The 55,940-nt window shown below is 34.6% G+C and overlaps 5 protein-coding genes across 8 annotated transcripts; 2 read left to right on the top strand and 3 right to left on the bottom strand.

Moving 5' to 3' along the window:
- Window positions 1–1,737: 1,737 nt before the first annotated feature.
- LOC123908423 (protein MID1-COMPLEMENTING ACTIVITY 1-like) lies at window positions 1,738–6,192 on the bottom strand. 4 transcript variants are annotated; one of them, XM_045959046.1, is made up of 9 exons: window positions 5,820–6,192; window positions 5,415–5,546; window positions 4,807–5,245; window positions 3,923–4,338; window positions 3,652–3,752; window positions 3,223–3,294; window positions 2,710–2,816; window positions 2,184–2,277; window positions 1,738–2,057 (listed from the first exon to the last, which is right to left on the bottom strand). In XM_045959046.1, the coding sequence occupies exons 3-9, from the start codon at window positions 5,215–5,217 to the stop codon at window positions 2,005–2,007; spliced, it is 1,254 nt and encodes a 417-aa protein (XP_045815002.1). In that variant the 5' UTR covers window positions 5,218–5,245; window positions 5,415–5,546; window positions 5,820–6,192; the 3' UTR covers window positions 1,738–2,004. The 4 variants fall into 4 exon arrangements, with proteins under 4 accessions (XP_045815002.1, XP_045815003.1, XP_045815004.1 ...); XM_045959047.1 differs by having other exon boundaries at window positions 5,900–6,192; XM_045959048.1 differs by having other exon boundaries at window positions 4,807–5,234; window positions 5,820–6,123.
- An 8,229-nt stretch (window positions 6,193–14,421) lies between these two features.
- LOC123904000 (WAT1-related protein At2g37460-like) lies at window positions 14,422–18,110 on the top strand. The gene is made up of 7 exons (XM_045953698.1): window positions 14,422–14,972; window positions 15,074–15,136; window positions 15,978–16,094; window positions 16,424–16,658; window positions 17,102–17,263; window positions 17,360–17,511; window positions 17,664–18,110. Exons 1-7 carry the CDS (start codon window positions 14,761–14,763, stop codon window positions 17,827–17,829), a joined length of 1,107 nt encoding a protein of 368 aa, XP_045809654.1. The 5' UTR covers window positions 14,422–14,760; the 3' UTR covers window positions 17,830–18,110.
- On the bottom strand, window positions 18,043–21,585 carry LOC123904223 (GDSL esterase/lipase EXL3-like). Its single transcript, XM_045953910.1, has 5 exons — window positions 21,297–21,585; window positions 20,704–20,834; window positions 20,363–20,596; window positions 19,719–19,974; window positions 18,043–18,607 (listed from the first exon to the last, which is right to left on the bottom strand). Exons 1-5 carry the CDS (start codon window positions 21,583–21,585, stop codon window positions 18,414–18,416), a joined length of 1,104 nt encoding a protein of 367 aa, XP_045809866.1. The 3' UTR covers window positions 18,043–18,413.
- Window positions 21,586–23,168: 1,583 nt separating this feature from the next.
- Window positions 23,169–24,941, top strand: LOC123908253 (heavy metal-associated isoprenylated plant protein 27-like). The gene is made up of 2 exons (XM_045958832.1): window positions 23,169–23,258; window positions 24,494–24,941. The coding sequence occupies exons 1-2, from the start codon at window positions 23,169–23,171 to the stop codon at window positions 24,878–24,880; spliced, it is 477 nt and encodes a 158-aa protein (XP_045814788.1). The 3' UTR covers window positions 24,881–24,941.
- Window positions 24,881–26,979, bottom strand: LOC123908252 (GDSL esterase/lipase EXL3-like). The gene is made up of 5 exons (XM_045958831.1): window positions 26,557–26,979; window positions 26,218–26,348; window positions 25,872–26,105; window positions 25,394–25,649; window positions 24,881–25,298 (listed from the first exon to the last, which is right to left on the bottom strand). The coding sequence occupies exons 1-5, from the start codon at window positions 26,822–26,824 to the stop codon at window positions 25,105–25,107; spliced, it is 1,083 nt and encodes a 360-aa protein (XP_045814787.1). The 5' UTR covers window positions 26,825–26,979; the 3' UTR covers window positions 24,881–25,104.
- Between the last annotated feature and the right edge of the window lie 28,961 nt (window positions 26,980–55,940).

Below are 55,940 nucleotides of genomic sequence, written 5' to 3'. Positions count from 1 at the left end.
TTAGCCACGATTCAACTGTGGCTATTTCTTTTAAGAAATTTTTTTATAATCGTTTCGGTTTTCAATTATTGTCGGAAAACTTGACTAAAATTGTTCCTGTTCGCAACTATTTTACCCGAAAACTTGACTAAAGCATTCCGAAATTCTCCAATTTAGCCACGGTTAAACTGTGGCTAAACTTTGAAAATCATGTTTTAAGTTTTTCGGTTTGTAACTTTGATTAAATGTAGGGATGGACTAAAGTAATAAAAGAGGTAAGATATGAATATTGAGTTGTTCGTAGAGGTGAAGGGTTAAATGTAGGAGGTGATGGGGAAATCTTTCTTATAATGAACACGTGATTCAACTATGTTTGGTGTGTATATTTGGTTTCACTTCTGGAGAAAGCAAAATTCGTTTTATTTATGTAGAACTAATTTTGACATGTTGGATTATCTCGAATAGAATTGGTTTTACTTATATTGAATTGATTCTATTTGAAAATAGAATTTGTAGATTTCAGCGTCTGCGATCGATTTCAACCTTCGGTTTACTGTATAGTCCACTCTTACATGAAAATACCAACAAAAAAAAATATTTTATATTCAAATCACTTTAAATCAACCTGGTAACCCCATCAAAGTTGAGTTTAGAGGCTAAGGCATCCTTTTGGATCTTGGATTTAAGACTTTTCTAGCTACATAGCAAACACCATAGCAAACACCTTTGACATCCATATTTTAAAGGAGTAAACTCCAAAATTTCACAAAGTCTTATACATTGATTCAAGATATCAAGGACCTCTTCAATGCAACCATTGCCCACACCTCAATTTAGAAAGAAAGAAAATATCCTTATATATGAAATCAGGGAGTGCAATTTTTAAGTCAACGCAAAGGTTAGAAACACTCAAATCAGTAAAAGCATGTGAAACTATGGTATAAAGTTGAAAATTTAACCAATTATTAGTTGGTTCAGTGGTGATTGATGCTAAATTTGGTGTAGCAAGAATTTAACCAACTATTTTGCATAAGCTAGACAATCCAAACTGACCCTTTATTTGATTTAAGGGTTCACCCCTTAACTAAGCGTCCCCCACTAACACCCAATAATTGCCATTTGCATTTGAACACACGTACACGGTGAGATCTAATACAGCAAATTATGCTTACGTTGTCTTCAACTAATTGTTTTAGCCAAATGACAAATTATCTTATCAATTAGGTGTCTTTTTCATGATCAACCAATATGCCGGAGGGTCCCGTGTCACATTTTTTTTAAGTATAGGACAAATTAAAACCCAACTTAATCTCAATTTCATCCAAACAAAACATTGTACCCTAAATGAAAATTGGATTACGACATAAAGTTCAACCCACTTTATTTCCCTAAAATGTCATGATTCATGAAAACTATATGTTACCAAATGAAGAATAGAATAATAGCTACACAAATGAATATGAAAAATTGAAAAGGCTAAGTATGTGAATACATTGGACTATTATTTGAGATATGTGAATGCAAAAACAATCGCGTTTCAAGCAATACTCGAAAAGGTTCAAATATCATATCCTCAAGGTATTGTTAATTAAGTGACTTGTTCACCAAGGAGACATCAGTGAGCACTTAAGTGCCTGATTAGAATTTCGGTAACATTGACAAAATCATAGCAAGGGCATCAAACTCTTTGCCAATCCAAACATACAAACTACGTCTAATGAAGTAGACAAAGAAAATCTAACAAAATATCACGAAAAATATGCCAAGAAATTAACTCAAACTTATATTAAACCAGGAAAACAAAATATAAATAATGATACACCAGATAAATCTAGAAGCTACTTTTGTGCAGTATAATACAACACAATAAAATTACTATACATGCATAGTTTAAAAGAGGCAAGGTATAGTGAGAATCAAAATACATAGTTCTTGCCTTCAAGTTAGAATTCCAGTAGCCTCTATTTTAATGTCTTGTAGGACCCTTGAATAACTAAACAACCAAATGATAGTTTCATTTGATACTTAAGATTCCATGTACTGGGAAGGTGGAGGACTTGTTTTGGTCTTCTCAGAACCTGCAAAACGGTTCAACATCAAGTTTAGGGCTAAAAAATCTACAAAACTATTTCATAGTAAACTGATATTTACAATAAGTTACATCCAATCGAACGACGTGCAAGATGAAAAATACGAGGACATACCACTAACTCCGCGGATCTCCACTTCTCTCCATTCTTGTACAAGGGCACAACAGCAGCACATCAAATGAGAGAGAAAATCATCAACAAAGCCACCCTACCATAGAAAGTAACTGTGAGTAATACGAAATAACATCATTGTGTTGTAGGCCTTACCCCTACAAGTAGACAGTTTCCAGTATTTTAACTTGTGACCTCCAATCTAGGTCTCAAGGCAGCAACCTTAGTGTTGCGCCAAGGCTTGACAAATACATTAATTTTTATAACTTGCCTCGAAATTTAGACAAATAGATTTTATTTTGAAATGGTAAGCATAACAGACGGTAAAAAACTGAAAACTAGCTAATGACTGCCAGCCAGCTGCTATTTCATGTTTACAAAAATAGTTGTGGTTATCGAATATATAAAAATCCCTCGAAGTAAAGTGAATCCATTTTAAATGCATCTTCAACGAAGTAAACTATATAAAAATCCACAAAAACAAGGCATAAAGAGGTGACAAGAAGTCATCTTCCGAAGGAATCATTACCGTGATGTTCAACATCTTCCGAAGCTTTCTCCTTATGCAGCAAGTATAGCAGCAACAGGACAATATTAATGAATATGCCATCAACTCATTGCATGCTTCTGCAGAAGCTGATCAAACACAAAAGTGAAATCATAATCACAGAACCTCAATAATGTTTTAAGTCTTTGAAATTAACTAGATCGAAGGTAAGCATAACAACCAATGAGAAATATATACATTATCTGAATTACTGAAAATCATGTCTTCATTATTGGTGAATTTCGTCAAGATTCCAATTCAGTTTTTAAAACATAAAAAGGTGCAGATATTGCTAGGATTTCATACTGCTATCTTCTTTCACAAGTCATGATAACCAACAAATGTATTTTACTAAGGTACACTATCTAAATTGAACCCGAATAGTATAATGTTAAGATAGATACCAACTTGATTCACTAAATTCTAGCTTTGTTTGCAAGAAACAATACTCAAATGTAGATTCACCACTTTAATGCTAAAACATAGCTAACTTACACATAGGCCTGTTTTTTACAACCGAGGCAATCTTTGAAAATGTTCCACAAGGATAGAAGAAAGTCTTCATACCTGCAGATCAAATGTCACACGAATTACTAAAAATGAAAAGTATCTTTGAAAATTATTTTACTAAGGGGTTTTTATGCTTAGTGAGACCTTTCAATTGAACATATCTCAGACACCTTTAACAGTTATATATAACTTGAGTTTTTCAGCATAACTCATGACAAATTAATAATTTAAGGGGTTTTGAATTAGTAGTGCCGACATAATGGAAATGAACAAGTGAACACTTTCGGTTGATAAGGCTGAAATAGTGAACCATAATGTACAGGTAATAACTAATAAACCTCTGAGTGAAAAAATGAAAATACTATTCTATTGCAGCTGACCGATTTTTTAAATATCGAGTAGGAGAGAACATACAAAGAGACGGTTCAGAACAACATGCAAGTAAATCAGTATGCCAATCTTCCTGCTGATATGAACCTCCCGTTGACATCACATCCTTTTGGGAAACAGAAAATCTGTCCGAGGCCATACATATAAGCACCAAACACAGTCGATATAAGTTAATAACCAAAATAGTCAGGCAGGTTAATTTATAAAAAATAACAATTATGATTTTTGCTTGACTTGTTATCCTAAGTGAACCTACAAACAACACATTAAGTTGTAGAAGAGGGTAATGAATTACCTTGATTGCGAAAGAGTATCCGTTTGTGCATGATATTTTTCATCAGATGAATGACCCTTGTCATCATTGGCATTTGAGTAACCGTGTTTCTCTTTCTTATGACTTTTTTCAGGTGAACATTTGTCTGGAAGAGAATATTCTGCTACTGTGGTGACCTCTAATAAACGTTGAATGACTTCACATTGATTCATGTCTAAATTTGCTTGTGACCTTTGTAGCTCTAGGTTAAGCTTTTCCTTTTCTTTTTTAATCGCTTCGGGGAAAGTACAGTTGGGATAAGAACAAGAGAGAGTTTTCTTCAGTACTGCAGTATCTTCCTTGTCAGGATCGGGTTTAAAAATAACCGTCTGCGCCTGTTGGTCCTCGTCGTCTAATGTGTATTCACGTTGATCCTTTTCAATAACTTCAAGTCTCTCCTGCATGATTCAGATAAGCAATCGTTATCAACCACATTTTAGACCAAATTTACAAATGCGAAAGCTACCATTACAGCAACAATATACCACAGGTCAAAGTCCTTACAAATGTAGGGAAATATACAAAATCCTTAAACATTGTGCTGCAACTTGTGCAACAATCTCACATGTGCAGACATCTCTCACAAAATGAGGAAAAGGAACAAAATGATTTGATTATTGCTCAATTATTACAGCGCGGGCTACTACCTCTTTGTTTGGTACTGCTTATTGAAAAGGGTAAAAGTAAAACCAAAACCAAAAACCAACTCTATCTATCTAAAGGACCAAAGAGATGCAGCTAAAACATATGAACTATGCCGATCCTCGCTGATGAGTTAAATCCTAATTTACATTACATGCTTCATTATGCTGACAGAAAATACTAAAAATACAATTCACAACAAGAGTTAATAGATTAACAAATACCCTGACTCGAGCATTATCGACAAGAGTGATAAGAGGAACCAGACGCAGATATCGATCAATTTCATTTTGAGCTTTCCTGAACTGATAAACAATATTCCATCCCATCGCCAACAAATAAAGGTAGCTCCGATCTTGACAACTATTAACCAACATATAAGACCTTCTGAGTGCATCTTCAAGCTGCTCCAACGGCTCCCTAGTTTCAGGGTACCTCTTCAACTCCGAGATCTTGAGCTGCTCCAACAAATTCCCAATCAACTTCAAATGCATTGCAAATTGTCTGCAGTTTTTCTTATGCATCCTTGCAGTACTTGCAGCTTTCACAATCATAGCAATTAACTTCACAGCATCTACGCCGGTCAATTGCGCTATATTTGCAAAATCCCCCATATGATCCCACGACGACGCCATGCTCTTTGAAAATCAACCTAAAATCAAACTATATATATCACCTCAAAACATCAGTTTCTAAAATTGCATTCATAATCTTCAATTTCATCTTAAATCATCACCATTAGCAACAGTAACAAAAATAGTATATCCCAAAAACAAAAAACATGCATGAAAATTATTTATACTTTGTAATAAAATACTAAAATTTGTTTTACCTCTGGTAAGAAAATTAAATTGACTTCTTAAGCAGAAAAAATAACTCAAGAATTGAAGATTTCAAGGCTGGATCAAGCATTCATCTGAAAAATGTTTTCTAGATATAGCCTTATTCAACAAGATCTTGAACACTGCAAAACATAGCAAAAGCAAATAGTCAACAAAATAATTGAACATAAAAAAAAAAAGTGAATAAAAAATCTTGAGAGTGAAGAAATAAAAAGTCATTACTACAAATCAGCTTTGAAAATTGAAATCCACAACTAAACTACACAAATTTTGAACTTTTTTTTTTTTTGATAAAAAATGAAATTGAAAATAAAGAGAATAAAATTAGAGTAACTGAACACAAAACATGATTAAACAATTTTAGTGAAATAAATGAGCAATTTATGAACAAGAACCTAAAATGCAGATTAATTAAGTTAGTTGCACGAAAATGACGAAAGGAACATAGAATTAAGGTGATGACAGAGAGAGAGACATTGCTTTGCGGGAAGGAGCACTTTGTTCTTGTGAATTGCTAGTACTCTGTGTTTGTGTTTGTTTTTAGTCTCTCTCTTTCTTCTTCTTCTTCATATGTTCACAGTTTCGGTTCGGTGCTGTGTGTTGTGTACAGTGTTGTGTTTGGAAGCATGTGCTGTTTAGTTGTAAAGACGGAAATGTCCTTGGTTTTGTGGTTTTATTACTATACTGCCATTTGTTGGTTTCACGGAGTGTGGCACTGTAACGGCGTGATATGTATAGGTGAACTGGAGAACGGGTTGTCCATGACAGTACCTAAATGTGTTTAGTGGTAGTGGAGAGGGAGTACATACAGGTGATTTTTTATTACTGCGACAGCTGGTATTCCTCCATACTGTAGTTAAGGGGGATTTGTAGACTGTACCTAATCTAGGGTGGACAAGGGCCCGAAAACGGGCCCAGCGAAACTTAAAAAAAAGAAAGAAAAAAATCGGAAATCGCTCGGGTTAAAACGGTCACCCTAATAGAGGTAGAGGTGTCAAAATGGGGCGGGCTAACGGGCCTGGGCAAAGCCCACAATCTTGAATAGGCTGAGCCTAAAAAATATGAGTTGGGATTATCTTCATTTTCAATTATTTCCATTTCTTTCATTATGTAATTGAGCATTTTTGTCAATTGAGAAGTAATTTTTTTTTTAATGCAAATTGAGAAGATATGTTAGAGAACATTAATGTTGATGTGATTATAAACGATTTTGCATTTCAAAATGCTCGAAGAAACCGCTTCTTATAAATTTTCGTCTAAAAGTGAGTTTTTGATATTTGTAAAACTATTATTATGTATTAATGTGTATTATGTCATGTCAAATGAAATACTAAGTTTTTAACTAAGATATTTGGGTTCACGCAGTTAATGAGCTCCCATAAGATGGATCGTTCGAGAGAATCCAAGTTCGATTCTTGGTGGGACATAATTATTGGTCAAACTTTCCTAACCTCACGGACGAACTTTGAATTATCTGGGTTCCCTTCCATCGGAAACCAGAGGGTTAATAGCCAAAGAATAAACAAATAAATGAAATAAGTTTTTTTTCTTCTTTTATTATGTTTGGTCTAAGACCCGTGAAGTATCAAGAAGAAGGCTGAAAATGGTGAAACAGTTTCTTGTGCACATCTCCTTTTATCAAGATTAGCTTGTTCTTGTCAAAGTCTCACAACTCGAATGCCGCTTGGAGCTCCTTGTTGTCGTCACGTCACCGCCGTTGTATTATTGTCGAACTCATCCGACGATATTTGATGTACTCATCTTTTAATGTAAACCCTTGGTTTTCAGGAGAGGCAGGACCTGGTAGTCAGAGTTCGGCCATGAGGTAAGTAATGTATGACAAAAAATTATTCTCATTAGGAATCGACTCGGGTTCTCCCAAACGAATCATCTAGGAGGAACTCATTAACCACTTGAGTCTAATATCTTGGTTTACAACTATACTCGCTAATCATTATAATTTTCATAAATCTGAAGCATTTTTTCTTATTAACTATCTAGTTCTCAAAGGAAGGCACCCCGATAATTCAGAGTTTGACCACGAGATAAGTAAAGTCTAACCAATAATTATTTTTACAATAATCTGAGTTCGGGTTTTCCCGAATTATTCTCATAACTATCAAGTAAGTTATTAATACTTTTTAAGATAATTAAGTACTCATAAAAGTTACATCATCTTTTTAATTACTATACCTTTTTTGTTGTATATAGACAAAATGACGTCAAACCATTAGAAACTCACATATACAAAGTGAAGGATTTGAGTTCGATTCTCAATCATGACATCTGATCTAACAATTTTGATACTTCTATCCGTTGAGCTAATATTTGTAGATTATTACTTGACTTTTTAAAATTATGTACTGTAAAATGGTTAGATAAATCATAAATCATACCGTGGGTGAGTGAGTATAAGCAGGAGGGAGTAAAAAAATCTAGTCTAGAGATTTGGAATGATAGATAGGTTTGGTGTTAGTTGATGGAGAAATATAAATGCTGTTAGTTGGAAGTTAATTAAGGTTAAAAGTGAAAAGGAAAAGAAAAAGGAAAAAGTAGAAACTACCAACCAACAAACAAAACAAGGAGAGGAAAAAGGTAAAAAAGGCCAATAACGTCATTTAAGGAGAAACAGATTGTAATTATGGGTTTGTTCAGCAAAAGCAGAAGGCAATTAAGAAGAGTTAATGAATATGTTAAGTGAAGTAGTATATTCTGTGTTGGAACAGTAAACATCCATTCTCTGTTTCAAATACGACTTGTGATACAAGGTGCACATGTTAACATTGGCACGTGTCATTCATCTTTTTTGCTTCTATGTCTTGTTGTGTGTCTTTCTATAATTTCTAAGTTCTCTCCTTCATCACAAAACAAACACAATCTGGCTGCATATATACGTAACTCAATCCATACATCCCTACAATCTGTCTATCCATGGCTTATGGTCCATGTGGATTCATGGATGGATATACTACTGGTCCCCCCATCCTTTGCTTTTTTCCCATTATCATCATAGTCAATAATGCAATTATAAGTAAGGGTCTTGTTAACATGTGTCCTTAGGGCACATGTTAAGATATAGCAAAATAGAAATTTAACATTACAAGAAATTTAATGCTTCAAAAGTCAAAATGCACAAATTACCATTTAATAATTTCTATTTTTGCTTCCTTAACATGTGCCTTAAGGCACAAATTAACATTCTCCTATAAATAAATATCAGTAATATATAACAATAAAATATTGTATAATTTCTTTTTCAAGTAGCCGAGGTTCAAAATTTCACATTTTATACAGAGACAAATATTGTATATTTTTTTTTATTGGTACAAAATATTGTTTTTTTTAAGAAGTTAAATTAGCCCATCCAAATTGGCATCAAACCTAAGACCTTAAGGAGGAGCACACTCACAGGTTCCAAACCAATACCATTAGACCAACCTAAGTGGGTTCAAAATATTGTATATTGTAATTACTTTAAAATATTTTTCAACTCCTTATTTAGAAAAATTTAGAAAATATCTCTCAATTCGTAATAGATCTTTCAACTCATTATTTTTTATATAAGAAAATTTATAGTGCGAGAATAGTGTCTCAATTCAAAACAATAAAAATATCAGAGCTTAAAAAATATTTACAATTTTTTTAATATTTATCTCTATTTAAGAGCACATGTGACTCTAACCTAAAATCTGATAACAATGAAAAATATTAATATAATATTATTAAATCAGTTAACCATTGACATTATTTTTACAAGGAATAACGTATACATAAGATAGATGACTATATTAAGATTTTAGGTAGAAATGTAATGTTTCATTCTCATGTGATCTCAGAACATTAATACATTGTTGCTCTAAACGTTTTAGTAGAGCATTGTATTAGTTTGGTAGGAAGTAGAAGTGAACATCTATTCCGCTCAATTGACATTCTATATACTAATATAAACTTTTATAATTGCATAATTTTAAATGATATACTAATATAAAAAAAAGAAAAAGAAAAAGACATCGACATAGCAACATGATAATAATAATATACACTTCCTATAATACCAAATATTTTATATTTGACATTCAAAGGAAGTAAAATGGGCATAAAAACTAAGGTCATCTCTACCCAAAAAAGGGTTGATACACCTACACTTTATCTTGGGTTATTTTTAAATTTTATATTTAATTTTTTTCACTGAAACCCAAAAAACTTTTTTTTTTTTAATAAAAAATCTGCAACTACACATGCACTTATATTTCTATTTCTATTGTGCTATCCATGTGATCCACTATAAGTCTATATCCACCTCATATTAGCACACTAACGGGCCTTTATGTGAGTTGGTCTATTGCATTGCATGGAATATACGAATGTTTTTATATATTAATTAGTTGCGGTTTTATTAATTAATTACACAGATAATTCTTTAAGATTACTCCATGACCACATATAATCTTATTTTATACCAAACCATGACCATAATAATATTTTAAATAAACAAAAAAATCACGGCCAGAATCTTTTACTATAGAGACAAACTGCGCTATGGCTGGAAGGCAAATAAATAACATTAGTATTAGTATGTTTAATGTATAACTGAAGATTCTTATAAAAAAAAATGTATAACTGAAGATAGTTTTATATGGTTGCGGAAAATTAAGAGGGCTTAAATGTTATGATATTGTCGAATGTTTTGGATTTGAACATGAATTTGACATGCTGCAGTGTTAAAATTTTTAGAAATTTTTTACCGGTTATTTGAATATTATAAAATTTAAGAGATTAATATCTACAAGTGAGATGTTTAATTTTGAAAAGAAATGGTCACGGGAAAAAAGCAAACTTGGTGGTTGCAGCACTATTAATATTCAACATAGTTTATATTCCATCCCATGACACTTTTTTAATAAAAATTTCGACCTTATATGTCAAAGTGGATTCAAAAATCGTCTTTCTGGCTCATTTGAGACTTATGAGTTTTCAGTATTTTATGAATCATGGAAAAGAATTATGTATGGGTACAAACTATGTTACTAAAACAAGACAGTGCCCTAAAGAAGGCATATGATAACAACTTTTTCACATTAGGTTGAATTTTATGTCTTCGTCCATTTTTCAATTATGCTACAATGTTTTGTCTATATGGTATACATAGATGTGAGATTAAATTGGATTTTCATTTGTCCCATACATGGAAATGTCACATGGGACCCTACGGAATATTGGTTGATCATGAAAAAGATACCAATTGACAAGATCATTTGGCTAAATTGAAAACTACATAAGCATAATTTGATGTAGTACTAATGTGTCATTTGGCAAATTTTGGGTGTTAGTGGGGGACGCTTAGTTAAGAATAAGGATGAACCCTTGAATCAAATAAGGTCATGAAGCAAGATTCTTAAAAACTTGCGATGATTTAACTTTTTAACTTTACCATCATGGTTTCACTACTTTCACATGCATGTTTTGAGTATTTCTAAACATTGCGTTTGTGTCAAGGCACAAACTTAAAACGGTGTTTAGACTCAAATGCCTCAAAAAGTATTTTTGCCAAAATTTTAAGTGTACTAGTATGATTGTATGAATTTGGATCTCTCCATAAGAAACACTTGTTTGGACACAAATATTTGGACAAAAAAATATAGTCACAATCACAAATTAAAATGTAATATTGACACCAGATATTTCTTTGTTGAAACAAGTGTGACTACCTCAACATGTTGTTTTCGTAACCATGAATGTCGGTTTGTGGCTGCGATTACCACATGGTAACAAATGTTATTATCACGACATATATTGCTAGTTACATTCAACTTTGTTAAAGGTTGTTGTAGTGCATTAACATAAAACCACTCATGCCACATAACAAAAGCTGACCTTCTTACCCGACTTGGTGAGCACTTATTGTCATCCAAATGCCAAATGCACCAAAACAGTGTTGAAACACTCCTTACTGTACCACTATCTCCTTGTTGCAAAAATTCGAGCAACTATAGACTCAGGTTGATACTCGTCATTGTGTAGGATAGCCTCAAGGCCTGCAGCCTGCCAGCTATCTCATGTTGGTGTTCACTCAAAAACTACATGCAAATTGTCTTCTCCATCATGATCACAAATAAGACATAGTAACAAACAGTCCACATGCCGTTGTGACAAACGAGAATGCGTTGGGAGACATCCCCGACAAAGATGCCAAAATAAATGATGCACTTTGTGAGGAGCTTGAGACTTCCGGATACCATTCCAATTGCATACCATGTGAAATCGTTGTTTCATTACTAAATCATAACCGAATTTGACATAATAACAACTTTTTTTTGTGTGAATTTTATTGGCAAAATTAATTTCATAGTCCTTTAACTTGATTTCAATGAATAATTTAGTTCTTTATATATATATTTTTCACATTATTTTGTCATTTTTTGACTGGTCATTCAAATTTGCATATGATTTTTTATGTTTTAAATCTATGATATTCTTTTACGGCATAACATATATCTATGATTGAGAATACACGGAGAAAGAAAATCATAAATTTGATGCTTAAAATTCATATTCGTAGATATCCCCCCGCATATGATATTTATTTAATCTTCCTTGTAAATATTGCAACAACATACAGTACACAATAATAAAAACATCTTAACCCATGAACCGTAATTAGCGTCCACTCACTCACTCACACTCACGTCTTTGGTGGACCTTGACGATGCATGCCATCGTCCATTGACATATTGGACATCATTGTAGCTGTTGTTCATGGCCATATATAATTAACCCCATTAGGTAATATGTAGTGTAGGAGATAAAGTGAGAAAGTGAATAAACTTTTAAAACATAATTGAATTGAAAAATCATTAATTTGCTTTGCATTATTGTACCCCGTCATCACATCTTGTCTGCTAGAGAAATCAAGGGTCGAGTTGGATCATCAACTTGGCATGCATAAAATTAATTTCGTAACCAATTCAACAAGAAAAAAACACTTTGAAACAAAAATTTAATAAGGCCTTTGCATAAGATCGAAGCACTGACTATTATATTTGTGTTGTTACTTGTAGTACTAATACATGACATAACGTTAACATATTCTTGGGGGTGGTTTTCTTATGCTGCCAAGAGATATTTCCCACATTTTCTTTTCCTTTGTTACAAGTCGAGTAGGGGGTGCAAAAACAAAAACTTGTGGCCCAACTTAAAAAGCCCAACTTTTTTTAATAGAATTTCTTTGTTCACACCCTAATTTTCTCATGCCCCCCTTGAATTCCTTTGCACATTCAAGTTCTAGAACTCGAGCACAACCTCAATACATACAGTATATGACAATTTCAGGATTTTACTCGTTATAGCATTGAATATTCTTGTTGAGTTTCTACTTCTCCTTGATTAAATCATCTCTAGAGTTATATTGATTAAGAGTTTCCTTTTCTTGAAGAAGATATTCTACTTGATTAAATCATCTCTCGAGTTATATTTATTTCAACTATTTCCTCCTTTGTGATATTTCTTCTTTCCTTTTCCCTTGTGACCCTTCTTTGAGATTTGAGCTTGTAGGGCTTGCTCAGTGACATTTTTTTTTTTATTTCTCTCAAAAACTCTTTGTTAAAGAGCATTGAAATTCTTCAATCTCCATGGTAGTCATATATTTGGATTCCTCTATGACAACAACAATTAATGTAGTCAAATTTGGACGATAAGTATCGCACAAGTGATAACCTTTTTAATCCTGTTTGATTAGTTATTTGTTTTCTAGAATTCTTCATTTGATTAGTTACTTAAGTGAGACACAAGATCACTTATGCACTACACCGGAATTTTCGTGGGCCTTCCACAACGAACCCTTTCCTCCCCTCTGTCCTAAACCGTTAGATTGATCTCAACGGTTCTCCACATTCTATGCTGGTTATCACGTTAACGATTATAATCGCTCCCTCTATATAAGTGTGAAGGCTTTCGCACCAAGGTACGATTCAATCACTTTTTCGCTCTCACACACTTTGATCTCATACTGACTTGAGTGTTTGAATGTTAACATTTTTTGTAAGTACATTCGCCACCGTGAACCACCACTCTAAAAGCCTATCACCACCATAACTACCTCAAATCTTGTTGTCAAAGTCAACCAATTATGTTCCGGATAAATCATATTCCATCCGCAACAACTTAAGTTGTCTTCTTAAAGTTTGCAACCTCAAATTCTTCACATTTCTCAAGAATATCCCACGCTTATTTGAATGTAGTTGCATTTTCAATATTCTCAAAGTTGACCGTACGGACACATTGATGAATGAATAGAATAATGCATTGTAATCATTCTTCTTCAAATTTGTTTTATGTTCTTCTCTAACAAAGGTTTGGTTTTAATAATGTTAAGTCATCACTTACAAATCCTTTGTTATGCCTGTGAAATTAAGGTTTGCAATGCTATTAATCTTCTCGGTTAGTCCTTTCCCCCCTTAAATAATGTGTTGAAGTCTTTTTTTTTTTATTGTACATAAATCACCATTTAAATTTCTGTGCGCATAATTCAGTTGGTAGAAACATTATATATTATACGCATGACCGAAGTTTTACTATTAAAAAAAAATCAAATTAAGACGGAATTTTGCGACGAAAATAATTTCCGTCCCGTAATAATAAACCTGAGACGGAATTTATGACGCGTCCCGAACAATTTTGTTTTTTAAGGTGGTAGCCACTACATTATTTAACAATAAATAAATAAATCACCGCTCAATTTTTATTTTTTTGTACCTTTGCCTTCACCAAGAGGTTATAATTACTAAAAAAAATTCATGTATATTTTTATAATATTATACTATATAGTATAATGAATTAGTTTTTTACTATTGCGTTTTCTTATGTCTCATTAGTCATTGATATTTTTTATGTTTGAAAATTAGAACCAAATTAAAAAGGGCAATTGTAAATCCTATAGAGAGCTCTATTTAATTGAGCCAGTACATAATGAAAGAGAGTTATTGAAATAATTAAGAGATTTCAAGTGATTTTTTTTAAAAAAATATATGAAAAATGCTAGTTGCATGTTTCATTGTTAGTTGGTGAAGTTGAATTGCACTTGTGATTTTCTTATCACTCTAACCCCTATGTCCCTCTCCCAAACCACTAAGCCACTTTATCACACCTCTAGTGAAATTAAGATTCTATTTATGATACACTTATTTGTGTATTTTTTTTTGTCTTAGTATATAGTAGTATATATTCATAATTGCTAAAAGACCAATGTGTTTGAAAGAAAATTATAGGTAACAAATATTTTTAGTCCCCTTATTAGCTATATCTACATTATACTATTTCATTCCATTTTCTAACAAGAAGATGGAGAAACATGAAACACAACATTGGTTTGTAAGAGCAAAACCATTCATAGCAGTTGTGTTTTTGCAATTTGGATATGCAATTATGGATGTTTTATCAAAGGCTGCAATGAATAAGGGAATGAGCAATTATGTATTTATTGTGTATCGACATGTTGTAGCATTCATTTTCATAACCCCTTTTGCACTCTATTTTGACATCTATAAATATAAGTAAACTTCTCTCCCTTTGTGTATTGTTTTTGTTTTATATATTTTGTGTTCAATATTTAAATTAAGTATGTATGATGCATTGTGCTTTTTATTTTTTGCAGGAAAGTAAGGACTAAAATGACATTTTCAATCTTCATGAAGATAGTGTTGCTCAGCTTTCTAGAGTAATAATTTTTTTTTTGGATACAATAGTAATAATTTTAACATAGATGTTATTTGAGAGACACCTAAATTGGACAACTTTTTAAATGTTAATGCATGTCATAATATTAGATATATATTATATTGAGCTTCATTAACAGCAAATTTGAATGTGATTAATCACAAATTTTAGATGTTTTTTTTTGAAACAAACAAATTTTAGATGTTGAAATCTACATTTACTTTGAAGCGCATGAAAGTCGTGTTTAATAATGTTCAAATTTTAGGTTAAGAAAGAAAATTAAACCATAGTGGTTAATAATAATGAGTTATCTAATCTTGTTACTCCATCTTTTATTGAAACATTGATGTATTTAGTCTTCTATATCATAAATTAGATATATCAATCTTTCAATGAATTTATAAAATAATTTTTTTTTCTTATATTAAGAATAAGAAAGATCATATGTTACCAATTGCTAATTGAATTGTGTTAATTATTTGTCCAAGACATATCAACTCGGTGGTTAGAACTTGACTTTGTAACCTTTTTTTTTTTTGGACATAAACTTGACTTTGTAACCTTAAAGATCATAGTTCAAACCCCCTCAAAAATAGTTGTATAATAGTAATTAGTGCCACTATGATAATATATTCATGAATTTATTTATATTTTTAAGGAAAAAACCAATGTTAATTATTTAATTTTTGGTAAAAATCATTTAATTTTGGTGTCACAAAATATTGTTCAATTGACATAAGTGTAATTTTAATTACATATTATTAATTAAACGCATAGTCTCATTGATTAATTAATGAACATATTTTCACTTAAATTTAATGTTTACTTTTTATCACATGCAGACCTGTTATTGGTCAAAATTTGTATTTTTTAGGGATGAAGTACACAACAGCAACCTTTGCAGCTGCCATGACCAATATCCTTCCTGCCAGTGCCTTTATCTTGGCCTGCATTTTTAGGTAAAATAACTAAGCATTATATATTTTCACTCTTCTAGCAACAAAGTTTTCAAATTAGATCGTATACATATACAGATATACTCCATCCGTGACAAAATATAAACAAAAATTATTTTTTAAATTTATTGTATGATTAATGTATTTGGTCTCACTAGATAAATTAGTCAACCATGCAATAAATTTAAAAAGTAAATTGATCAGATACATTAATCAATTATACAATAAATCTAAAAAGTAACTTTGCTTATATTTTGTCATGGAGGGATAACATGTTATTTTTGAGTTCTTGACAATATAAGTTAGACAATTTTTTTGTTCTGTATAATTAGGCTTGAGAAGATAAAGGTAAAATGTATAAGGAGCCAAGCAAAAGTGGTGGGAACCATAGCATCTGTTTCAGGTGCAATGGTGATGACTCTAATTAAAGGCCCTGTACTTTTAGGGACATTTGGAGGCAATAGTCATAACCAGCATACTGATGAGACCAATACTCAACCTGTAGTAGCTGGCTCTATAATGATTGCATTAGGATGCTTTAGTTGTGCTTGTTTTGTGATCGTTCAAGTGAGTTATTATTAAACTTCATTAACAATTAAACTTAGGCTAAATTGTATTTTCGATTCTTTTAACTTTCACAAACTTTTGGCCCCCTAACTTTCATATTAACACTAATTAATTTTTTTTGAAGAAGCTTCATATTAACACTATTGGTTGCCATTCAAAAAAAAAAAATAGCACTTTTGGCCCCTAACTTTAGCACCTTTTGCAAAAGGTAGGTACCACTGATTTTGACTAAGTCAATGCACACGTGGATAGTGACTCACATGACATGCCGACGTGGCATGTGATTCATTGTCCACATGTGCGTTGACTTGAACAAAATCAGTGCGGCTAACCTTTTGCAAAATGAGCTAAAGTTAGGAGGCCAAAAATGCTATTTGGCCTTAAACTTATTATTATTGTTTTACTTTGCTTGTGTACTGACAAAACTTTGTATAATTCTCTAGGCTATTACCCTTAAAACCTATCCTGCACCACTCTCTCTTGCCTCATGGATATGTTTTTTGGGCACACTTGAAACTGCAGTAGTGGCTATGATTATGGAATGGTGTAATCCTTCAGTTTGGTATATAAAATGGGATATGAGATTGTTGTCTATTGTTTACACTGTAAGTTATACCGCCTAAACTATTCAAAAATACTATTTCTTCTGCTCATAAATATAAGATTCTAATGATTGCTCAATATATCATTTTGGCATACAGGGTATAGTCTGCTCAGGGGTGTTATATTTTGTGCAAGGAGTAGTGGTGAAATCTAGAGGCCCAGTATTTGTAACAGCGGTTAGTCCTTTATGCACAGTAATTGTTGCTATCTTGGGATACTTCATTTTGGCGGAAGAATTGTTCCTTGGAAGGTAATCATATAAATAATCAAGTACATAATCAAAAGTATGTAGTTTATAATATAGAACAAATACATTAATTATTCAATGAATCTGAAAAGTGAAATTCTGCTTATAATTATGGTTAGAGGGAGTAGTAATAGAATATGATATATATATTGCAGGGTTATAGGTGCTGTTATCACTTGTTTGGGCCTATACCTTGTTGCTTGGGGCAAAAGCAAAGACTACACTCCATCAGATCCAGTTATTCAAGAATTTGTATTTTCAGCTGATGAAGGCAATGTTAAGAATGAACATTTTGCTCAAGAGATCATCACTATTCAGTAATTCTAAAATTGAAATCAAACTCCAACTAAATACTTTCTCCGGTCTTAATCATAAGCAAACTATTTGCTTATAATTAAGGTCGGAGGGAGTAAGTATTAAGATGACCATGTTTAGTATTCCTAATTGATTGACCTATCAATTCTGATATCATTAAGGAAAGACAATAACCATAAAAAATATTCAGATTTTGTAGACACATTAGGCTATTACAGATAGGATGCAAGTGACAACATTAATTTATAAGTGTAGCAAATATAAATATTAGAATTTCATTTTCAAAATAGCAAATGAATATGGTAAACGAATATAGTAACTCTGTTCAACAAAATACTTTATCTGTCAAAGAGTTACTAAAATAAAATAAAATAGCAGATAGCTGATAAGCTAGTTTATAGTGGATGAACTTATATTCCATCCGTTTCAAATTATAAGTCGTTTGGAGAAATAAATTGTTCCAAATTAATTTCTCTTTGCCAATTATTTTCCAAAACAAGGACAATTTGAGACAAATTGATTATCATGGCCACTTCAAAACAGGAAGAAAAAATGTTGAAAGTAGAAGCAAGAATGAGACTGAAATTGGTCTAGAAGAAGTCATTGATTTTGTGATCAAGGACCATTGAACAAAGCAAATTATATGCCTCTTGTGTAGGATGGTAACTGTCCCAGAATATATAGCTTGAAGGGTTTGAACATATGTCTAAGCTGTAACGGTTACACAATATGCTTACTTCTATGGCTCCTGTTCCACAACATCCTGTGTCTGCTACTTCAAAACCTAAACCATGCACCAAATACAATGAGAAAAGAATCAAACATAAGAAAATTACACTACTTGAAATCCGAATTTTGTGTATTAATGTGTCACATAATTTCGATCTCAACTGTCTGATCTCAAATTAACTGTCTATATTGTTTTAAACTAATTTTGTTATTGAGTATTCTAAACCGGTTGATTTCAAATTAACTGTTGAGATCGAAAACTGCATGTAAATACATGTTTTTCCCATTGCAGGAAATCTGAATCCTTAGAGTAGAGATCTTTATAGTTCTCTACAAAATGGAGAACTTTGTTACTATATAATTTCGAGTAAACCGAATAATATCAAATATTGATAAATAAATCAATAGCTGATAATATATATGCACATGTGTGACAAATCAGAAACAGATATGCTGTAGTTACTGCGTCACACAGTAACTGTTTTCGTCCGTCCGATCATACTCAACGGTCAAAATTGATTTTTGAATGTTTGATTTAGACCGTCAGATCTTAAATCAACGGCTATTATACATTATTGCGTGTAACTGCAGCATTCCCTCCAGCAGGAAATCCAGATCCTGACAAATCATGAATGCAGTATGGTTCACTAGTGAAATATCAATCCTTAACTTAGTGACTTTGCTAACTAGTATTCACTTCCTTCAGAGGAGTCGTATTCTATAAATAAAGGCATACATTTAAGGAATTGGTAATATAATTAGGACTTTATACACTTAGGTGTTATGCAGTATGGTTGGCAAAGGACATTTTCATAATAATGTGCATGTGGAACCATTATGTTCTATATATGAAGATGCAAATGAATTTGATGAAATAAATGTTTTCCTTTTATGTGAAAAGTCTTTTGAATGTAATGCCAACCAACTTCACATGCACAAGTTAGTTTTCACAGTTGAATCAATAACTTCCACTATTAAATCAAACGAGATATAATAGGACTTATCGATCGAATGACGAAAAACACATGTGCAAAACTATTTTATTTCTACACAATAGACAAAGTGCTCATATATTGATCTACTTATGAAAGGTAAAAGTTGGCAATCCTAGTGTGTTATTTTCTGAATAAAAAAAGGACAAGGTCACAAGGCTTGTGTTTGATTACCATATTTAGCAGGGTTTTGAACCATATGCATTAATGGATTGTAAATGTCAAGATAGACAAACTTAGCCTCTGGAAATTTATATTGAAATGCATCCAATTGAGATACTAGTTTGGAGTTGAAGAGTCTTGCTGCTGTGTTTTCATAGTCTGAACATCCTCTATCCATGCCTCCTCCAATTGTTCTTTGTGAAGGCACACACCCTATATTTGGCATACCTAATACTCCAATTCTTCTAGCTCCTAAACCATAGAGTTCCTGCATTATGTATATATAAATAACACTAGACTAACAAAAAGTTACAAACAAAATTCTAATTCAAAACTTAAAAATTGGTTAATGACTAATTATTAACAGCTACAATGATTAACTTAAAAGTTTACAAACAAGTGCAGAAACAAGTGGTGTTGGCTTGGGATTTTGAAGTGTACTTCTCTCCAGGTCTCAGGTTCGATTCTCCCTGGTGCCAATTTCGGTGGGCTAGTCCATCCAGAGTAAAAAAACTGGCTTTAAACGGACCCCCCGCGAGTGGACGGTGGGATTGGTCCCCTCAGATTAGTCGGTTCTTGTGCCGGATACCGAGTTTTTAAAAAAAAAAAATGAATGTGCAGAAATGATTTGCTTATGTTTTTATAACAGAGCATACCTGCAAGAAGTTTGAGGATTGTGAAGCCAAAAAGTCTATGTATGATGGAATATCATAGTTGAATCTCCTATATGGTGTTTGAGCATAAGTATTGGCAATGTCATCACTTCCTATGCAAATAATATATACACTCTTTGATATTGTCATGTTCATTCTCTCTTCTCCAATTGCTTCATTTATCTTATTTTTGTACTTTTTGAACATGTCCAATTGTTCTGACAATGATATCACAGACTTATAACAAAAAAAAGGTAAATTATAGTTAGTTTTAACATATACTAAAAATGTAAAATATGCATGCAATTAAATATTCAAATTCAGTATTAGACATAGTTAATTACTGCTAATTGAGAAGTCAGAGGATCATATCCAGCACCACCAGAGGCAAAGCTTACACCTGTTAGAAGATCTTCAAGTTGCAACTTTGGATCAAGAGAAGCTGGCAAAAGCTTCTTGATTCCAAATTTTGAAGCTGAAAAAATTAATTTTTTTGTTAAGAAACTTAACAAGAAAATGTTCATTCTGTTTTTTTTCAAGGATAAATTGCACTTTTGACCTCTAATTTTCACAAACTTGCAAGTTTGGCCTTCTGATCATGTCAATGCAAATTTTTCAAGAAGGCCAAAATCGCAAGTTTGTGAAAGTTAGGAGGCCAAAAGTGTTATTTTAAAAGTTAAGAGGCCAAAATCGCAAGTTTGTGAAAAATATGAGTCCAAAAGTGCAACCTAGTATTTTTTCAATCTATAAATGGTTTTAAATTGCGGTTTGCAAATAACTGCAATATAAAGAAATTTGAGGTCTCCGCATTAATATTGCAACCTCAATTTTGAGTGCATTAGCCATATTTTCCTACAATATTCGTAGAGTCGGTGTGTAACTGCAACCGCAATTTAAAACCGTTGTATAACAAAATGAATAGAAGAATTTTTTGTACCAATGATGTCTGAAGGAACTAAACCATTGCTGAATCTTCCAGTTGGATGATTTCCACTACCAAAGTCTTGACCATAAGGTAGAAAATCGCACTTGACCATGGTATTGATGTAGTTGTTATTACCTGAGTCAACTACAGAGTCACCAAACACAAAGACTGCTGGGACTGTTTCATTGTTTGGTAGATTCACAGCATTACCACAATGTAGATAGATAAGGATAGTAGTAAGAGAGAAAAGATTGACAAAAAGTGATTGAAAAAGAAGGTTTTGAAAGTGCAACTTGATCATGTTGTTTTTGTGGAATATGAAGAGCTTTTTGACTTACTTGACTACAAGTTATTGGAACTTAATTTTAGCTTAGTGAGTTAGTGCTATTACTATAAGCCATTTATATACCTTAATAGAAGTATACCTAAGCCATTTTACTATGACTTGGACTAGTGATAGTTAATGAGGAATGTTGCACCAATAAGAAAAATAAAGGTTTAAATATGCAAATATGTTTCTTGCTTTCCCTGCCATACGAGATTTCATGTTAACTTACATCTTGAATTGAATGCTGAATCCTCCTTTTTTTGACAGGAATACTAAATCTTCCTGTAAACATAAATGAATACATGAAAGGTGATATACCATTCACACTCATGTTTAGGGAAAATCAAATAAATGGTAGTTGTTGAGAGTCTGGAAAAGCGTCCGAAGCAACGAGTCAATGGAGACGCCCCTTCTTCACCTAAAATCTTAAGAGTGTGTTTGGATGGAAAAATATTTTAAGAGAATTCAAATTTTTCTTTGTAATGTATACTATAGAAAAACTGCACGTCAATGCTGCAGAACTACAAGATAGGATGACGCCACATATCCACTAAAAACATTAGGACATAGGTATATGAATCATCTCTCTTATATACGTAATTGAACTCATGCATAGTTGATTTGAAACTAACCACACACTTAAATCAAACCGTCATTAATTGGTGGGATGACCGGGATTTAAACTCCGCCCCCTGCATATACAATACAATGTCCTGCCAACCGAGCTAAGCTCACGAGACATTATAGTGATTTAATTAATTAATCAACCAAAATCTTATTTAGGAATGGCTCCTCAATATTGTAAGTAGTAACACTTTTTTACAAATTACAAGTCATCTAAGGCCAAATGGGCCAATATCGTTTCTGGCAAACATACAATTAGCTAGCCATTTTAAAAGAACTTTTTTTCCTACCTAAGATTTTCTCTTTTTGTTGACATGCATGGAGTATGACCTAAAGAGTTTTATGATGTGAGTTCAATTTTTGTTATTGGCGTAAAAACCTCTTTGATTGATTTAATATCTATGTAAGCATTTGTTAAACTTTATAGCTTTTTTACGACTTTTATTTTTAATATTATAATCCTCTGATTTATAAGGAAATGAGTCTCATTAATTTAAAATTTGGCAACGAGTTAAATAAAATCCGATAAAAAAAAATTTCTTATAAAAAATCGAATTCGAATTCTTTTAAATAATTCATTTTAAAGATAACTCATTAACCAATTAATTTTCTAAATTCAACTCACCTAAACATTTATTAAAAAATAATTGTCACCATTTTCCTTCCAACATTTTTTTAAAAAATAAAATTCATTCACCAGATTGTTCTATGACTTTTTACTTTTTTTTCTTGCTTTGGCAAGTCCAATTTTGGAGGTGTCCCACCAAACAACTCACTGTCCCAGTAGAAACATCTAGCTAACGCCATGCCACATCATTCATTGTGATCTTGTATTATTGCCATCATGGATTTCTATGCAGCTAACTTTTTTTGGTTTCTCTGTACTTTCCTTCAGCAGCTACCATTGCCATTTACTATACTATTTACTATTAATGGGTGTCTTAGATATCATCTCTGAGCTCGGTAAATCATGTCATTGTCACTTGCACCACCATAGTAAGCTCGTGAAAAAGCAACTTCAGGTGAATGTTCTTTCTTGTTTCTTTCACTTTTTATTTTTCTACTCATATTTATTGCATAATATTGACGCCACTCATTAATAATGTCTGTACTATGCACCCAATTTTCCATTTATGTGGTTATGCAGTTTTTTTATAGGCCAAATTGCATTTATTTACCTTCTAACTTTCATAAACTTATGATTTTGGCCCGATAATTTCGTAATAGCATGTTTGGCTCTATAATTTTAACCCATTTTGTAAAAGGATAGTATCCTACTGATTTTGACTAAGTCAACGCATACGTGCCAAATGACTCACATGCCACATCAATATGCATTGTCACCAGGGACGGAGCCAGAAATTTAGCTTAAGGGGGGCCGAACTTAAAAATATAAGTTAGTAAAAAAAAACTAAATTTTGAAAGCACAATATATATAAGATAAGAAGTTATATGATAAATTTAAAGCTAATATCAATCACATTTTATAGACCATTTTTATTAACTCGAACTTTTTGGCTTTGAGGAGTGCTAGCAACACACTCTTTAACAAACACACTCTAACACACTCTCTTCTATTGGTTAAAATTTATATGGGTCCCATAAAAGTTATATGGGTCCACATTTTTTTATGGGACCCATGTGAATTTCAACCAATAAAAGAGAGTGTGTTTGAGTGTGTTTGTTAAAGAGTGTGTTGCTAGCATTATTCTTTTGGCCTTTATATGTTTGTAATTTTGGTCTTAATCTATGCACTTTGCCTTTAAAATTGCAACTTTACCTTACCAAAAAAAAAATTGCGACTTTTTACATAAAAAAAGACGAGTTCTAATCTAAAAAAAAATGATTTTTTTTATTGAATTCATTATTGGGGAAATAAATCACCTTTTTTTTCCGTACAAAAATACTATTTTTAGTTGGAAAAACATATGTTGGGATCAAATATACACCAAGTATAAAAATAGAGCAAAAAATTTGACTAAAAAAGTGACAATTTGTATGAGTTTAATAAAATAGGAGAATCAAAAGTAAAATTAAGTCATTAATATAATATCATAGTAGTATAAAAAAATATTCAAAAATATTTAGGGGGGACCGTGGTCTCTGTTGGTCCTCCTTCTAGCTCCGTCCCTGATTGTCACGTGACATGTCGTGTACAATAAAATAAGTCTTTTTTATAAAAACAAGTCATGTATATAGTCTAGTGAGTTATTTGTATGTAAGGCATAATTTGCAATATTAGAGAATGGTGAATTAGGTTGTGGAGATAAAAGTGAAGATGGATTGCGAAGGGTGCGAGAGAAAGGTGAAGAAATCAGTGGAAGGCATGAAAGGAGTAACACAAGTGGAAGTTGAACCAAAACAAAGTAAGCTCACTGTAACTGGGTACGTGGACCCAAACAAAGTGTTGGAGCGCATGAGACACCGTACAGGAAAGAAGGCCGAATTTTGGCCTTATATCCCATACGATGTAGTTCCACACCCTTATGCACCCGAGGCATATGACAAGAAGGCGCCACCAGGATATGTGCGAAATGTGCTGCAGGATCCAGAAGCTTCGACGCTTGCACGTGCCAACTCCTTCGAGGTTAAGTACACCACTGCATTTAGCGACGACAACCCAAATGCTTGTACAATCATGTGATAATGTGAGTGTTGTTGTGTACCGTAACCAATAGCATACCTAAAATTTTTTACACCGTTAATCGATCACATAGAATTTTTAAGATGTATTTATTTTACATGAAAAAAATCAATTCATGTATCTATTTTACATGCTTTATTAGGTATATCATATAGGTGAACAAGCAAGAAGTCAAGAAGGAAATAATGTAGAAAGTAGAAGCCAAGAATGAGAGTGAAACTGCTCTAGAAGAAGTCCTTGATTTTGTCATCAATGACCATAGAACAAAGCAAATTATAAGCCTCCTGTGTTGGATGGTAACTGTCCCAAAATATATATCTTGAAGAGTTTGAACATATGCTTGAGCTGTATTGGTTACAGAATATGCTTACTTCTAGGTCACCTGTCCCACAACATCCTCTATCTGCTACATCAAAACCTAAACCAAACCATGCAACAAATACCACGAGAAGTTAAATAGACATGAGAAAAATACACTAATTAAAAGGTAAAATTGACAATGTGTGTGATTACCGTATTTAGCCGGGTTTTGAACCAGATACATTAATGGATGGTAACTATCAAGGTAGACAAGCTTAGTATCTGAAAATTTATTTTCAGAAGAATCCATTAGAAATACTAATTTAGAGTTGAAGAGTTTAGCAGCTTGGTTTTCAAAATCTGAACATGCTCTCTCCCTGCCTCCTCCAAGTGTTCTCTGTGAGGGCACACACCCTATATATGGCATACCTATTACTCCAATCCTTCTAGCTCCTAAACCATATAGTTCCTGCATTCAATTCATTCAAGTTCAAAATACTTATGTTCTGCATTTTTGGTCAAAGAAAAAAAACCTCTAACACTCTAGAAAAAGAAAATAAAGTTATAACAAACATTATTTACTAGGACCGCGTCTGAATTGACTTATTTGAGTTTATCTAATGTCATAAGTCAAAAATTTACAAACAAGTGCAGATATGATTTGTGCTTATGTTTGTATAACAGAACATACCTGCAAGAAGTTTGAGGAATATGAAGCCAATAAGTCTGTGTATGATGGAATATCATAGTTGAATCTCCTATATGGTGTTTGAGCATAAGTATTGGCAATGTCATTACTTCCTATGCAAATAATGTATACACTCTTTGATATTATCATTTTCATTCTCTCTTCTCCAACTTCTTCCTTTATCTTATTTTTGTACTCTTTGAACATGTTTAATTGATCTGATAATGATATCACAGACTTATAACAAAAAAAGAGGTAAATTATAGTAGTTAGTTTTAACATATGCTAAAACTGTAAAATAAGCATGCAATAAAAAAATTCAAATTCAGTATTAGAGATAGTTATTTACTCCTAATTTAGAAGTTAGAGGATCATATCCAGTACCACCAGAGGCAAAGCTTACACCTGTTAAGAGATCTTGAAGTTGCAAATTTGGATCAAGATAAGCTGGCAAAAGCTTCTTCACTCCAAATTTTGAAGCTGAAAAAAAAATTGTTAAGAAACTCTACAAAATCATGTTCATTTTATTTTTTGCTACATAAAGAAATTTGAGGTGTCTGCAACGGCATCACAACCTCAACTCGAACTGCATCGACCATATTTTCTGTAATAGAAATGTTTGCAGCATAACCGTAACCACAATATAAAACCATTGTAATAATATAATGAACGAGAAGTATTTTTGTACCAATGATATCTGAAAGGACTAAACCATTGCTGAATCTTCCGGTTGGTTGATTTCCACCACCAAAGTCTTGACCATAAGGTAGAAAATTGCACTTGAACCCAGTTTTGATGTAGTTGTTATTACCTGAGTCAACTATAGAGTCACCAAACACAATGAGTGCTGGGACTGTTTCATTGTTTGGTAGATTCACAGCATTACAATAATGTAGAGAGATAAGAATTGTAGCAAGACAGAAAAGAGTGACAAAAGGTGATAGAAGCAACTTCATGTTCTTTTATGTGGAATATGACTACACCTTATTGGAACTTGATTTTGGCTTAGTGATGTAAGCCTTTTATAAACACCTTAACAGAAATTTTTACTTGGTTGATCATTTTTTTAAATTATTACTAGATAGACAGTTGATCCAACTATCTCTTATATATTTAGGACCGGATGAAGTATTAGAAAATAAGTAGTGGTTGTATCTTAGATGACTATGAAGTTCGAACACTCCTCGATTAGGTGTATATTAGTGTCAGACATGCGTCTGTGTCAAACATCAACACGACACTAACATATATGATTACATTGAATTATGTCATTTTCTCAAATTATTATATGTATCAATATATTAGTGGTGCGATCTATAATGGTAGATGTTGAATAGTGGTGATCTATGGTGGTATATGCATAGATGGTGATTTGATTTATAATGTTAGATGGTGGTGATCTATGATGATAGTTGCCTGCACTTTCCTTTAGATGGTGATCTATGATGATAATGGTATGCAATAACACCTAAGATGTGATATTAGTTAGGTGTTCTCTTCTTAAACCTGCATACGTTAGTGTCTTCCATACAAAAACCGATTGTATATATAATTGTTTTGTCAATTTGCTTGGTCTGCTATGCTGTTTTTGTCTGACTTGGATATGTTGTAAAGTTATAATTTTTCATTGTTAGAATTGTAAGTTTAAGTCCCCATGAGCATAGTTTGTTAGGTAGGATTTTGCAATGCGCAAATTTGGAATTTTTCACTTAATTCACATATTATGGTCAAATAGCTAGAGACTACGATGAGGTGAGGATCGAACTCATGACCTATAACATACAATGAGCTAGACTACTTAACAAATTTTTTTTAAAGTTTTAAAAAAAATGATAATATCAAAAGTGAAACTTATGAATTTAAGTTTAATTGATTTTTATGATATATATATAAGAATGAAATGTTTTATATTTCAAGTCATTATATTTTACTACACAATTATGATAATAGATTTTTTGTTTTTTTTTTTGTTTTAACATTTACGATGATGATAGTTAATAATTAAAAAATATAATCTTTTATATTATAAGCTTGTATACATAAGCAAACTCTAAACCCTAATTTGCTTTCCCCGTTTCCCTCCATTTTATCTTGCAATTTTTATTAAAAAATAATACAATTTTATTTTGACTAAGATTCAAACCCACAATCCTTCAATGCAAAACAATGTTTCCAACCATTATGGCAAGTATACCAATTGTGATTAAAATTATGTGCAATAATTGATAACCAACATCAATTTTAAAAGTATATCATATCAAAATTATTGTTGACTATATTATTCATTACGAAATATTTTCAACGAAATTCCACTTATATTATAAGCTTGTATACACAAGCAAACCCTAAACCTAATTTGTTTTCCTCCACTTTTATCTTGCAATTTTTATTAAAAACTAATACAATTTTGTCTTGACTAGGATTCGAACCCGCGGCCCTTCAATGCAAGACAAGTATACCAAATGTGATTAAAATTATGTGCAATAATTGATAAGCAGCATCGATTTTCATAGGAAAAATTTCATACAACAATTAAACACCATCAAATTACATTGCACAGTTTAAACAATTAAAAACCGATAATTAGAAATCTAGCAAATCATCAAATCATATATTTTCTTAGTGTTTTATTTTTTGAAAAAAATTACATTTTTTTATCCTAATTCAATATTTTTTACTAATTAACTAACCATGTTACCCATTTTCTTAGTGTTTTTTTTTTACGGAAAGAAAAAAATCATTGGACTTAAAAGTTACTTTTTTTTAACTAAACATGCTAAGAAAAATATTTTTTTATGTCTTTCTGAACTTAAAAGTTTGTTCATGTTAAGGAGTATGGTTGATCGTATTACTGCAAATATATATATATATATATATATACACCAAGGTGATATTTATGCAAATAGTAGTTGACTTCAGGTATATATCAACGTGACTATATTATTAATTACGAAAAGAATCACTGATTCACATTTGTTTCTTTTGCTAACAATGTATCTTAACCTTTCCGGATCAAAGAAGGTTGTTTTCTGAATGTGTTTTGGGTGTTGGCGATGGAGAAATTGAAGATGACAACGACGATCATTTAGAACTTGACATTCCATCAGATTTATTGATTCCAAGTTCAGGTGATCCTTTTGCTTCTATCGTTGAAAGCACATATCCCCAACTTTTAAAAAACATGAACGATATAACGTGTTTCCAAAATAGAGCTATATTAGCTCCTAAAAATTCAATAGTCGACACAATAAATGATTTCTACGTCGAGACTCCGAAATCACGAGTTGAGACTTAAAGTTGGAGTTCATGTTATGCTATTAAGGAATTTGAATAAAAAAATTAGGATTATGCAATAGAACAAGACTTATTATTACAAGATTGAGAAAACGTGCTCTAGAAGGAAAAAATTATTTCAGAAAGTAATATTGGTGATCAGGTTTTCATACCTGGATTTTTTCCTGACACCATCTGACGTAAGAACTCCTTTTAAATTTCAACGGAGACAATTTCCTTTAATGATTTCTTTTGCGATTACTATTAATAAGAGTCAGGGACAATCTTTAAAGCATGTTGAAGGTGTGAAAACACAAGAAGGGGGGGGTTGAATTGTGTTTTAGCTAAGTTAAAACTTTTTCAAGTTCTTAACTCAACTACGTTAGCAGCGGATAAATAACACAAATAATAACAAGAGAAAGAGAGAGATCACACAAGCAATTTATACTGGTTCCTCTCACAAAACGAGAGTAGTCCAGTCCCCTTGCACTTCCAAGGGAGTTCACTATAATCACACAAGATTACACCTGCTCAAGCACACAAGCAAGAGACTTCTCAACAATGCTCAAGCACACAAGCTTAAGACTTCACACTTAAGCACACAAGCTTAAGTTTTCACACTTAAGCACACAAGCTTAAGTTATCTCAAGTAATAGTAAAGTATATAACAATATACAAATGCTCTTAATAGAACCTAATGAGAGCCAATACAAAGAGTACAGAGTATTAGACTAAAGTGCAAAAACACTTAACAGCGGTTCAGAGCTTGTATATCACAAAGTTCAGAGTTTGTTCAGCGTACGTTCAATCCTTAATAATTGTTATCTTTGTTGTAGCTGAATCTTCTAGTATATATACTACTAGAAAAGAGTCGTTGCAAAAAGAACCGTTGGAGTTGATAATCTTTTGTCTTCAGGCAGTCTGTCTTGATGCAGTTTGGTTGTATCCAAAACTAAGAAAGAGTTTCAGTTACTTTGACTACAGCAGAGAAGACTTTCCTTATTCAGCTAACAAAACTGAAAACCTACGTTCTCAAAAGAGAACAGACAAACTGAGGGTAGCTGAGCTGATCAGGCTTGAAGGGTCCTTTTCTTCATTGGTAGAAGAGTTGACTAACAAAGAGAATCTTCACAGCTTTCAAAGAGATCTTCAGACTTTGATGAAGCTTAGTAGTCAGTCAAGAAGTTCTGAAGACTTCATCCTCTGAAGATTGTAACTTCTGAAGTCCAACATCTTCTGTGCGTCTGTGAACTTCTGAATTCACATCCTCTGAACTTCACTCAGAGCTTGTATGATGCTTACATCTGCGCACTTAAAATAAATTTTTAGTCCTTCCAATTGTTTATTAATACTTTGTTATCATCAAAACCTTTATAGATTTAGGGGCAAACATTTTAAAATCAATTTTGTTCCAACAATCTCCCCCTTTTTGATGATGACAAACTTCAGTATTAATTGACAATTGTTGTTAAATTAACTTATCATGTTTCTCTTAGGTTTATGAGGTTTGCAAGCTCCCCCTAAGATTGATACTCCATAAAGTCTGAACTTTATGTTTTATCCATGATATTTTAATTTAGTATAAGATTAAGATGGTTTGAAATAAAATCAATTTCATATCTTTCTTCAGAGTGAGAGGTTTGCAAGCTCTCCCCCTAAGTCTCATAAGGCTAAGTTAAAATTGCACTCTTAACTTATCCTTACTTATGAAATTTATTTCAGTTTCAACTAACTTAGTCTCCACATTGAAATACGTAAAACAACTTAAAAGTAACAACTTTTAACTTAACGGATAAAAGCGAGATAAAAGTGTGGTTTCAGTTTTGAACTTTATCACTTATCAATTAATGCGTAACTACTCCCCCTTTTGTCATTATCAAAAAGTAAAAAAATTTAAATAACCAAGACAGTCAAAGAAGAAGAGTGGTTGTTACAAAGGTGAATTAATTTCAAAAACAAAAACCAACGCGCTCAAAGGTTTATAAAAGGTGAGCGAGTTAACATGCCTGCTTCACGTAAAAACAAGAATAAACAAGTGAAGCAAGAGAGATTAGGAATAATGAAAAGATTTAGTCTACGCATCGCAGAGTTTAAAAGAAAGAAAGACGAAGAGAAACGCGAAAACGATGAAAAAGATAAAGAAGACAACAAGAAGCCACAAGACGCTGAGATAATAATCATCTCATCAGATTCTGAAGCTGAAGAGAATGAAGATGATGCTGACTATGTTGAGTTTTTGGCTAGCTATGTTCCAGAAGAGGAACAAGAAGAAGAAGAACAAGAGCAAAACCCGGATCCCATAGAAATATCATCAGATGATGCTGAGGAGAAATCAGAGATTTCTTCTGAGTTTTATCCATCTGATTAGGATTAGGTTGTCTTTTTCTTTTTCTTTGATTTACCAATGTACTCAACATTGTTGGAGCATTAATAAAAAATTTTCGTTTTAAAAAGCATCTTGTGTTCTTGTGTTCTTATTTATCAAGAAAATATAAATATCAATTGAACATGAAAAAAATAATCAAGCAAAACATAAACAAAACAACTTGAAATAGATAAACCAGGAAAAGTGTTCAGAAGATAAACAAGAAAATAAAAAGAAAGCTTAAACAGGTGCATAGAATCCTAGGGTTTCTTAAGAAAGGCTAAAAGTTGGTCAAATTTGTCGTTCAAAGATCCCACGTTGGAAACCAGACCATCCACTTTGGATTCCAAGTTGAGGTGAGCTGTCCTTTGCCTTTCTAAACCTTCTTGCTGCTCCCTCAGAGCTTCTTGAAAGATCTGCAATTGATCAGCCACAACAGGAGCTTGATCTTGAACCAAAGGCACTTGTTCTTCAACCAAAGGTGCCTTGCCTTTATCAGAGGGTTCACCTTCCTCTGGATAGTCAATCATCAGCACATCCTCGTGATTCTGAGAAGCCAGCACATCATCTTCTGAAATATCCTCTTGATGCAACTCATTTGCCAACTGGGCAACTCTTGCAGCAGCTTCTTCTAACCTTTCAGACTCAGACCTCTGAGCTTCAAGACTCTGAAACAGCTTGGAGTCTATCCAGATGACTTTGAAAGCATTCAGACGTTGTTTAGCAGCAGCAAGTGCTTCCAGCTTAGCAAGTTCAGATCCAGCATGATTAAACATAGTTAACCTTTTCAATTCAGCCCTAGCCAGACTTTCCCTCAGGAAGCTTATCACATCCAAATCTCGTCTTCCAACCACAGCCTTAATTTCCTCAGCAGCACCATCCAAAGCATTGCAAATCCTTGCCTTAATGCTTGAAACTTCCAAATCCACATCAGAAGGACAAACTAGAAACCTGTCCTTTAACATAGATAATCTAACCAAGTCATCATGAAACTGAGTGGATAGATTACTAAAAGGGTTGGATGATGAGGGTGACGGATTGGGAATGGTAGAGAGATTAGGTGTTTCAGTAGCAGGGTTGTCAATAATCACAACTTCTGCATCTGAAGGCTTGGGAGCACAAGTGTAAACACGCTCAGGAGAAGCATGTTCAGCACTTGGGTTAGGATGGGGTTCAGGGGTTGGTTCAGATGATGAAATGTCAGAAGTTGATTCAGGGTAAATATGTTCAGGAGATGGTTCAGGAGATTTATGTTCAGGGGTTGGTTTAGGAGCAAGTTGTTCAGGGGTTGGTTCAGGAGAGGTTTGTTTGATAGGAGAGGTTGGTTCAGCATTTGGAATATCTGGTTGAGGTTCAGATGGTGGAATATCAGGTGATAGTTGTTGTGGTTGAGGTAGAGGTGATTTTGGTTTAGGAGATGACCTAGATTTGTGGGTTTCATGAGAGAGAGGTTGATTGTTGAGAGGGTCAGGGCTTAGATGTTTTTCGAGTTCAGAAAGAGGGTTATCAGAGGTGGGAATAATTGTGGGTTCAGGAAGTATAGTCCTAAGTGGTTTAGTATAACCTATTCCAATCTCATTTTCATTAAAGATGAACTTGGTAGACTTACCTTTACCTTTAGGAGTAGGAGCAGGTCTTTTCCTCAAACGTGCAGCCAGAGTCTCTTCATCAGATTCAGTTTCTGATTCAGAGGATTCACTTTCTTCACTTTCCTCTTCATCATCAACAATGATAGGCTCCTTTGATGATGATACAGCAGCTTTTCCAGTCAAAGCTTCATGTTTCCTCTTTGTTCTTTGCTCAGCAGTAGCTTCTTCTACCTTAACCTTCTTCTGAGCCAGAAGATCGGGTTTTTCTTGTTCAGCTTTCCTCTTTGGTTTCCTCTTAGGATTATACATGTTTACGGGAGCTGGAGGAACCATACTTCTATCAACAACAAATCCTTCTTGTCTGAGCACTTCCAAATAGTCCTGAATGATGTGCTCAGCATCAGCTTCTGAGATAACTGGATATCCATCCACATACAGGCGATCTTCCAGTCTAACTCTAAATTCTTGTTTAGGTTGAACCAGCTTGGTGTTGATTAAGTGCATCTTTGTTAAGAAGCTTGCATTCAGAACTTCTGGCGAGAGCTTCTGAGCCATAAGTTCTGGATAGAACTTCTTCAGATTCTGAACAATGTGACCTTGGTACAGAAGATCTGAAAGCAATCTGGGATAAACAATGGTTGTTTTCCTCTGAGACTTGCTTTGGAAGATGGCTTCACAGATCCTCTCAAAAAAGTATTTACCCAGATTTACTTTCCTTTCAGTCAGAAGAAAGTAAATCAGATGACGATGAGGCCACGAGATAGTATCAGTACCACCAACTCTTGGACTGATAGTTGACAAGATAATCTTGAATAAAACCCTGCACTCATCTGTCAGACCTTTAACCTTGCCCTTCAACTTCATATCAATGCACATCCTGTGCAGAAGTTCTTCTCTGAATCTTGTATCCTTTTCGAAATCATCCAGCACCAAACCAGAGTTGTCCAAACCCAACAACGCATTGAAGTGAATTGGAGAAAAAATAAGATTGATACCACAGATGTTAGACCTAATCTGTGTACCAGTGAACTCCAAAAGACCCATCTCCTTCCTAGTTTTTCCTTTCAGACTAGGATTTCTTTCGATTGCGGCAAGTTCTTCTTGCTTAGCTTCATACTTAGAGAAAACTCGTGCTTTCATCCAGAATTTCTTCAAAAGATCTGGATAGATAGGACCATTCAACATGTCGAAGTACTTGTTCCATCCTTGAGCAGAGAAGTACGGCTTCACATCATACCCATTTTCTTTCAAACTGTCAAAGTCGACCATCTTCTCAGGTAGTAACGTTAGTTGCGATTCTGGGAATTCCATTTCATTCCCAACAATCTGAAGATGTCTAAACATGAACGGTGGAATCTTTGATGAAGACGAAGAACCAGCCATGATGAAGTTTAGGTAAGGGTAGGAACTAATGAGAGAGAAAGAAATTTTTGTTGAAGGTTTAGAGAGAAAAGAAAGTGTAGGTTGTGAAAGTGAGAAGTGTGCAAGTGTATTGTGTAAGTTTTATTTAAATGAGTACAGTTAACATGAAAATAGCAAATTTGGGAAGTTACGCTAATTGACAGAAAGTTGAATACCAAAAAATCATCATTAACCACCCACTACCTGACACACGTAGACCACGTGCAGAAATTTACTCGGTAACTGCTATTTTAATGGACAACTGTTCAGCAGTGAATACTAAACGTTTCCCACTTAAATAGTTCAGAGCCTCTGAGTTATTTAAAATTCTCTATCAGAGTTAGGTACTTCAGAGCTTGTGTTTCAGATGATCTGAATCATAAGTTCTGATATACATAACCTCTTACACTTTAAGTGCCAAAAAAAAATTTTCATTCAGAGATTGAAAACATGTTCAGATGTTTCTTTATAAAATCAAATCTTTCAACAGGTAAGGCTTTAGTAAATATGTCAGCCCATTGATTTTCAGTATCAACAAACTTAATATCTATAATGCCTCTCTGAACATAATCTCTGATAAAATGGTGTTTAATTTCAATATGTTTGGCTCTAGAGTGTAGAATAGGATTTTTAGATAAATGAATGGCTGCAGTATTATCACAATATAAAGGAATATTGTTACTGCTTACTTGGTAATCTTCTAACTGATATTTTAACCAGAGTAGTTGTGTGCAACACTTAGCTGCTGAAATGTATTCTGCTTCTGCTGTAGACAAAGCTATAGTAGTTTGTCTCTTACTAGCCCAGGAGATAAGGTTTTCACCAACAAATTGACAATTGCCACTTGTGGATTTTCTTTCAATTTTATCTCCAGCATAGTCAGCATCACAGAATCCATTTAGCACATAATCATTGGATTTCTTATAGAGAAGTCCAAGATTAGTTGTTCCCTTCAGATATCTAAAGATTCTCTTTACAGCTGTAAGATGAGATTCTCTAGGATCTGACTGGAATCTTGCACATAAGCATACACTGAATAAAATATCTGGTCTAGAGGCTGTCAGATAGAGTAAGGAACCAATCATACCTCGATAGACCTTTTGATCTACTTTTCCTTCATCATCTGACTTGCTCATGTTGGTAGTTGAGTGCATAGGAGTGTTCATTATCTTGCAGTCATCCAGATTGAACTTCTTCAGAAGTTCCTTGGTATATTTTGATTGATGAATATAAGTTCCTTCCTTCTTCTGATTGATTTGAATTCCAAGAAAGAATTTCAATTCTCCCATCATGCTCATTTCAAATTCATCCTGCATTATCTTAGAAAAATTCTTGCACAAGGAAGCATTAGTTGAACCAAAAATAATATCATCAACATAAATTTGAATGATTAAAATGTCTTCTTTGGTTGTTTTTCTAAAGAGTGTGCAGTCAACCTTTCCTTTTTCAAAACCTTTTTCAAGAAGGAAATTACTGAGTCTATCATACCAAGCTCTTGGAGCTTGTTTCAGACCATACAGTGATTTCTTCAATTTAAAAACATGTTCTGGGTTTGAGATATCTTCAAAACCAGGAGGTTGCTTAACATACACTTCTTCAGAAATAAAACCATGTAAGAAGGCACTTTTAACATCCATCTGATACAAGGTTATTCCATGATTAACAGCATAAGATAGAAGTAACCTGATTGCTTCAAGTCTAGCAACTGGTGCAAAGGTTTCAGTATAGTCAATCCCCTCTTGTTGACTATAACCTTGTGCAACCAATCTAGCCTTGTTTCTTACCACTTCACCTTGTTCATTCAGCTTGTTTCTGAATACCCATTTTGTTCCAATAATGTTCTTGTGTGAAGGCTTAGGCACAAGAGTCCACACATCATTCCTTTGAAATTGATTCAGCTCTTCTTGCATTGCTACAATCCAAGCATCATCTTTCAGAGCTTCATCAATCTTTGAAGGTTCCATCATTGAGATAAGACCAACCAATGATTCCTCATTTCTTAGTTGAGATCTTGTCTTCCTTGGACTATCCTTGTTGCCTAATATCAGTTCCTCTGGATGTGATGATTTGTATTTGAAAGTATTTCTTGGGGGCTCATCATCTTCAGACTCATCAACATCAGGTTCAGCAGTTGCTTCAGTTATTTGTTGTTCAGAGTCTGTAGGAACTGTTGTATTCAGAGGTTCTTCAGAGAATGGATGTTCTGAGTAGTTTGGAATATCTGAATATTGATCCTCTGATACCTGAAATCTAGACAAACCTTCCACAAGCTCTGACACTTGGTCAGGCTCTTTGTCATCAAATTTGACATGCATAGTTTCTTCCACAGTATGTGTTTCAGAAATATACAGTCTGTATGCTTTTGAGCGTTCAGAGTATCCTATAAAAATACCCTTATAACCTCTAGCATCAAATTTCTTTAGATGGACTTTGTTATTTAAGATGTAACACGTACATCCAAACTGATGAAAATAAGAAATATCAGGTTTTCTTCCTTTGAACAATTCATAAGCAGTTTTGTTCAACTTAGATCTGATATAGATTCTATTTTGAACATAACATGCTGTGTTTACAACTTCTGCCCATAAAAACTTTGCTACATTTGTTTCATGCATCATGGTTCTGGCCATTTCTTGCAGAGTTCTATTCTTCCTTTCTACAACCCCATTTTGTTGAGGAGTTCTAGGAGAAGAGAATTCATGCAAAATACCATATTTTTCATAAAAGTTTTCAAAAGGTTCATTTTCAAATTCTCCACCATGATCACTTCTAACTTTTAAAATAGTGTAGCCTTTTTCATTTTGAATTTGTTTGCAGAAGATGCTAAACTCATCATAAGCTTCATCTTTTGTTCTTAGAAATTTTACCCAAGTCCATCTACTGTAGTCATCAACAATCACTAATCCATACTTCTTTCCATTGATAGAGGCAGTGTGAACTGGCCCAAAAAGATCAATGTGAAGAAGTTCCAATGGTCTTGAGGTAGAGACAATGTTCTTAGGTTTAAAAGATGATTTTGTAATCTTTCCTTTTTGACATGAACCACAAAGTGTGTTTGAGTGATATTTGATTTTAGGTAAACCTCTGACAAGGTCAAGCTTACTAAGCTTAGAGATTAACCTCCAGTTAGCATGGCCTAACCTCTTATGCCAGATCCATTGTTCTTCACTCAAGGTCAAAAGACACATCACTTTTTGTTCATTCAAATCAGAAAGATTAATTTTATAAACATTGTTCTTTCTCAGACCTTTGAATATCATGGAGTTATCAGATTGTTTAGATACAGCACATGATTCCTTATTAAAGACAACTACATAACCATTGTCGCAAAATTGACTTATGCTCAATAGGTTATGTTTGAGTCCATCCACTAACCAAACATCATTAATAGATAGGGAAGAATTACCTACTGTACCTGTACCTATTATCTTTCCTTTTTGATTACCTCCAAAGCCAACAGATCCTCCTTCTTTCATAGTCAGCTTAGAAAATAGTTGTTTGTCACCAGTCATATGCCTTGAACATCCACTATCTAAATACCATGAGTGATTCATGATACTTCTTTGAGTGGTAGGCTGTATGAGAAACAACTTTAATCATTGCGATAGAACTTTTCATCAAGATTATTGATAAAGTCATCCCAGTATTCTTCCTCTTCATTGTCCAAGTTCTGATTGTTAACTTGAGAACTTGTCAACCATGTGTCTAGAACATAAGCCCTTCTTCCTTTGCATAGGACTTGTTTCCAAACTTTAGGTAAGACATATCCTTTCCTAGTTGGTAAATCTGAATGATACATTATTTCAGCTTTTGGTACCCATCTTCTGGGTCCACGCTTGTTAGTCCACACATGCTTACTATGTTGTCTAGTGTCAGAGAAAGATCTTGGTTTGGAATAATAACCTTTTTGAAATCTTTTCTTTGTTTGAAATTTGTTATTGTTCCAAGATTTGGATTGTTTATGATTCCAGGGTTTGTATCTATTATCAATCCCATGTTTTGATTGATTATATCTACTGACTCTAGAATCATAAATAATCTGAGTCTTGTACTTCATCTGAGATTTGGAGTTAGAATTTTTCTTTTTAAAAACTTCTGATGTTTGAGGTTGACTAGCTTCAGGTACTGAAGTTTCTTTGAATCCAGAATTTGAAGTCTCAGATGTTGAAGTTTTCAGAACTTCTGAACTAATGTTCTCAGATTCTGAACAACTTCTATCTTCTGAACTTCTCTTTCCAGATCCTGAGGAGCTAGGTTCCTCTGAGCTGTCAGCTTCTAAATCACTCAGATCATCATTGTCATTTTCACAAATACCAGGATTCTTTCCCTCTTCACTTGGTGGAACAACATAATAAACCCAAGATTTTCCAACCTTTTTGGCAAAGGTCTTCAGCTTTGAATATGTTCTACCATATTCATAACCAAGTCCTTCTCCTCTATGTCTTAAAACATTATAAATTCTATTAGCAGCTTTGCTCTTCCCAAGGTTGAGATGCACAAACTGTTGAAGAGCTATTTCCTGCTCATCAATAGGTTTGTGACAAACAGCACAACCCTTTTCAAAGTCATCTACTCTATTCAGAGTTTCTTGATATAGACCTTGAAAATGTTCTGCTTGCTCAGTCAGAGTGTTAAGCTTTTCTTGTAAAACTTTTTGTTTACTTAACACTCTGAGATGTTTCTCAATGACCTTGTTAAGTGCAGTTATTAGTTGAGATTTAGAGCAGTCAGAAAATACCTCATCAGTTACTTCTGAATCTGATTCTGATTCATCGTCTGAGTCTACATCTGAGTCAGCTGAAGCCATCAGGGCTAGATTTGCCTCTTCTTCTTCCTCAACTTCTTCCTCAGATGATAGCTCTTCAAAAGTAGCCATCAGACTCTTTCTCAATTTACTCTTGAATTGTTGCTTCTTTGAGCTGTATCTTTTGCTTTTGTCTTTAGCAGACATTTCTGGACAGTCAGCAATAAAGTGTCCTGGCTTCTTACAGTTGAAGCAGTTCTTCTGATCATCCTTTTTGCTGACAAAATTTCTGGAGCTGTTACCTCTGAAATTTCTTTTGTTAAATCTGTTCCATTGCTGAAACTTGGTGAATAAAGCAAACTCATCCTCATTCATCTCATCCTCTTGACCATCAGTAGAAGATTCTTCTTCAATATCAAGAAGCTGAGTCTTAAGAGCCTTAGAAGTAGTCTTAGTTGACTGTAAAGCCACTGACTTGGACTTCTTCTTAGTTTCTGAGTCAGCATCCAGAACCATCTCATGGCTTCTGAGATTGCTTATCAGAGCTTCAAGACTCAGAGTCTTGAGATTTTGAGCTTCCTCTATTGCAGTGACCTTAGGTCTCCAAGCAATAGGAAGACTTCTCAGAATCTTCTGAACATGGTCATAGGTGGAATAACTTCTCTTGAGAGCTTTAAGACCAGATACAAGGATTTGAAACCTTGTAAACATAGTCTCAATGTTTTCATCTTGTTGCATAGTGAACAGTTCATATTGCCTTATCAAAAGACTAGCTTTAGCCTCTTGAACCTTTTCATTACCATCATAGGTAGCACACATAGAATCAAAGATAGATTTAGCAGTAGACTTGTCCTCTATTCTGACATAGTCTTCATGTCTAATAGCACCAACAACAATGTCCTTTACTCTATGATGCTTAGTGTAGGTTTTTAAGTTAGCTGGTGTGAGTAACTTTCTATGCTCAATGGACAACCTTCCATGTTCATTTAAGTTTTCAAAAGTTACTCCCAGCTCAACCAAATCCCACAACTCATGATCAATAGCAGTAATATTGCTATACAGTCTTTCCTTCCACCACTCAAATAATGATGCATCACCATTGAATATAGGGGCTTTTCTATTGCCACTATGTTCATGTGATTCATTACTTAAGTAGTCATAACCAAAAGCATTTCTAGGACCACCACCAGCACCATTGGCCTCACCGGTTCTAGTGCTACTATCGTCTCCTCCAGACATAGTGTTCTCACAAGATCTTTACTGTCTCACTGTTAAGTGAAAGTAACAGACCAGGCGCTCTGATGTCAATTGAAGGTGTGAAAACACAAGAAGGGGGGGTTGAATTGTGTTTTAGCTAAGTTAAAACTTTTTCAAGTTCTTAACTCAACTACGTTAGCAGCGGATAAATAACACAAATAATAACAAGAGAAAGAGAGAGATCACACAAGCAATTTATACTGGTTCCTCTCACAAAACGAGAGTAGTCCAGTCCCCTTGCACTTCCAAGGGAGTTCACTATAATCACACAAGATTACACCTGCTCAAGCACACAAGCAAGAGACTTCTCAACAATGCTCAAGCACACAAGCTTAAGACTTCACACTTAAGCACACAAGCTTAAGTTTTCACACTTAAGCACACAAGCTTAAGTTATCTCAAGTAATAGTAAAGTATATAACAATATACAAATGCTCTTAATAGAACCTAATGAGAGCCAATACAAAGAGTACAGAGTATTAGACTAAAGTGCAAAAACACTTAACAGCGGTTCAGAGCTTGTATATCACAAAGTTCAGAGTTTGTTCAGCGTACGTTCAATCCTTAATAATTGTTATCTTTGTTGTAGCTGAATCTTCTAGTATATATACTACTAGAAAAGAGTCGTTGCAAAAAGAACCGTTGGAGTTGATAATCTTTTGTCTTCAGGCAGTCTGTCTTGATGCAGTTTGGTTGTATCCAAAACTAAGAAAGAGTTTCAGTTACTTTGACTACAACAGAGAAGACTTTCCTTATTCAGCTAACAAAACTGAAAACCCACGTTCTCAAAAGAGAACAGACAAACTGAGGGTAGCTGAGCTGATCAGGCTTGAAGGGTCCTTTTCTTCATTGGTAGAAGAGTTGACTAACAAAGAGAATCTTCACAGCTTTCAAAGAGATCTTCAGACTTTGATGAAGCTTAGTAGTCAGTCAAGAAGTTCTGAAGACTTCATCCTCTGAAGATTGTAACTTCTGAAGTCCAACATCTTCTGAGCGTCTGTGAACTTCTGAATTCACATCCTCTGAACTTCACTCAGAGCTTGTATGATGCTTACATCTGCGCACTTAAAATAAATTTTTAGTCCTTCCAATTGTTTATTAATACTTTGTTATCATCAAAACCTTTATAGATTTAGGGGCAAACATTTTAAAATCAATTTTGTTCCAACACATGTAAGGATATATCTTTCGTCGCCAGTGTTTTCACATGGTCAGCTGTATGTTGCGATTTCAAGAGTTACTTCTAGAGAAGGATTAAAAATATTGATCATCGACGATGACGCGAAGATACGACTAAGACTTCGAATATGATCTATAAGGAAGTCTTCTATAATATACCTTCATTTGTATGAATATTTACCCAAAATTATTGTTGAACTATCGTTTAATGTTACTCAAAAATTTTCATATACCTTATATTATTGCAATTATCATATCTAATTTATAATTACATATCTTACAGCTAATTAGACCCGTGCACCGCACGGGTCGATGTTCTAGTTTTATAAAATTGTAATATTCTTTTATTTGTTTAGGGTTAATAGCTCTTTACCCCTGCAATGTTGGTGATTTTTGGTTTACTCCCTGTAAAATTATTTTTTTCTTTTACCCCCATGCAATTCAAAGATTTTTTATTTTTAGACCCTCACCGCACATGTAAGCATCTGACTGGACATTTAGATTACATGACTTGCCTACATGTCAAATTATTTTATTTTTGATTTTTTTTAATGCTAGTTGGATATTCCCTTTTTTATTAAAACAAAAAAAATTAAATTTCCTTTAAAAAAAAAAACTGAAATACAAAATAAAAAATTGATACGTTCATCTTTCTCCTTGTTCCATAGAAACCCAGAACAACTTGCTCCTTCATCTAACAACATTCCTCCTGAAGTAAAACCCAGAAAATGAAAATCATAACACACATACATTAATCGAACCCTAAAACACCAAAAACAACACAAATCGAAATTAATGAACAGATTCTGATGAAGAAGATCTGCCATCGATTTCGTTTTTGCCGTCGTCACTGTCGATTTCGTGGTATGGATTTAGGTTTGTGGTATGGATCTCTGTTTTGACGGTGAAAGGAACCTTACAAATCAAAATTAAACCCAAGAAATAGTGGTGGTGCGAACGCTTGCGAGAAATAAAGGGAACGCATGTGAGAGAGAGAAAAAGGTTTTGAAGACGATGAAAATGCAAATCAAAGAAGATGGAGAAGATGTGACAAGATCAAAAGGTAGGTTCGAGGAATGTTAATTGTTGTTAGATGAAGGAGCAAGTTGTTTCAATTTTAAACAGAGGGAATGCTCTGGATTTCTATGGAACAAGGAGAAAGATGAATGTTTTTGTTATGAATAATTATATGTAATAAATGTCCATTATTGTGTAGGTTTTCTTGTCCCCTAAATGTGTCCTATAAATAGGACCCCTTTGTTACAATGTAATGCACACCTTGAAGAGAATATACAAACTCTAATCTTTCTCTCTTCTCTCTTTCATCTCTATTCTTCTATATTCTTAGTTATGTTTAGATTAGTTTCATAACACGTTATCAGCACGATAGTCTCTCCTCTTTCAAGAAAGGTATAACAACCATGGGAAGTGATAATTTTATTTTCTGTATGATTTTTTATTCTATTTTTTATCGGATCATTTTATTCCTTCTCGTTTTTTATATTGATTCACAGCCTACGATCCAGAAGTATCGTGATAAAATTTTTTAAATATGAATCCTGAAGATTCATAGTTTGACAAAATTTTAAAATATGAATCCTACGATCCAGAAGTATCGTAGTGAAATTTTTGAATTATGAATCCTGAAGATTCATAGTGTGATGAACTTTTAAAATATGAATCCTGAAGATTCATAAGCCTCAATTTCTAGAAGTACCGCAAAATATTTTTAAAATATGAATCCCGAAGATTCATAGATATAAGAATGAATCCCGAAGATTTATAGATATAAGTAAAATGAATTGGATAAATAACGGATTTGATCTTATTATTCATTTAGAATTCCAAAAGAATTCAATATCTATATGCATCCCTGAAGGATTGCACCAATATATTTCTCATACTTTATAGTATATATTATACAGTTCCTGAAGAACTCAATGTTATATATGTATCCCTGAAGGATTGCATAAAGAATTATTTTTACATTATAACGATATTATATCTTGAAGAACTTAAAAATAAATAATCAAATTATTTTCTATATATGCATCCCTGAAGGATTGCTTAAAGAATGATTTTTACAATATAACGATATTATATAGTTCCTGAAGAACTTAAAAAAATCATGGAATATTAACTCATATGTATTGTGATAGTTTTAAATTACTACAAGCGTATTTTATCTCTTTGCTTATACATAGAATTATATATAGAATTTTATGAAAATGAGATAAGAATAACATGTGGTATAATTTGTTAGTCCCTAAAGAACTAAACCCTTTTTACGTTCTTATTTTAATTCAAATAAAGAGTGAATGTAAATACATTTACTATTTTGTAACCTCTTAGATCATATGATTTCATATGAAGATTACATTTATGAAAATATGAAGATTTTGTAACCTCTTGATTTTACCCTTTTATGTTCTTATTAAAATACATTTACTATTTTGTAACCTCTTGGATCATGTATGAAAACGTTTTCATCACTTTTAAGAGAATTAATTCCATTTTTTGTACATTAATTCCAATTTTTTGTTTGATAATATATCTTTAATTCTTTATTCTTTATTTTATTTTTACATGTACAATTATATATAGTCTTATGAATTCTAGAAGAATTCAACATTCAAGCATCCCTGAAGGATTGCTTAAATAATGATTTTTTCTTGATCATTATTTATGAAAATTATTTGTGATATAGTAGTTCCCGAAGAACTAAAGAAAAAAAAAGAAAAAACCTTAATATTGAAGTATCTTTGAAGAATTGCTCAAAGAAAGAAGTTTGATATCAATGTTTGAAGATTTCAGACACAACTCTTGGAGAACTATAAATTTAATACTGAACATCCTTATGAAGATCATTTGTGATATAGTTCTTGAAGAACTACATCACAAAGAATATGGAATTAATATTAACGCATTATGGATGGATTGCTCCAAGATTATGGATTTCCTTAACTATTGTTAATGAAAAAAAATTTATTTGTATAGTTCTTGAAGAACTTAAAATCCAATATTAAAGCATTCTTGTAGTATCACTCAATGAAAAATTGTAAAAATTGTGAATTTCTCCGGCCATTCTAAAAAGAGATTTGTTATTGGGTTCCTGAAGAACTAAATTCTTACGGCAGATTACAATCTATATGATCTTGGTATAAGATGGACCAAAATTAAAGGAAATTAATAGAAGAATTGTTTATGTCTCTCGAATATGCTCCTGAAATAGCAACTTTGAAAAGATAATTTCAAGAATATTTTGTATATCAATTGTTGCACATACATTGGATGAATATTATTGATATATTTAGCTCATGATTGAATGCATGGTTCATACGTTTTTTTCCCCTCTCATAATAAAGATTATTCTCTTCAAATATAAATTGGTTTTAATTATTCGGTTACTTATTTAAATCAATTTATTGATTTTAATTTTAAAAATACTTTAATTGTTACTATCTTCTAATTTATTTATTTTATTTTGGTTACAATCTTCTAATTTCTAATTCTGCTGAAATCCACATAAACATTATTCTGTTATACTTTATTTTTACTCTTTTAATTCTCAAACAAATAAATTATTACTATTTTTTATTATGTTCTACCGAAAAGAATTTTTTTTGCTGAAACATATTTTTGTTAGCATGAAAGTATATATCTATATTACTGTTCATAAAAAAAAAATTGGAAGGAATTAAATCCTATTTTTATAGTACAAAAATTATTGAAGCTCCAAAAGAGCAAATACATTGTTATATCGAGAAACAAAGTTACACTTTGCTAATGTATTGTATATTTTAAAGTCTTAAAGAAATTTAGTATATATGCTTGGAGGATATTCACATAAATAAATATCATATTGTAACAAGTAATGGAGGAGATCTTGTATCTCTATATTACGAGACACATTATCAATTTTTGTCTCTAGTTTGAGGCATACTTATAATATTAGTGCAACTCAAGCACATATATGTTTAAGTAAACCAGAAGTTTACAATTTAAATCATATTAAGTTTGTAATTGGCAAGATCGGATGGATCATCCCGAATCTATTATGATGTGAAATATAAAATAATTTTATATGAATTGAAGGGCCTGAAGTTTCTTCAATCTAATAATTTTATGTGTTACTAGTTCCCGAAGGAAGTTGATAAATTAAGTAAATGAGCATCTTTTATTTTTTAGAATATATATAAGGTGATATTTGTAAATCAATACACCGATCACGTGAACCAATTCGATTCCTAAAATTTTAATTGATGCATCAACTAAATGGTCACATGTATGTTTGTTATAAACTCACAACCAGAAGTTTGTGAGATTATTTTTAAGAGCTCATTTTATATATATTATTCTAGAAAGTATTTGATAAGTATCATTTGTTAATTGAAATTTATACTGAACATTTTGTAGAATATGTTCATACAAACAAAAATAATGGACTTGAAGATCCATTCTTTAGAGGTCTAAAGTTAATTACACGACCGATACTTATGAGATCGTAACTTCTAAGTTATAGTTGGGAACACTCAAACATGTATGTTGAGATATTAAATAGCATGATGCCAACAAATTATTATACACATAAGTTCTCCCCTAATTTATTTAAATTTTGGTTTATAAACCTAATTTCCCATATATAAACATTTTTGGATGTGTTGGGTACGTCTCAATTGCTCCAATATAATGCATTTAAATGGGTCATAAATGAATATTGGGAAAATATATTTGATATAACTCTTCATCCCTTATAAATTATATCGAGCCAATAAGGGACTTGTTTATAGCCTAGAAGGCTAATTTTCAAGTGATGAATTAGTTTTCCCAATATTAGGGGGAGGGAATAAGCAGCTAAAAAATATGAACCAGAAGTTCAAATGAATCACTTGAAATAAATTATTATTATTATCTCATCTTGATCCTCATATAAAATAGCTTGAACCAAATGTTCAAAAGATAACTCATTTGCAAAGTTTATGAAATCAATCAATAGCTGCTAATGCTCCGATAAAAATAAATGTCCCTGTCGGACAATCTAATATTGCAAATGATTCTTAACCACGCTTAAAGCATGGTAAGCAAATCGGTTTCAAGGATAAATTCCTCAAATAAGTTAAGGAGCTAAAAAGAAAGATGACTCAAGGGAGGATATGAAAAATTTTGAAAAAAGTATTTGACATAATTAATTTTTCAGTTCCAGAAGAACTCATCAGGTACCTGTAATTTATTAAAACAAAGAGATCTCAATAAATTATGTCATGAATAAAATATGATGGAACCGAGATGAAGTCAACGTTGACACTATTTTTGCACATAATAAAGCGCTATATGTGATAAATGACAATGAGGATCATGGATCAAAGTCTATTAAAGATTATAGACAATGAAATTATTGACTAAATAGGTAGATGCGATTGATACAATATTAAACTAGTTTTGCAAAGCAAAAGGTTGTTGGACGAGCAGTCCGTACACCTGAAGATGAAAATAACTAGTACAAATTAGTTTTCGCGCGAAAAGAAAATGATAAACGTCTACCATTAATTTTCAAGAGGCGTATTCACCTGAAGTGAATTCAATACTTCTTTATAATTGATTAAGTTTTGTAGCACATGAAATGCTCGATTTATTTGAAAGATGTGTTACAACGTGTTTGAACGGCTCATTAGATAATGATTATGTGAAAATCCCTGAAGGATTTAATTTTCGTGAGACATGTAAAATAGACTATTGAATAGATGATTTAATAAAAATGAATAAGTCCTTTTGTCTCTTAAGCAGTTTTGATGCATGTGAATATTTCCAAATGAGGAATATGAGAAGGACATCATTTATCCATTTTTAAGAAAATATTTGAAAATGAATTTGTTATATTTGAGGCTTATATCGATGATAAAAAAAATATCATTAAGACTCCTGAAGAGCTTATGAGATATTGTCATTTTTCTTACAAAATAAGTAATTGAAGAATGCTTCGTGAATCATGAATCTTATAGAAAACATGATTCTATATGAAATTGTTGTAAGTTCCTCAATAGTGAATTACTAATCGGTCCTGAAGTACCATATATCAAATGCTAATATATTTGTTGAGAAATATCATTTGCTGTAAATATTATCAGAACTCCTGAAGAGCTTCTGAAATTTGTAGATTAAAGAAATATCTGGATGCGCAAAATTTATTTGGAATTGCAAATTTATAATTTGAATAAAATTTTGTGCCTCAATAAAATGATATTTAACATTGACAAATCTAATTTGTTGTGTACTAAAATGGATGCGATGTCATTTGATGTGTCAAGCCTCAAGACAATGATGAAAATATGATATCTTAATTCAATTGTGGACACTAATATATTTTACTCGTTATACATGTAGTATTTTATTTTAGTCTTTTCAGCCAACACAAATAGTGGAACAAAGTCAAGCATATTATTTACCTTAAAGAAACAACAATATCATCCAATCATATGAAGATTTTAGCACTACATCAAGCAAGTTGAGAATGCACTTATGTCGAGGCTCGAGGCCTGTAATTCAACGCATACAAGAAACTTGTTGTTTTTATTACAAAAGGATGGTTCCCGCAACAATTCAATATGAAGATAACATAAGAAGCACTGCTAACTTGGAGAAGAGTATAATAAAGAAAATATGTCAAATATTTCTACAAAATCAACTTCAAGCAAATCTTTTGAGGACCTAGCACCACCGAAGATTATTTGGTTTTTTCATCTCATATATAACTATTTTTATGAGGGGGAGACATAAATATATATGTTCTGCACTCTTTTTCCCTTCACCGTGGTTTTGTCCCACTGGGTTTTCTTGGTAAGGTTTTTAACGAGGCAGTTCACATATAAAGGATGATATGTACTCTTTTTCCTTCACTAGGATTTTTTTTCCTAATGGTTTTTTCTCTAGTAAGGTTTTAACGAGGCATATCCTTGATGGACATTCAAGGGGGAGTGTTATGAATAATTATATGTAATGAATGTCCATTATTGTGTAGGTTTTCTTGTCCCCTAAATGTGTCCTATAAATAGGACCCCTTTGTTACAATGTAATGCACACCTTGAAGAGAATATACAAACTCTAATCTTTCTCTCTTCTCTCTTTCATCTCTATTCTTCTATATTCTTAGTTATGTTTAGATTAGTTTCATAACAGTTTTAATTTTATTTTGTATATTTCAATATTTTTTTGATTTGTTAAAAAAGGAAATTTAATATTTTTGTGTTAATGAAAGAGGGAATATCCAGCTAGCATTAAAAAAATATTAAAAATAAAATAATTTGACATGTAAGCAAACCATGTCATCTAAATGTCCAGTCAGATGCTTACATGTGCAACGAGGGTCTAAAAACAAAAAATCTTTGAATTGCAGGGGGTAAAAGCAATTTTTTTTTACAGGGGGCAAAACAAAAATCACCAACATTGCAGGGGGTAAAGAGCTATTAACCCATTTGTTTATTGTTTTTCTTAATATGGGTGAAAAACGTATTATACGTGCTTATTTTAAAATGAAAGTAATTAAGAAAATTACTAAGTTTGACATAGTAGGGAGAAATTTGGATAATATGTAAGAAGTTTGGTTCTAATCGCTTTATGGATCTGTCCCCGAGTAGAGTGCACTAAACCTTGAGCGGCAAATAGGACAACATGAAGATCTTGTTCCGGGCCGAGCTTAGAAGCTCGGTACACAAACCAACGAGCTTGTGTAGTGGGGCTGACCCTCACCCACCGGGCGCACCGTAAATGCTCGGGATACCAACGGCTACTTCTCCATGGCTTCTGTAACGTCTAGACACCGGAATGATGAGCATTAACTGCACATCATGGCTCCTTAGCCGTTTTCCGGCAGCCACTTGATGGCCATTAATGCCATCAAGGGCCTTAGCCCAGCGCTGGGGGCTATATATATGCATCTCCACTTCATTTGCAAGGTACGCATTATTTAGCTAAGAAAACCTCTACAAACACAAACTGACTTGAGCGTCGGAGTGCCTGCAGGTACACAACCCCCCTCCGCTTCAACAGGGGTCTCAACGCTCTCAACCACCGCAAACGCCGGCGAAGTCGCATCATTCTGGTCAACACGATCAGTGGCGCCGTCTGTGGGAAGCATTAGTTTCCCTGTTTAACCAAACCAAAAACTAAAACTTCCTTCAAAACACCTTCTTCACGACCAATGGCTGGCGTTAACAACCACCAAATCCCGGAGCACGTGGCGGAGAACCATGGATCACCGATGGACTACGCGACGTACCATCCGCTGGACGGCCAATTCGCCTCCGTAACGGAAGATGGCCAGGGAGGGCAAGACGCGCATTACGAGCCCTACAACCCAGAAGAACCGCAGATCCCTGTGGCTACCCCGCCACAGGCGACTCCGGCATAGTAAAAAAGCTCGCAAGCACTAAGAGAAAGAAAGGCGGAAATCAATCGCTTATTCAGGAAACGCTATCCAAACCAAGCATAGTAAAACCCAACGAGGTATTCCTGATATGCGAGATCAACGCCAACAGCTGGATGACACCCGTGTTCGAATTTCTGAACACTGGAAACCTCCCACTTGATAAAAGGGAGGCAGCTAAAGTCAAAAGAAGAGCCTGCGCGTACGTAATCCTAAATGGAAAAATGTACCGCCGAGGATTTTCCATCCCTCTACTAAGGTGTGTCGAGGAAAGCGAGGTAGCCTCGATCCTCGGCGAGATCCACGAAGGAATAAACGGTCAGCACATTGGTGGACGCTCCTTGGCCAGAAAGGCCTTGCGAGCAGGATTTTATTGGCCTACCATGCAAACAGACGCAAAAGAGCATGTCAAGAAATGTGACAAATGCCAACGCCACGGGGATATACACTTGGCCCCTCCAAACGAGCTAAAAACGCTATCGTCCCCGTGGCCGTTTTCTTGGTGGGGGATGGATCTCCTAGGACCGTTTCCAACGGCAGCAGGACAAAATAAATACTTAATAGTAGCGGTCGACTACTTTACAAAATGGATCGAGGCCGAGCCTCTCGCCAATATCACTACATTCAATGTGTTGCGATTTTTCAAACGCAACATACTTGCAAGATTTGGGATCCCTCAAGTTGTCATTACAGATAATGGGACTCAGTTCACAGACAGAAAAGTACGAGAGTTCATGGCAAAGATAGGTACAACCCAACACTTCACCTCTGTCGAACACCCTCAAATGAACGGTCAAGCCGAAGCTGCGAACAGGGTTATACTACGAGGACTCAAAAGAAGGTTGGATGAAGCAAAGGGAAAATGGACAGAAGAACTACACAGCGTACTCTGGTCTTACCGAACCACTCCACATTCTACGACGGGAGAAACGCCCTTCCGACTGACGTACGGAACAGAGGCCGTAATTCCAGTAGAAACCGGAGCGTCCTCCTTCCGAACGGAAGTACCCCTTGAAGGGGAAGACAACCACGAAATGCTCAGAGAGGAGCTCGACCTCTTGGAAGAACTCCGAGACGGCGCAGCCCTCCGAGAAGCTACTTTGAAACAAAAAATAGCAAAACGGCATGACAAAAAGGTCATCAAGCGAGAATTTGACGTTGGAACACTAGTACTCCGACGCAACCAAAAAGATTCTCGCGAGGGTAAACTCGCGGCAAATTGGGAGGGACCTTATCGTGTCCGAGCCAAAACCGAAAACGGTGCCTATTATTTGGAAGATCTTTACAGAAAAGAAATTCCTCGACCTTGGAATGCCGAAAAGCTCAAACAATACTACAGTTGAGGGAAGCTCAAAGCCGTCCCTCAACGAAGGCTGTGTCTTCGCCCATGAGAAGCACGCCTATACAACGGAGGAATGCTTAGGTACGGGCATGAATCTTAAAATATAAAACAAAGTCGAGACATTTGAAAATCGATGATGTTGGCGAGGATAGTTCTAGACCACGGAACACCATCGTCATAGTACACGCCCGGTAGAACCCCAGCTCGCGATGGGATGTTCACACCCCGAGGAGGAAAGCTTAACAACAACCCCTCTCCTCGTAGTTAGTTTGGATAAACATCTCCAAACACTTAGAATGGTTCCCCGCACCTTCTAAGCTCAGCATCAATGGTACCAGCTATCATAACGATGACCACCATCCAGACACACACTAGCGCGAAGAATCAGATAACTCGGCGCATAGAATGTTTGGAAAATTGCGAAAGTTAAAAACCTTAAACTTAGTCGAACGCAAACGAAAGTATTAAAATACACAGATCGAAACACGATCAAAAAGGCGTCGCACATATAAAACGTTCAACATTCAGAGGAAATTAACATCGCAATAATGAGCCTAAATCTAAATACGAGGATAAAGGTGAAAAAGCGAGCGAATAAATAAAAGGCGCTGAGATAAAGACCACAAAGGGCCATAATTGTCAAAATACATCGAAAGGACGAACAAAGCGCCCAAAAAGAAAGCAAATTACATATAAGAGAAAAATAAAATTACATCTCATCCTCGGGAGGGGTAACGATAGCTCCATCACGAACAACCTTGTCTTCATCTATACCCTCAAAAATCAAATCCTTATCGGCATTTACAAGCTTCAACTGCTCCACGGCATTGGCAAACTGGGAACTCGCAGCATCAATCATACTGTCGTTCAGATCCATAATCGTCTGGACAAGACGGGCTCGCGAGAAATCAGCATAAACACCAGCCGGATCAACAGTCTTCTCCTCCTCATCAATGACCTCAGAAACCACCTGTTTAGCGCGCTCATCCACCTTCAGTTTCAACCCCTGAATTTGACCCTCCAGCTCTTCTATCTTCGCCAAAGACGCATCCCTTTCTCTGGTAACCTCCTCCAGCTTTGCCTGTACGATCTTTAGGGACTCCTGCACTTCCAGCTGAAGAGCATACTGCTTTTTGTACTCCGAAAAAGCGGCTTGACTCGAGCTCAGTTGACAGGAGACCTCCTTCAGCTTTGTGAGAGCGGCATCCCTCTCCTGAAGGTAATGGCATTCCCGACCATTCAGGAAAGTCACCATCTCCAGAAGCTTGAACATCGCCACTGAATGCTTGGCGATCTCAGCTCTAATGGCAGTTGGTCCCAGGGAAGAAAGAATGCCGGAATCAGGCTCTGATATGGAGATTTCCGTCTGGTCATCAAAGATTGGGTCATGAGCATAAACATGAGGGAAAACAAAGTGGGCTGCAGGCTTGCCGGGCTCGAGCTTGTGAAGACCTGACGTCGAGTTCATAAGATCATCGACATCATCCACCCTACGACGCTGGCGAGAAGAATTCGTGTCCTCGGTATCCCCTTCACGGACACGTCTCTCCGCTGAGGTTCCGATGATTTCGAGGGAAGGACTGGGATTTTGCTGAATTGAAGAGTTGGCAGGCATTGAATGCGAACCACCAGCAGCCTCCATAATCTTTTTCTTGGCAGTTTTAGCCTGGCGAAGTCTTGCCTGAGCACTCGACATTTCAACTGCACAAACGAAGGAAAAGGAAGATCAGTAAAGTAAACCAGATGGAAAACTAAAGGCAAATAACAAAGTATAAAGTACGAGCATACGGAAAAAAGCGGCCACATCCCCATCGGTTTTACAGGCCAATAGCCTCTTGGTGTCGATTAGCTTCGGAACCTTTTGCGGGCGACCCGCCTCATCTCGGATAAGGTTACCGTTGCTATCCTCCAAAGAAACCTGGGGAAAAGAACCAACATAGTCTTCCAGCCTCTTGTAATCTGCCGCTTCCTCAGGGCTCAGGTCGGATTTCGTAATGGTTAAATCCCGAGGAAGAAGGTCATAATGACTCCTATTCCAGTAAAAGGGAAAACTCCCATAGTCCACCTCCACCGCTACACCACTCGGGTCCCTGATTATCTCTCCGCGCGCGTCTTTCTTGGGTCCCCGGTAACAAACATGCTTCCATCCCTCCGAGGTGATGGGACGGACAGCATAATACCTCTCCTTAAAACCACGGATTGAATCTTCGTATATGCGAAAAAAGCTTTTCCTCTGTCTAAAGGATACCCAGCCAAACTTACTACCCTCCAGGACTACACCACTTTTAGACGCCTTCCCTTTAGCCCTTTCGCCCTTAGGACACGAGCGCTGAAGAAAAAAGGCGTGAAAGAACAGCTTCAGGGTAGGAGCAATATTCAGGAACTTGCACGTCACCTGAAATGCTCGAAGAAAGGCCATGGAATTTGGGTGCAGCTGCGACGGTGTTACCCTCAAATACCGGAACACAACGACCTCTAAGTCTGTAAAGGGCAGGCGATACCCCATGTGCTCGAAAATGATCTGGTACACCGGGATCGTCCCCCAACCCCAGTTAGAGCATATCCTCCGGCCGAGGGGAGGAACCCGAATCTCCCAATGAGAAACGCTAGGATCCTCCACTTCGTAAAACATCTCCTTATGCCCACCAGTGCACCCGGAGAAGATAGAGGGCGTCTCTCGAACCTCATTCGCTACCCACGAAATATCTACGGACAAACGTGGTAAGCCCTCTTCTGGTCTAGGTTGGTCGCCCTCCATCGGATACCTGAAAGCAGAGGAAGGAAATGTGAATTCGACATTCGCAACATCAAATCCACCCTTCCACCGCCAAATCAAGTGAAAGGGCGTGGATAATAGCGAGCGCGTGGTCGTCCATACGCCACAAACGCGAAACAATAACAAAGGGGGAAATCTATTCGAAAACCCTAAAAACGAGCGCCGAAAAACCCAGACAAGGGTACACTTACAGCCTAAAGCTTCTTAAGGCACTACACTAACAACCTAAGGCCAAGGCTGAAACATGCAAGTCTAAAGCAGTTTAATCGCTAAAATCTTGCTTAAAAAGACCTGGACAAGCCATTAAATAGCTATCCTAAACAGAAAAACAAAACAGACGAACCATTCAAAACGAAGAAAGTAAAGAACACTTACTTGACCGATAAAAAGGATGGAAAAGCTTCAAAGAAGGAATGATCGGAGAAACACACCAAAGAAACAGCCAAAGAAACTCGCAAAGCCTGAAGTTTGGAAGGTGGGGAGGATAGGAGAAGGAGAGAAAACTAAGGGAAGGTTGCAAGGAAACTGTAAAGTTTCGAAAAAATGATCCTTCCTCATATATATAGGCAAAGGCGACCGCATACGCCAAGTCACGCCACCACCCATCTGGACCGTCGTTTTAATCCAACGGATGCGATGGGAAGCGATCCAACGATTCGGAAGCACCTTCCCAAAAAACCAAAAGGCGCGAAAATCTAACGGCCCTGATAAGGCCTCGGGATCCAAAATAATTCAAATAGCCACTCGAGTGCTACCTTGATAGCCTCCACACGTGGCGTAGGGAAACGAAACGACTCGTCCCTTCAAGTCACCTCCACCTGCACACAAATCTCGCGAAAACCAACACGCTATGATCTCGGAGGATAACGTCCAATGCGCTTGCCGAAGTTTCGGACGTCATCTATCCGAGATTTTCGGCAAAACTAAAGGAATCTTTTGCGATACCTACGGAATTGGTAAACGCCCAAAGTGAGACACTTGCTCGCGATAAAACGTGCAGTTCGATAAATTGTGGACTTCGAAACTAAGTGTATGCTCGTGATAAAATGTACAGTTCGACAATTGTGAATTTCGAAAGAAAAAGACTAGGAACAAGCAAAAACTTTTATTATTATTATAAAAGGCAAAGAGCCAGAATACAAAGCAAGAAACAAAGGCAAAAGGGGAATGAGCATCTAATGCTCGTTATCCGAATCAACCTCCACCACAACTACAGGCTTGGACTCTACCGTCTTCTGAGAGCCTTCCTCATCGCTGGGAGCTGAGGCTCGAGGATATGAATCCTGAGGCTTATACACCTTCAGAAACTCAGCATAATCTTTGTCAGTCTCATCTAGGTCAGAAGAATCGGAAGAAAGTACAATCACCTCAAACTTGACCTCTGTAGAACGCCTCAAACGGGCAGACCGGCGAGGGGGTTGAGACCTTGAAGGCGCAGTTCCCTTGCTTCTGCGAGAGCCCTTCCCTTTGACAACTTCCTGAGTATTTTGCCGTTCCATCGTTGCTTGCCTAAAAACACGAATGAGGGTTAGAAAAAGTAGGAAGTATTTATAAGAAAAAGATTACCTCTTTTTCAAGAAAGCCCAATACCTCCGTTAAAAGGCCCACAATAAATGGATGGGCGGCTGCAATTCCCAAAGATTGACCCGTCTGACGTACACGAACTTCGGAATTGACCGCCTTGGAAAATAGCACGGATTCCTCTGAAAGCCTTGACTATCAACCGA

The sequence above is a fragment of the Trifolium pratense genome, linkage group LG2 (assembly GCF_020283565.1).
Source record: "Trifolium pratense cultivar HEN17-A07 linkage group LG2, ARS_RC_1.1, whole genome shotgun sequence".
In the NCBI taxonomy this organism is placed as follows: Eukaryota; Viridiplantae; Streptophyta; class Magnoliopsida; order Fabales; family Fabaceae; genus Trifolium; species Trifolium pratense.
Note: the sequence above shows the minus strand (reverse complement) of the source record. Positions and strands in the feature narration are given on the sequence as shown.

Excerpts from the sequence above, each read along its gene's own strand:
- LOC123904000 (XM_045953698.1), top strand. The coding sequence starts at position 14,761 with ATGGAGAAACATGAAACACAACATTGGTTTGTAAGAGCAAAACCATTC. Across the intron at positions 16,095-16,423 it reads ATCTTGGCCTGCATTTTTAG|GCTTGAGAAGATAAAGGTAA; the intron begins GTAAAATAACTA and ends CTGTATAATTAG. Across the intron at positions 17,512-17,663 it reads GAAGAATTGTTCCTTGGAAG|GGTTATAGGTGCTGTTATCA; the intron begins GTAATCATATAA and ends TATATATTGCAG.
- LOC123908423 (XM_045959046.1), bottom strand. The coding sequence starts at position 5,217 with ATGGCGTCGTCGTGGGATCATATGGGGGATTTTGCAAATATAGCGCAA. Across the intron at positions 4,339-4,806 it reads TCGATAATGCTCGAGTCAGG|GAGAGACTTGAAGTTATTGA; the intron begins GTATTTGTTAAT and ends TGAATCATGCAG. Across the intron at positions 2,058-2,183 it reads GGAGATCCGCGGAGTTAGTG|GTTCTGAGAAGACCAAAACA; the intron begins GTATGTCCTCGT and ends ACCGTTTTGCAG.
- LOC123908253 (XM_045958832.1), top strand. The coding sequence starts at position 23,169 with ATGGGTGTCTTAGATATCATCTCTGAGCTCGGTAAATCATGTCATTGT. Across the intron at positions 23,259-24,493 it reads TCGTGAAAAAGCAACTTCAG|GTTGTGGAGATAAAAGTGAA; the intron begins GTGAATGTTCTT and ends ATGGTGAATTAG.
- LOC123908252 (XM_045958831.1), bottom strand. The coding sequence starts at position 26,824 with ATGAAGTTGCTTCTATCACCTTTTGTCACTCTTTTCTGTCTTGCTACA. Across the intron at positions 26,349-26,556 it reads AGTCCTTTCAGATATCATTG|CTTCAAAATTTGGAGTGAAG; the intron begins GTACAAAAATAC and ends TTTTTTTTTCAG. Across the intron at positions 25,650-25,871 it reads ATTCCTCAAACTTCTTGCAG|GAACTATATGGTTTAGGAGC; the intron begins GTATGTTCTGTT and ends AATTGAATGCAG.
- LOC123904223 (XM_045953910.1), bottom strand. The coding sequence starts at position 21,585 with ATGATCAAGTTGCACTTTCAAAACCTTCTTTTTCAATCACTTTTTGTC. Across the intron at positions 20,597-20,703 it reads CTCTGACTTCTCAATTAGCA|TCTGTGATATCATTGTCAGA; the intron begins GTAATTAACTAT and ends TTTTGTTATAAG. Across the intron at positions 19,975-20,362 it reads AATCCTCAAACTTCTTGCAG|GAACTCTATGGTTTAGGAGC; the intron begins GTATGCTCTGTT and ends TACATAATGCAG.